The sequence below is a fragment of the Rutilus rutilus genome (assembly GCF_951802725.1).
Source record: "Rutilus rutilus genome assembly, chromosome: 4".
In the NCBI taxonomy this organism is placed as follows: Eukaryota; Metazoa; Chordata; class Actinopteri; order Cypriniformes; family Leuciscidae; genus Rutilus; species Rutilus rutilus.
The window spans coordinates 24,834,793-24,906,881 of NC_140212.1; the positions used below are offsets into that span (position 1 = coordinate 24,834,793).

The 72,089-nt window shown below is 41.5% G+C and overlaps 2 protein-coding genes across 2 annotated transcripts; one reads left to right on the forward strand and one right to left on the reverse strand.

Moving 5' to 3' along the window:
* The first annotated feature begins 1,088 nt into the window (after nucleotides 1-1,088).
* LOC311288954 (uncharacterized protein) lies at nucleotides 1,089-10,044 on the forward strand. Its single transcript, XM_084406666.1, has 3 exons — nucleotides 1,089-1,151; nucleotides 1,941-2,092; nucleotides 7,094-10,044. Exons 2-3 carry the CDS (start codon nucleotides 2,008-2,010, stop codon nucleotides 7,924-7,926), a joined length of 918 nt encoding a protein of 305 aa, XP_084262792.1. The 5' UTR covers nucleotides 1,089-1,151; nucleotides 1,941-2,007; the 3' UTR covers nucleotides 7,927-10,044.
* Nucleotides 10,045-20,971: 10,927 nt separating this feature from the next.
* LOC311288953 (chymotrypsin-like protease CTRL-1) lies at nucleotides 20,972-30,263 on the reverse strand. Its single transcript, XM_084406665.1, has 6 exons — nucleotides 30,124-30,263; nucleotides 26,597-26,617; nucleotides 26,330-26,492; nucleotides 24,445-24,713; nucleotides 24,188-24,327; nucleotides 20,972-21,818 (listed from the first exon to the last, which is right to left on the reverse strand). The coding sequence occupies exons 1-6, from the start codon at nucleotides 30,176-30,178 to the stop codon at nucleotides 21,537-21,539; spliced, it is 930 nt and encodes a 309-aa protein (XP_084262791.1). The 5' UTR covers nucleotides 30,179-30,263; the 3' UTR covers nucleotides 20,972-21,536.
* Nucleotides 30,264-72,089: the final 41,826 nt, after the last annotated feature.

Here is a 72,089-nt window from a genome sequence, read left to right on the forward strand (position 1 = left end):
AAAAAAAACTTTTATTTAAAAAAAATGACCATTAGGGGGGTGTCAAGTCCTAAACAAAAAGGCTACCTTGGTTCCAAATGCTGTAACTTTTGATTACTTTATGCTATCACCACATTTGATTAAGATGCAGCTCACATGTAGGGGAATATCACCCAAAAAAAATTGTCCTCCATATTTCCTTTGCATGTTTTTGCATGTCAAATAAGAAATATATATAAAATGAATATACAGTGTATATATATATATATATATATATATATATATATATATATATGAGAATGTCCAAATGTGATGATTTTTTCCCCTCAAAGTTAAAAAGTTTCCTATCAAACGATACCTACCTTTTTTACTTTTCTTGCTATAGTTTTGGAGTTGTGAGTCTTTACTTTTGTGTATGTCAGTCAGAAGAAGAAAAAAAACTCTAAAAATGCCTTCAGGACTTAAAGGGTTAACTCCATACTTAAGTGGGTCATGAATGTAAAGTTTCAACTATACATTAACACAATATTACATTAACAATAAACAAACCTTACATTAACACTTACAGTCTTTCTTAAACATTGACGTGTCTGTCTTTATTGTATAGTTAATAAATTCGGTTTGAAATTTTAAAAACCATAACCAAACCCTGATTTCTACAGAGCCCCTCACATGACATGCAGGGAAATAATAGTAGGCTAAATCGTGAGCAAGATTTACTATTTCGTTCTCTAGATTTGCTATATTGTGCACACGATTTATAAATCGAGGGAACAAATTAATAAATAGTCTGCATGATTTAGCAAATCGAAGGAACGAAATAGTAAATCGTGCGCTTGAATTAGTAAATCCTAAATTGTGCAAAATGAATTTTGCAGTTAATAATAACACATTGCAACATGTTACCTATTGTTGTATATTTTTTGTTTTGAATAATCTGGCTCATGTTTAATCCTTGCTCATTTTATAAAAGTAAAATAATATTTTTTACTGTGGCACTAAAAAAGCATCAAACAAAAATTGGCTTGTTATTGAAAAAAGTTTCCGACCCCTCACCCGACCCCTCACCCGGCTTTGATATTTTAATACGTGAATAGGACTTTTATTTTGGCATGATAATATGACGTCATAAGGCGGCGCCGCGCTCCTCCTCCTGCATTCGCAGAAGAAAGGTTTGTGTTTTTAACTGTTTAAAATTATGTGTTTAAGCCATTCGGTATAATTTTTTTTTAATATATATATACAAACGATGTAAATGTTGTTTTGCTTTATCTAACATGAATGAACGTCATTTTTGAGAGCAAAGCCCCACAACACTAGTACCAGAAAAGATGCGTCTCATTTTATGAATTCGAGCACTAGCAAGTGATGAGAGCGTGGAAGAAAAACAATTTAACTCCGGTGAAAGTGGAACTGAGTTTAAAACAACACCACAATGTGCCTTTATAATTTACAATGGTAGATTTAGTGTCTATTATATAAAAGGAATATTGCACTTGGTTCATTCAAGTCAAAAAAAATTTTCTTCCCACAAAACACTTAGTTTCAAAGTAACGTTAGCTTTACAGAAAATCATATTATAATGGCTTAACTCTTTAACATCGAGCAGATTTAGGGCTGGATGATGTTTAACATTTGAGAAGATCTAGCTGTATTCCCGCAGGATTTTGTGAAACTGTGATGGGTGGACCTCATTCCCTCTAGGACCCATTATTTAGTGTGCAAATTGAACAAATACCTGAACTTTAAAGGGGACTCAAACCTCTTTTTAGTTGTGATATAGTGTCTCAGTCTGCAATACACTACATCATACTATTACTACTACTACTAATAATAATAATATAATTCACCATTACAGCGTGTTCTTAAGTTGGATCTCTAATCATGATAATTAGAGACCATTTACTCTCTACTGATCTATGGAGCTTATTTTTTATATTTCTGTTAATTTTTCTTAACAGAGTGTCCAAACACACAGGGAAACTCCTGGTGAAGCAGCTGAGATCCACGTGACACACTATTATAAAGATGGCGTTTATTAAAGAGGAGAGTGAAGACATGAAGATTGAAGAAATACTCATAGTGAAACTTGAAGATACTGAGGAACAAACAGGTTGGTTTCATTCTCAAAGCTGAACTCAGTCATTTGAACCTTATTAAAATGCCTCTACAGAAATGAATGATATTTTTGAAGAATGTCACATGAATGGCTTAATTAAAGTGGTTTTATTTGACATGGAGCGGGTCCCTCACATGGACAGAAATGTTGAGATCACATGAGACAAATACTAATGCTGCCTTCAAAAGCACCTAAAAAAACAAAACATATTTCCAGTTAAGACATTCAATATTATGACATCACACATTAAGTTAAGAAAATAAGAAAGTAGCCTAAAAAGCTTTCTAAATCAAACCAATAAACGTGTGTGTGTGTGTGTGTGTAAGAGAAAAATACAAATTTTAAACAATTGTATCGACCCAACTGGCATACAGGTTAATGAGTTAATGCATGACATAAATCTTTCCTTGTGTTCATCTGAAGAAAGTAAATCATATACATCTGGGACGACATAAGAATGAGGTAAATGAGAGATTTTCATTTTTGTGTGGAGTATTCCTTTAAAGTTTAAACCCTATATCTACTTAAGAATTGAAAACAAAGAAAGTTTATATCAATTATGCCAAGGGTTCTCAAAGTGGGGTTGAAAAACGTATTTTATGGACTATAAGTTGTTTTTTTGTATCATCCGAAAGGTGTTAAGTGACTTATATGCATTTAACGTCAAATAAGCTAAACATGGGTAGGATGTTAAAAGTAGACTTAAAACTTAAAAGTAGATAGGCCTACTTAAAGATTTTATTGACTTAGTTCTCGTGTCTGTGAGGCAAGTACGCTATAGTTTCAGCTCATTTTTGTGACTCGCTCCAGAAAGCAGTTCACGTTCTGTTCAAAACGCAAACGCGCATGTGAAGGATGATGCTTTACGTGGGTATTGGGACACAGGTGAAGTACAAAGCCTTGTTTACAAAATAAATAATAGTTTAGCATCCAAATAGATTTGACTATGGAAACATTTGGATTTGTGTCGAAAGAAAACGGAGCCAAACTGCAATTTCAGTTTTGCTTTAAATGCATTAGTTTAGGCTTTAAAATAAATGTTGTTTGTAATGAATGCAACTATCATTTCTTTTATAGGCTACTATAAAATAAACACATGGGCAACTAAAATACATGTTTATAATGTCGATAAAAATTTAGTTTTATCTACTGGTATTTTACATTAATTTTGAATATAATAATAAAATGCTACTGCCCTTTAAACTGATTTACTGCAACCTTAAAAATGCCCTCTGAGGTTGACCTAGTGCTGCTGTATTATTAGAAAGTCCATATAAACAGATGGGGGCCATTTGAGCCAATTAAACAAGCATATTGTGTTCATTACTCCCATCTAACAATAACTTTGGGTTTAATCACCATTATATTTATGAGGCGGTCCTTGGGAAAGTTTTCTACCCTACAGTGGCGGTTCTACATTGAATTACACCCTGGGCGAGACCCCCCTTCGAGCGCCCCCCAATTAGATCTCGTGTTTGAGTTAAAACCAAATTATTGTTAAGCATAGCAAGAATCATAGCAAAAAGGCTAACAAATAAGAGTTATACCCACCAATTAATATTGCCCCTTCATTCATGACATGGATACCGTAATCATACAGAGAAAACATAGTTGCATACCTTTATCTTTCGCTCGTTTCTAAATTGGGCACCTGATGGCTTTGACGTTTCTTGTCCATCTCTTATTTGGCACTCGACATCGACAATCAACAGATTTCCCCTGATCCCCCCATACCAACTGTTACTCACGAGTCACGACCAGAAGTCAAGACTAAACCAATTCACCTTGGTGGTGGTGACCAAGTAAACCAAGTAAAAAATAAATGGATATTTATATGAAAAACTGAAACAATACTTTTAAATATGAAACTACAACCACTGGTAGGTGTTAGCGAGTCATTGTCTTAATGAGTGAGTCATCAAATCATTGATTCAGCTGATTCATTCAAAATAGCTAATTTATAAAAAAAAAAAGAAAAAAAAAAGATTGTCTATTGTTCATTAAAGGGAGAGTTCACCCAAAATTTTTTATTGTTTTTTTAATTTTCAATTACTCACCCTCATGTAGTTCGGCTACATGTGAACACAAGAAACAGAAAAAACTGAGACAAACTAAATCCAGAAGAACTGCGGGAACATCTCCAAGATGCTTGAAGAAACCTTCCTGCAAAGCTACAGTACTGTGAAAAGTACTGGCACTTGTGTTAAAATGCTGTAAAGTGAGAATGCTTTCAAAAATAAAATCACAAATTGAATTTATTTATGATTTAACTTCTATTAACTAATTCAAATCAATATATGGTGTAACGACCCTTTGCGTTTAAAACGGCTTTTGTCCAGGTACACTTGCGCATAGTTTTTCAGGTAGCTTTGCAGGAAGGTTTCTTCAAGCATCTTGGAGACGTTCCTGCAGTTCTTCTGGATTTAGTCTGTCTCAGTTTTTTCTGTTTCTTCATGTAATCACAGACAGACTTGATGATGGTGAGATCAGATCATACCGGCTGTTGTCAGACTCCTTGTGCATACACAAATCTTACTGGATTATTACAATTAATGGCAAAAAGAATGTTTGGAAATGTAAACTGATATTTCCTACTGACACACTACAGCAAATGATATAAATAACTGACTTAAAACCATTTTTTGGGGGGGGATATTAACATGCCTAAGACTTTTGCACAGTACTGTATAATTGTGTCTCTTCAGAAAATTTTGATTAAATCATATGCTTTATATGATGAATAGGGTTGGGAATCGTAAGACATTTTCCGGTTCCGCCAAACGATTCCGGTTTCGGTTCCCATTCAATAAGAATTATTAAAACAACTAATAAAAAAAAATAAAAAATAGTAGTAAGGGGAAAATGCACAATCCTTTTTGTTTATTTCTTATACTTGTCAAATGAGTTTAACAGACTGGTAATGTCAACAATTTTTTTTTGCAATTTTTGCACAAATGATCATTTTTTCTGAAGGAAAATAAATATTTCTGCATTCTCTAGTATAATTTGGGACCTCTCCTGTAGCTTATTGTATCTCCAGCAGTGGAGAATACCCTCTCAGAAAGGGTTGAATATATTTGAACACACATGTAAGATCCAGACAGGTGAAACATAATATTTCGATTTGAATGATTGATTCATAAAGACTTCACTTCATTACTGGATGAATCAGTGCTCTAGAAGTTAATTAAACAGAACTGCATGCGTCTTGCGGAAGAACATTGTAGCCGGAGCTACTTCTCTGTTTATTTCTATGACGCGGGTGAGTCACTCAGGCACTGTGCTACTCCGCAGCGGTGCCGGTGTAAAGTAGTCCGAGTATAAACACTTATTACAGGCTTACCATAGTGATTCAGGATAAGACAAAAACACGTTTTGAAAAAAGGCATTCATGATGTACTCGCTCATTATACATTTAGTAAATTCTGAAGCGACTTTCAAAAGGTGATTTACTCTGTTTTGGTTGCTACCGTAGACATCAGTGTTTATTCTCGAACTATAAACTTTTTTTTTTCAGTACTTCTGTGATCATTTGAATATTTGAAACACCGAAATACCGATACTGTGTTGTTAAAAAAGATTGTGAAAGTAATTAGCTGTTTAATATTGACAACTGCTCTCTCAGCGACAGCGCAAACAGACGTTCCAGTGTGAAGTTTTTGACATTTTAGGAATAAGATCGAGTGGGTGTTTGAATCGAGATCGTGTGTGTGTGTGAGCTGATTAATTAAATTGTCCTCTGAAACAGAACAGGCAGGATACAATACACCCCCCACCCACCCCCCCCCCCCCACCCCCCGTAGCGCGAGTGCTTTCATTACTATTTTAATAATCATGAGTTGAGTGAGACGTCGCTATTAAAGGATAAGCTCCCAGCACTTCGCCCGCACATTGGCCCAGAACCGTTTTTGGAACCGAAACTTCGCACGGTTCCGGTTTTTAAAAAAAAACACTACCGGTTCTGGATACAATCGTTATGAATTTTTCGAATCGACAAAATGGTAGTTGCATAGACTATCAGTAGAGGGACAGAAATCTCTCAAATTTCATTTAAAATATCTTCATTTGTGTATTGAATATCAACAAAAGTCTTTTGAACAACATAAGGGTAAGTAATTGATGACAATTGTTTCATTTTTGGGTGAACTAACCCTTTAAATCATTGACTCGATTCATTCAACAACGCTGGATCATTCATTAACAAAACACCTCTGTGTGCTCCTTGGATATGCAACGATTCTGATGTGTCTTTGTTTGGAAATATTTTCTTTTAACAAAATTAACAATATTGTGTCTAAAATGTAAGTCTATTCATATAAACTTCTTGTTTATTGTACTGTTGTATTGCCACTTCACTTTAAGTATCACTTAAATTGTGCCAAACTGTGCCAAAACAGTGAAAGCTAATGATAATGTGTCTCTATAGTTAAAGAGTATAGACCTTATGCACCAGAGAAACAAGGGCGCCGCCATCTTTAGAATATTGTCTTTTAACTTCCGTTTTTGCGGTCGCTCTATATATTTCTATGGCATTGCTGTCCAGGAGTAATTAGCTTTTGAAGTTGATTTACTTAAAGTAAAGTTAACAAAAGTTATCATGAGGATTGTGATGTTTAAATCAGATGTCTTAACAAATGTCAGTAGACCGGGAAGATTTTAAAACGAGACTTTCATACATAAATACGCAAGATCGCTATGAAAATACAGACCGGAAGTCAAAAGACAACGAGCACAGCGCTGCAAAGGGGTGGGGCTACATAAGATCTATAAAAGGAGAAAAGCATAGGACTTAATACAGAGCCCTGTGTCACTTAATTTCTTCATTTAAGCAAGCAAAGTTTTAGCGCTCCGAAAGATAGAACCTAAACCATGCTAATGCTCTCCATAAGAATTTCGTGGTCTATGTTGTCCAGTGATGTTATAATAGATCTATTCTTATTGCTCTGTGGGGGGTTAACTTTTATTTGTTTTGTTTTTTTGTTTTTTTTACTTCAGACCTGATGTCACTAAAAGAGGAGAGTGAAGAACTGAATGAAATGGAAGAGAAAAATCAGAATGAGAAACATCATGATTTCATGACTGGAGAAAAATCCAAAAAGACTGACACGACTTCCTCACGGAAAAGAGCTCAGAAGACCGAATCTAACAGTTACTTTACCTGCTTCCAGTGTGGAAGGAGTTTAAATTCAAAACAAAACCTTGAAGTCCACATGAGAGTTCACACTGGAGAGAAGCCTTACACATGCCTTCAGTGTGGAAAGAGTTTCACTCAAAACCAAAACCTTAAAGCCCACATGAGAGTTCACACTGGAGAGAAGCCTTACAATTGCACTCAGTGTGGACAGTTTTTTACACATAAAGGAAACCTAAATGCGCACATGAGAATTCATACTGGAGAAAACCCTTTCACCTGCAATGTGTGTTGGAAGAGCTTTTCACGAAAAGAAAGTCTTAATACTCACATGAACATTCACACAGGAGAGAAGCCTTGCATTTGTGCTCAGTGTGGAAAGAGGTTCAGTTGTAAAGAAACCCTTCAATGCCACATGAGGATTCACTCAGGAGAGTATTGTTTTATATGTCCTCAATGTGGAAAGAGTTTCAGTCATAAAAGAAGCCTAAACACTCACATTAAACTTCACACTGGAGAGAAGCCTTTCATCTGCCCTCATTGTGGAAAGAGTTTTACACTTAAAGGAAATCTTCAGACTCACATGAGGCTTCACACTGGAGAGAAGCCTTTCAGATGTCTTCAGTGCGAGAAGAGTTTCACATATCAAAGAGACCTGAAAAGTCATTTGCAAACTCATGAAATTGTGGAATTCTGAATGTGATGAGGCTTTAAGACTTTCTATTTTCTTCATATAAACATAACACTACTGACTCCTCAAATTTCGATTGTTTAGAGGAGTCATTCCATTATTTTTTTGCTTCCTCTGAATCAAAATATTAGTTAAATTTCTGTTTTGCTCTGAAATAGCACAATGCAAATTAGGGCTGTCCCAATATTAGACTTTTCACACCGTGGTTATCGTGGCCAAAAGAATTCACGGTAACGAGATACTGTGATATTTATTGAAACCTTGAAAAAAAAATGTTATTAGTCAAATTCATATTTTCTTTTCTTTTTTTAAGCTAATGAATCACTCTTTTGCATACAATTAAAACAATTGAGACTCTGGCTTATTTGACACTGCCTAAGTAATAACCAGGAGAGAGAAAGAATTAAGTTCAACAGTGTTATAAATAAGCTTTAGCATTACAACTAATACCTTAACCCGTCCCCATTTGTAACCCAAATCCAATAAATGCGATACCCAAATTGAAATATGTTGTTCATGAAGCCTTTGGACTTAAAACTTTGTAGACTCATTTAAAAGAAAACATTGGCAACTTGTCAAATTTTCTGAATGAATTAAGACACTGATACAATTCTGAAATTTATGGAATATTTTTAAGAACAGGCTTTGTAAAAATACAACAAAATATTCATTTTAAAGATATCTGAAGTAAACCTACGATAATTCTTAAATTTTTATCCAAATGAGCAAAATTTTGGACCAAAAGCATCAAGGGATGTAAAATAAAAACAAAACACAGAAAGACGTCAGCAGATAACGGGTTATTGTAACATTTCCCATTTCAGGACTAGCACAAACAACTTATTCTCTGAACAGTGGTGAAATCTGCAGGATGATGGACACGGAGGTTGGTGGTTTTGTCCCTTTTGCTCTCACTGTTGATCAGCAAGTCCTGCAGACTGGGGTGATTTTTCTCTAAATCCAATAAACTCCCATACTGGGAGTACTGTCTTTTATATAAGATTATAATTAATCTTTACATAAATAATGAACATTGCACTACATTATTTCATTCATCTTTAGTAAGAGATGAAAATGTAATATTCAACAATATTTTTGATCTGACTACTGACGCAGTTGTATTAGAACTGAACTGAGCTGGAAGATGATATCATTTTTTGCAGCATTGCCTTATAGATGAAATGAACAAAATTTAATATTTGATGATTTTTGTAATGGAACTGAATCAACATTGACTTCAGCTGAACAACAGCCGAAATGCATAACTTTTCTGTTATTACTGTAAAGCTGCTTTGAAACAATCTGTATTGTATAAAGCGCTATATAAATAAAGGTACAAGTGAATGTACTTGTAAACATGCTTTCAAATATGGGACTAGTTGGGACTAGTTCCAGCCGCACATTGAATAATAGCTTAAAATTCGATCAAAATCATCACTGATTTGAGGTGTTTTTAGTTTACTTTGTGTGCGATCACAACGGTGTGACATGATGTGATCAAAATTGTCCTAAGGTTAAATCCATCTGTAAACTCTAAAGGCAGCCCTTGCACATTACTATAATATTAAAGGTTACAATTAACAACAGAGCCCAAACTATTAAATCAATGAATCTTGAGATAAGGGACAAAACATATTTTAGAAGTTAGTTTTTATTATTTAATAAAACATTATTATAAATTGATATATTTGTAGATCAAGGTCTCGGCTAATGAACCATGTTAGGGAACAGTTTATCAGAAAATGTTTTTTTTCTATTCAACTCTGTCAGACGCATTAAAACGCATGCTATTTTAATTTGATCTATCCAACAACAGTGTAAAGTCTTTTATGTCATAATGTAAATTATGTAATATTGGTGTTCAGTAAAGAATCGAAGTCATAAAATAAAATAAAAATGAGTGTTTTCACACTATTTAACACAATCCAGTTCCTAAATTCCTTAATTCTCTACCATTCTTTTTAATGTTAAACATATATAACCAATGTTCTTAGGTAAATCAGACTGTCACCATTCTGTTCTGTTTAGTTTTGTTCTTGGACTTTTAGTTTGTAATTCTTCAGTTCATGTGTTCCTTTGACTGTACCTATCTGTAACCATGGACACTAACAATCAGCTGTTGGTTATTCATCTCATCACCATTGTGCATTTAAGTTCCTGCTGTTCACGTTAAGTTGTGTTTTGCCTGTTTGCCTGGCTTTGAGTCTACTTGACATTAAACTTTGTTGGGAACTTTATTCATCTGTTTGCCTGCAAACACACTGTGACAGATGACCAGACCGCCCAAAATGGACGAAAGGGTTAAGGTGATCGTCCTGGCTCAGGAGAGCCATAATTTATTTTGTTAAAGATTTTTGTTATCTTGCTGTCACCTGCACCCTGGACGACGAGTCCCTGAAGACCCCGTTCTGGATCAGGGGAAAACTTCCAGTGAGTCTGACCAGGGGTGTGAGCCCGTGATATCGGTGGCTGAGGGTACGCTGGTGGAATTAGTAATTGAAGACTGGCTGATGGATTTCCATACAGAGGTATCGTCTCCCACCCTATTCCACCCCATTTCTTATACTTCGCTGCTTTTAGACAATACAATAGATTGTTTTGACTGTGACTATTCAATTTCCTCTAAACCCTCATCGCTGTTTCTAAACAGCACAGAGACTTGCATGAACTATACATTACCTTCAACCCTTCCAAGTCTCCATCTGCCTCTGTCACTGACCTTCTCAGCCAGTCATCCAGCCCCGCCTCTGCTGGAGGTTTGCAGCCATACACCATCTCCGGAATCGCCATGCAGTGACGTCGAGGCTCAGGTCGAGCAACCTCCGGTTCCGGCCCCTGATCGCATCGGCCTGTCTCGACCTGGCGGCTCCAACAGACCCCCTTGGCCTTTCGACTCAACCGGGTTCCCTCGTCCCAGCGGCTCCCCCTTCGTCAGTTGTCACACCAACCTCCACCATGGACTTGCGGATCTCCCGATACGTTCCTTTCCTCCCTCTTCTACGGCTGCAGCGGGCTCATCCTTCCCTTTGGACGAGCCTCAGTCATACCGCCATCGTCTCAGTCTTAGGGTACTCTGGCTCCGCCTCCGTCGGTCATCGCTGCAACGTCACCTAGGCCTCCGATGCCAGCGACGTCACTCTGCTCCATCGTCTCTCCATCTGCGCCCTAGGATCCATCGGCTCCATCGATCGTCCCCCAGATGTTGACAGTCCCGTCTACACCTTGGCGCAACCCTTCCTCGTCTCCACTGTAGGCTCTCGTCACTGCCAGTCTCTAGGTCCGCACCACCGGCCGTCCACCACAGCCGGGGAATCGTCGTCTTCCCATCACCACTCCTCCCGCACTGCCTCCTGTCACCACCCCTTCGCCACATCCTCCCCCTCCTCCTGAACACACCGTTTTCAACCAACCGTTTTCAATTTAAAACTTTTTGTGCGTTTTGGCTGTTCATTTACACAACAATGGCATTTTGGGTGCCTGAAAACGCAAAGTTTTGAAAATGGGTTTCAAAGTGCACGTTTTTGAAAACGATCTGTGCAAACAACAAAACCGAGAATATCTGGGGCCCGTTCTTCGTACGTCGCTAACTCAGTTAGCTGGATTTCATTGTTGGCGATTTGGCATGATCTTGAATTGTTTGGTTCTTCGACGCTCATCCTGGACTTGCTGTCATAGCAACAGGTGCGCAATCTTAAACCTGCTCGGGAGCAGGCTTATTTCATGTTAACAGGATTAGACTGCGGCTTCATAAGCGGAGCTGATACGGGAAGTCCAGCGCAGCGCGATAGTGCACTTTCTGAGATATATATTTTTCTCGTGACTCGTGAGATTGTCGTTTACATTATTAAATTGTTGGAAACGCACATTTATTTTCGACTTGTCGGAGTCGGGCTTTAACTACAGCATAAACTGTTTGCATTGCCCTAAAATTATTTGCGAGTGGCTCTTTCCTTTACACTATTGGAGATGCGGAGAACCTGATGGAAAGTGCTGTCTGTCGTGTCATTCGGACTTTACCTGGCGCTTTTAGGTTTAAAAAACAGTTTTAGTTTTTTTTTGGTGGCATTTTCAAGCCACTTAAGACCCAATGTTGTAAAGCAGTTTTTTTAGGCTATCATAATTTTTTATGAAGATGATTCAATCATGACCATGCCATATACTGTAATAGTATATGTCACTCAGGCTTCACTAACGTGATTGGTACCATAGACTATAGGCTAGACCATAGACTGCCATCAAGGCCTCAATGAAGGGGATTATGTGAACAGAAAGGGGGTTCACAATGTAAATGTGCAGCCCAGTTACTATTGTGATTCTTAATATTCCAGATTAGTAATATTATATCGAATAAAAAAAAAGGCAGTTGACTAAAATCTTCCATATCACAAAAGTGAAAGCAAAATGTCCAGGATCTGTGCATGACTGAAGCATTTTCAGAGATTCACATTTATGCACATTATTTGAAAGTGGTAAGCAAAGTTCCACAATTAAATATCAAGCTCACTGTATTACATACACTTATGCTGATCCTAACAGAACTGCATTTTTTCATAGGTGATTATGACATGTTCCTGCCTGCAGACAGGTGTTTTATGACCCCATTCCCTGACCCAAACCAGTTACAATGCAGCTCTAACCAGGACAAGGGCACACAATGAAATGAACTTTGGCTAACTAAAGGGAAGATGTCAGTGTCTGAAAACTCTTGAGGGGTTGCACACCTGACAGGGCCTGTGACATTGTTGCATGTGCCATATTACACAACATTGCCACAAAAAAAAAACTTTTCATTAAATGTTTAATAAAAGACAAATATGCTTAGTTCCTTGAGTTTTATTTCAATTGTTCTTTGTAAAGAAAAGCCAGTGGTCAAGTGCCTGCAACAAGAGATATTAGACACATGCCTCATGCAACAAATAAAAAGGAAAAGTTGGCTATATGCCCACCTGTAGGCCTATGTGTCCTCTGTCTGTGCAGATTCTTCTGTAGGCCTTTCTGTAGATGTGGAATCCTGCAACTTATATTGCAGCCATAAAGCATACAAGTATAAATGAAGTAAAGTTATTTATGCACTTGCAGGTAGGCTAGTTCCTCCATATGACAGTTATCTGAGAGGGTTTATTCACTGTCCAGTGCAATGGAAACAAATGGACATTACAAAGTCTTATTCTTTCTTTCCTTTGGAAAGTTAGAAAATGTCCACTTACTGCACATATTTCAGCCACCACTTTCTTGGGAACAGATACAAGTGTTGGTGTATTGTGTAAAATTGCACAAAAGAGGAAAACACAATGGCCCTCATTTATCAAAAGTGCGTACACCAAATTTCCAGCGTACACCTGGCGTACACCCAAAACCACGGTGACTTTGAGATTTATCAATATGGACGTTGGCGTACGGCACGCTCAAATCCTACGCCAGCTCAGGAGGTGGTGTACGCACGTTTTGAGTGCGGGAATGCGCAGAAAAACAATTCCTAACACCACAAAACGCACTGACAAACTAAAAGATATGATAGGTTATGACCCACTGTAAAAAAACAACAACATAGGGATGTTAACCGATGACCGTTTGACCGATGGTTGACCGTATGAACCGATTAAAGTTGTCGGTAGTCGGTTAAAAAAAAAATCTCTAAATTAGACAGTGGACTAAACGATAGGCTATATAGCCATCTCATTCCAAGATCTTTTTGTGTGAAGTGAACAAATCCCTCACACTCAATTTTTCATAACTCGCCTGTTTGTAGGCCTACTTAATAAACCAATAAAAACATGTGGTTTTCTGTGTCGGCTGCAAAGATGAAGTCTGACTCGCGATCTTCGCAGTAGTGAACGCGCCGGAGAGAAATACACATTTCATACAGATTAGGCCTACATCATTTTATTTTGTTTTGAATGGTTCTGTTTAAAAGTAGAGATTTCTGTAGATATTAGATATATTTCTATTTTTTTTAGGTGTGTGAGGCGATCAGTCTACCTTATACGTTGAGTTTCGGTTCATGGATGATAGCTTAACGTTATCCAGTTCAGGCGCTGGCGCCTCCGTGATTATCTCTGCTATTTAGGCATTAAATCCAGAAAATTGGATAATGAAACACTGATTAAAATTAAGATACAATTAATACAAAACGAAATTCGCTTTAAAGAAAGGCTTTGTGCTTTCTGTTTGAGGTCTCTGTGAAAGTTTTAAAGCATGCCGCTTTCACAGCGCTCACGTCCGTAATGGATAACTGTCACGTAACAATGCTTTTTCCTCATAAATGCGAACACGAAAAATAAAAGACAAAAGACTTTTTTAAAAAGACAACCATCCACAACTTTATAACACTCCAGGCAAAGTATACCTCTTTTTTTTGTTCAGTAATAAAAAGGCTTTCAATGACAAAAAATAAAAAAATAATTCAGACTGACAAAATAATAAAAATGACATTCTTCTTCTTTTAAATAATAATAATAATAATAATACAAATAATAATAATAACGATATTCTTCTTCTAAATAACAATAAGCGTCATTAATAATAAAAATCATAAATAATACGAAGACTATTACAAATTGTCATGCAATTATTAATGTGAATGAATGGTACTCCACATCACATCATCATCATTATTGTTCACCCCAATACATGTGACGTGATACGAAATTAAATACTAATTGTTTCAAAACACGTGCTGTAAAATAATGCATTGTGATAGGTCATTTGCTCATCCAACGTCGGAGAAGTTTCTCTTCTTTGCCGTCTTCCGTGTGTCCATGGCGTAAAATGAGGGCGTGGGGGAAGCGGAGACTTGAATATATAAGGGCGTGTTATTCTAATGACGCTCGTTTCCAGCCGCGGCATTTATCAAGGGCAGGTATTGCGTACACCTGGATTTCAAAGGTACGCACAGCTTCATAAATCAGGCGATGAGAGGAGTGTAAGCATAATCTTACGCCAATATATACGCCCATTTCTACGCAAGAATGATAAATGAGGGCCAATGTCATTACAATGAACTACACTGGGGAAAAATGTGATCAATAACTCATGGCAAAATATTTTTACATTAACATAAGTTTATTAGTTTTCACTTTCACAAGTCAAAGCAATTCATCATTACTCAAGATTTAACAGTTGAAATGACTATACAGCCTTAATTTAATGCAGCAAAAACTATTTTACAGTGTAGGCTACTAAGATCTTTTCTTTTTTTTCTCAGCCTTTTTCTTAATTGCTTTTATAAACAGACAACCATTTATTTAACAGTGCCTTTTATAAAAGAGACTATAATATAACTAAAAATTACCATTATGTAGAATATTTTTGTACTTTTATTTGTTCCCATATTCTAGTGGCTTTTGCAGACTTTGAGGTGTTCCCTAGCGTTTTGATTAAACATTAAAATTCCGAATAAACTTACGACTATTAGTTCTTGCTCTGCTGAGGAGAAAAACTGAGCCCGCTCTTTGGCCACGCTGAACAGCCAATAGCAGCGTTGCTGATCAATGTTTCTACTATCGACACATATCCCCTTTAAACCAGCGCATGAACGCGCAATTATCTCAGATAACTCAATCCAGCGATACTAATCATATCCGGCAAGTGTGTTCGAAGAACCGAGTTAGCCAGATCATGATTCGCACGATGACATCATCTTGGATGTGTCATTTGATCTCGGATGTAATAAGCAACGTACGAAGAACGGGCCCCTGAAGACGATGATGTCATGCACATGCGTATACGTGTTCAGTCTATAGTGTTTCCATCTAATGGCCTGGCAGCAACAGTGTTTTTAGTAGGATCTGTGTGAATGGGGATCGTTTTGACAGTGGTTAAATTGATCAAAAGTTACAGTAAAGACATTTATAATGTTACAAAAGCCTTCTATTTCAAGTGTTTTATCAAAGAATCCTGAAAAAAAAAAAAAAAAAAAGTACACAACTGTTTTCAACATTGGTAATAATAAATGTTTCTTGAGCTTTAAATTAGCATATTAGAATGATTTCTGAAGGGTCATGTGACACTGAAGACTGGAGTGCTGATGCTGAAAATTCAGCTCTGCCAATAAATTACATTTTAAAATACATTCAAACAGAATACAATTATTTTAAATTGTAATAATGTTACGAACTGCTCCGAGACGAGGGTTGAGATCCAAACGCAGCTTTATTGTATGGGGCAATCCAGAGGCGTAATCCAATGTACAGGCAAGGGTCATACACAGGCAGTCAAGGCAAACAGGCAAACAGGCAAACAGGCAGGGACCAGATGCAAGAGAGTAATCCAGGAAACAGGGCAAGATATCCAAAACCAGGAGAATGCTCAGAAATGCAGTGTAACACTAAAACAAGACTTCGCGGTGAGTGAATGAAGTATTGGTGGATACGAGTCTTGATGGATACGACTTCTTGACAGTCTTGATGGATACGACTTCTTTCATGCTCCTCAATTCTTTGATGTACATGCTTCCAGGATTGCATGCCTCCTCTAACAAAAGCGCTGTCAAAAGCAGAGGGCTTTGAAAATGCTAAACAAACTGTGCAGAAGAGAGCATGGCTTTCTTCACAGTAAGTCAACCACTTGCGGTTGATCCCATCCCTACTATGAAAAATATTAGGCAAGGTTCTTTTTGGGGTTTGTTGGGGGTGATATTGAAAAAATAAAGACAGATCTTTAGACTTGGGACGGGCAAAATAATTGACGATTTGAATCTCCTCCTCAGCAGGTCCAGCCTCTATACTCTCAATTTCCACCTCAGTTGGTCCAACTTCTACACTTTCAGTCTCCTCCTCAGCTGGTCCAGCCTCTGTACTCTCCACATCCCTCTCCTTATCTGTTTCTATCCTGGACCCTGAGGATTCACTCTCCCTTGCACTGACTGACAAAGCATCTTCCCCTATGTCTGGTTAAGATGCCGTAAAATAAAAACAGCTATTATTAGTATTAGTATTACCACTACATGGTTAAATGCAACACAATTGCATAAATGATATATACAAATTAGTTGCATATGAATAATCCACACTTATGTTACACTAAGACAGTATGTCTTTCCAGTATAATGTCTCATTCTCCATATGTTGCAATCATTACATTTCCCTATCATATTTCACTAATGAACATCTGCATTTTGTTTAGCCTATTCACTGCATTCTATCCTCTGTTGTACCTATAACATTGTGCAATGTGTGCACACCTGTACTTGTTGTCGTGACTTCTCCTAGCATTGTCTGATCAACATCATCGCTGGGCTGAGTCTGACTGAATTCTGAGACTGTGTGGAAAAAACAGAACAGGCTCACATACAATTTTTTTTTTTTTTACAGCATAACGATAATTGCGTTTTCCCGATAGTGTATACCGTAGGCTGTGTGTTCCCCCCAAAAAACAATGCTGTAACAATGCTGGCTAAGCTGCACATGAATTTCAATGTTAACACTAACATTTTTGGATGCACTATCTGTGTGAAGAAAATGAATGTGTTCCAATACATTGTTAATGTATTATAATATTTTCCCCAAAAATACAACTCGTTAGCCTAGATTCAAAAAATTCGCAATTTGTCAATGATTAGCAAGTGTTATACTAACATTTTATGTATTTTTTGGTAGCCCTCAAACCGTATTCACTTTATAGCCCTTAATTCTGTAATTGTGGACAAATGTGGGCACAGAGGACTCAGATGTGACCCTATTTTTTATTTATTATAAATGTTATATCACTGTCTTGTAAATGTAAATTATCAATATTTTTTTGAGTGTGAGTTTTTGGCATGATGAGAATGTTGTACAGGATCAGCCCTTCATTTGTGTGTATGTTAGATATGCATTGTATTGGATCTATTGATTTATTTTTACAAAAAAACAAGAAGAATGCTCTAAATTACAGTTTTTACTCTAAATTACATTACTTTCACTTTCACTTTCACTGTCACTTTCACTTTTTCCCATTCATTTCTATGGGTGCCCATTTTTTACCCAAATACAAGATGAAGGATTTTTTTTTTTTTTCACCCACTTAACATTGTAGAATTGAGTCAAAAAAATTGTGTGTGTTCAGGAGGCAAACTTAGGAAAAGTGGCCAAGTCTTGTACCGCTCAGATCAAGGGAAGTATTTTTTAAAAATAAATCAAAATGATTTTGCCCACATTTGTCCAGAATACGGTTTTAGGGTTAATTCCGTTACAAGTCATTTACAAGTGATTAGTAAATGATTAACTAATTATTTACGAAACATGCCTATGCATTCATATATTACAAGTGATATGTTATTTTATGTATGTTTTGTAGATTCAGTAAGTCATTTACAATTGATTAGTTAATGATTATCTAATCATTTACAAAACATGCATTTCATAAATGTTAAATTATGTTTAAATAAAATGAAAAAAAGTTTGTATGTAGCAATTAGAGGGTGCATAAACTAAGTGTTGTAAATGCCTTGAATACATGTACAGATCATTTGTAACAGGTAAGTAAGTGTTCAACACCTGTTATAGATGATGTGTAAACGCATGAATAAATCATTTACAACACTTTCTGCATCCCCTAATAATCTAAAGTGTAAACTATCACTTGTAAATGTGTTACACATCATTCGTAGATAAGATTTGTAGATCTTATGCCTTATAGATTCTTGATGTGGTAATCTATGAACACATACATTTACAAGTGATGAATAGTTTACACAGGTGTTGAACACTGTAGTGTGTACTGCAGTGTAAGTGCTGACTGGTGAGGGTATAGACAGCTGTCTTCTCTGAAACACATGGAGTCTTTAACCACTCACTGTGCACCTTATGTGGGCAAAACATACAAAATAATGTAACATAATTTATTTAAATATTGAAACATTTATGAAACCCATAGTCATGTTTTGTGAATGATTTAGTTAATCATTACTAATCACTTGTAAATGACTTGTAACGGAATTTACAAAACATACATAAAATGTTAGCAAATCACATTTATGAATGTTTTGTAAATAATATAGTTTATCATAAACTAACCACTTATAAATTACTTACAACTGAACTTTATTATAAAGTGTTACCGATTATTAATTGGCGACGTCATTATAGTATGAATATATACAATACACACACCACTACCTACCACTAATTAAATTAGTCATTATTATTACCAACATTTTACTAGCTTGTGCTAGTTCACGGGCGGCTAGCAATAACGTACGTTAATGCTTGAGCCACTGTTTTTCTGTCAATTCACCTAAAGCACTCGTTGTTGACGAAGCCTCATCATTTTTGAGCACTTTGATGCATCCTCCTCCAGCATCCGCTTCTTCTTCATTCTGGCCTTTTCGGCCCCTCCTTTGTCCTTTCTCTTTTCTTCTTCTTCAACTACGCTAATCCTTCCTGACTGTCAGTTTTTTTTTATTTTCCTCGAACTTGCTCGCTTTCTCTCTGTCTGGCGTGTGCCATTTTTGGGTCATGCCATTAGACGAGGGGGCAGGGGGCGCTCATTATCTCCCTACATTTCTGTAAATAGACTTGACCTGCAATCGGTTCATTGGATAAACGCATTCCCCATTCCCAGGAGGTTTTGCTCCATTCTACGTTAATTTAAGAACAAACAAATTAATTTTTTATTATTTGTGACCATGAAAGTTCTGTATGAAGAATATAACGGGAGATGAGATGAGTGTGCAGGGGGGGTAACCATGACTGAGATATACAGTGCCGGCCGGCGCCCTCCCGCTCCGGCCACTCACTGCCGTTATGAATAATTTATGGGCCGATCATGAATAATTTATCGACCTGCCAGCCAGTCGGCCAACCGGGAAAAGTCCCGATCGTTCCGATTGCCACTCCGCCCCAGGCGACTGGTACAAAGGTAACCAAAGAAGTAAACCAAAAGGTAATAAGGTGTGGAGAGTTTAGAGATATCTTGTTAACTGCTGTGGGTGTTCCCCCATGTAAATCAACCTCTGTCCCCAGTAATTTTGGGACAATGATTAATGAAAATTCTTACTGTGAACTCATGTTTACATTTGAAAAGTGGTTTCTGCCTTGGTCTGAATATTTAGGGAGATGTTGAAGAAGGCTCGTCGCGTTTTACATAATAAATTGTTACATTTGATTTATTCCGACTGACTCTGAAATTGTTTTCCCAAGTAGATTAAACGGATTATTATGTTCCCGCAAGTTTTGCGTCAGATTAGTGACGACTAATATTTAAACAGCGAATGATGCTTGACCAATCTAAATTTGGGTGTGTCTTACCTTTAAATTTAATGTTACTTTAAATAAGTGTAAGTGGGAAAACACGGCATGGCCAATCCAGAGCTATTATGAGAGAAGTAATGTTGGTCAACTTATATCTGTAATAGTGGCCATACCTCTACTGAAGTAAACGTTAAGTTAAATTAAAGTGTATGCAATTCCATGGGGCTATACCAAAGTATCTTTGTGTAAACGTGAATGTGACTGATCTCAGGTATATAGCAATTACCTCTGTTTGATGACTAAACTGATGAGCTTGTGAACGTGAGACCCGCATTAAACAGAAGACATGAGGATCTCTGAGCGACATAGTTTCCTAATCTGGAATGGGTAAAATATACTTAAAGAGTTAAAAAGAATAATCAAACATTCGCTCACTTTTAATGGTGCTCAGATATCATTAAAACCTTTTTCATTTATGGAGTCAGATGAAATAACGAGGTAATACAAATGAGAACATGTATTTCATTTAATCTTGTTGTGTTGCATAAAAGGAAAGACAGTAACGCGCAGCAACCTTCCCCGTATTATTGGAGACCGCCATTGGACCGATATACTGGCTTACATATATATATATAAAGATTCTTTGTTTTTTTTAAAGGAATCTCTGCTCATGCTTTGATCAACAATACAATAAAAATAGTAATTTTGTGGTATATTATTACAATGTAAAATAGCTGTTTTTTATTAATATATTTAAAAAATGTGTAATTTATTTCTGTAATTTTCAGCATCATTACTCCAGTCTTCAGTGTCACATGATCCTTCAGAATTCATTCTAATATTGCTGATTTAATGCTCAAGATTTATTTTTATTTTTTATTATGTTGAACAGTTGTGCTGCTTAATATATTTGTGTACACTACTGTTGAAAAGTATGGAGTCAGCAAGATATTTTTTGAGGACATTAAGTTCATTCAGCAAGGATGTAAATTGATTAAAAGTGATAGTAAGAGATAGAGAGAGAACCTTCCCCATGTCAGTTCCTTCTTTTGTATTTATTCTGTTAAGACAGTGTGATTACAACATTACATTTTCCACTACCAGTATCCCTGATCACATTGCAGAGCTTCAGACCCTATTTCAGTTATGCATCGGTTATCAGACATATAAACATACAAATAACCGGTATTGTTATAAAACAAACAAGATCAGTTGATCTCAACTAGTTATGCAAATTTCAATTAGTTGAATTTCATTAGTTTATGCCCTTATAATGTCAATAGGATAGCTTTTCAAGAATAGTACATTATTGAAAAGATAAAAAATAAATGACCAAAAATAACAGTATAACTGCTCTTTTCACCTCTGTGTGAGAGCATGAACAGCACAATGAACCCTTTGATCCTCTTCATCAAAGAACCATGAGAATCACTGTTCAAACTATCTTTAGGAAGAGAGATACTGGGAGAAGGTGAAAGGAATGATGGAGACTGTGAGAGAAATGGTAAATAAAAGGAGGTTGAGTGAACTGAATCCACTGGAGTTGAACGCAACAAATCCAGGAGGGTTGCTGCCCATGTAAGATGTGATCCAGTTCTGGAACTGAGAAACTCTGGCGAACACACTGGGATATCTGGGGTCATCACATCGTTCTGCACCAAAACTCACAATGCCGGACTGAATCCACCGGGAGCTGTTCCTACTGACCACTGGACCTCCAGAGTCTCCCTGTATTCACAAACATTCAGCATTTATATTTCTGACAATATACAGTGAACAACTGTTACAGACACAAGTATACAACAGTGTAGCCGAAAGGTAAAAGTATGCCAGCCGTGTGTCCACCAAAGATTTTTTCAGCCCAAAATGTTAGACTTTGAGTAAAACCAAATGTGCCGCACACATCCTGAAAAGTGAAGCCAAAACATTTTGATCGCCCCCTGGTTGCTGGCTGCAGTATAGGTCCCTGTCCTCTCCATGTAAACGAATGGGACGTGAGCCAAACAAAAAAATCCAATATTTTCCCAAAGATGGTTTCTGTCATTTTAGGTAGTTCTTACCATGATGACGGATGTTCAAAAGTTAAGTTTTTTGAAGACGTTTGGTTTAATTTAGTTATTTCTGTCATTACAATTCTTGGAGAGATTGGCATTGTAATGGATATGGCAATGTTAATGTATTTGGTATTGGCGGAATAGAGGACAATTGCTGTGTGCATGTAAGACATGCTGCTGCTACACATGTAACATTCATGAAATAACCCTGTAGCAGAACTATACAGGTGGAGCTGGGGAGGGTGGAGGGTTTCTGAAAGCGCACTGAAGACTGCTAACAGCAAATCAAATACTACCATAATAATACCACAACAGCAACCAATCAGCTGTGCTATGTAGATAACAATGTGATTGCTACCAAATTGAGTTATGGACCTATCAGCCTGCACTATCTAGAGTTTCATGCCAGAACTAGGTATTTCTGTCTCGGAGAGATTGGAATGATAATAGATATTAGCATATAATGGATATGGCAATGTTAATGTGTTTGGTCTTGCGGAATAGATCGGCTACACTGCTGCTACTGAGTACCGTGATTTGCTACTGCCAATACATTCACACACATTCCTGTGAGCATGTAAGACATGCTGCTGCTGCTGCACATCTAACATACATTAAATAAACGTTTTACCAGATAATTTACAGGCTGTACACTTGCACAGCTTTTCCCATCCACTCTAGATTTATATTTTGGAGCAAAGTTATGCAACAGCTGGAAGGAAGACTACTGCTATACATTTGTAAAGAAACTTTTTTTTACCCTTCACAGTTGCACAGGGTGATAAGAGAAATAGGCAATACAAGCCAATAAATGCATGCTGCTGCATAGGTAGATATGCATACATCTGCACATATGATTGAACATAGACAGGATGTCATAGGCTTGTGATTGAGTCTACAGGAGTTTGGGAGGGACCTTGATAATGCAGCTTCTACTGTGCAGATTCTGGCTCCAAATGATGTCATCAGCACAATATGACAGCGGCCATTTCAGGGACATTTTGGCTTTATTTTCCTACAGTGAGATGCATAGTGCATCTTTTTTTTAAACAATCTATGGGTAAAACGCAGCACTTAGTCACTGTCAGTTTTTACTCTGCCATCCAATCAGAGTGGAGGATGGGTGAGACAAAGACCACATTGGCCAACTGTCATCCTTGTCGTATTTATTTATGCAAATCCACAGTTACCATCATTTTCAGAATCAAAAAAGCATATACAGGCAACATAAAATGAATACCCGCGGATCCTGGCGACATGAGATCTTATAAAGCGAAACAATTCATTTCAATCAAGTCAAATCATCAACAAGTTAAAATAACCGATTATTAAAGCACCCAATAATGATGTGAAATGCGGATATTTAAAAGCAAATAAAGTAAATAAATCAACTTAATCAAATTACTTTTTACATGAGAACTACGAGAAACCATTATCAGTGAACTTCTGTTGACTCGAGAACTACTGCCATCGGATACCTGTTATATTTACAATATGTTTTATTTGCTATTCTTTATGCTTTTCAGCAAAATATATCAGAAACATTTTGCCGCCTTTATGAAATCCTCGGTAGTCAGTTCTCAGCATGTCGGACATATCATCCGTACTGTTCTGAGTTCAATGGACAGGTGGAGTAACTGGAGCGCTGAATGAGTTGGCAAAAACCATCATCATAGGTTCATATACGCCGTTTTTTTTTTTACTCATTTTGGAGTCAGAGTGACTGTCGAGCACGTCAGAAAGTGAGTTTTGATCGAGTAACTTGTAGATCTGTGCTGACTCGAGCTGCAAACTGTTTCAGAAGGTTCTAGAAGGTTTTGGGTGAACTATCCCTTATAATAGTCTGGGACTGCAACTCCATGCTTTTCTCTGCAGATCAGGGTTAGTAAGCAGTTGTAGTGTATGAGTTCATGATCAATGGAGTAAAGACTTGAAGAGTTTAACTGAGCAACTAGGGTGGCAGTGTGAAGTGTGCAGCTGACCGAAAACTGGACAGTAGTTTTGTAAATTGCTTTAGATTAAAATGAATGACTGATGTCTTACCTGACATGAACTTTTCCCTGGCACATTTAAAAATCCAGCACAAATCATTTCGCTTGTGATGCCCCCTCCCCAAGCATTATAACAGGCACTGTTGTTGACAATTGGTAACATAATCTCCTGCAGTATGTCAGGACTCTGGCCTGTGACACAGATCAGAGGATATATTTTGACAGCTTTTAAAAAACATGTCTAGGTAAATTGTTGAGGGTTACAGTATTCTTTTTGTTCAGTTAATTGACAAACAAATATTCACTCACCTCCAGACTGTAGCCTTCCCCATCCAGTCACCCAGCTCTCTGTACCTCCAGGAAATACACTACCAGCAGCCGCCAGACAGACTGGCTTAATGTAATCAGTGAAATTCACAGAAGAAGAGAGCTGGACCAGTGCTATGTCATTGGAAAACTTGGGATTGTCATAGTCAGGATGCTTGATAACTCGACTCGCTGTCCTGTATGTCTCATTAGGGTTTGAGCCCGATTGGCTCCGACGCCCGAAGAACATCACAATGTCAGACGCACCGTTGCTGTAAATAGAGAAAGTCTACTTTAATCCCACAATTATTAATTTACAATTGTATCTTAGTGTGATAGTTCACACAAAAATGAAAATTACATTCTTCTTTCAGATGAATACAATCGGAGTTATATTAAAAAATGTCCTGGCTCTTCCAAGCTTTATAATGGCAGTGAATGGCCGTCGGGCTGAAACTAGCAAAAAACACTTGCGTCGCACGTGGCGCTGCATTGCGCCGGGTGTATGATAGGGCCCAGTATATTCGTTAGGCCGGAAGCTAGTTATTTTACTTTATAAACTTTTAAAAATGGATATTTTTCTTACATAAACGCATCGCTTCACTTCAGAAGGCCTTTATAACCCCCCCGGAGCTGTGTGGAGCACTTTATGATGGATAGATGCACTTTTATGATGGATAGATGCACTTCAAAACAGCAAAAAAGCATTCACTGCCATTATGAAGCTTGGAAGAGCCAGATTATTTTTTTTATATAACTCCGATTGTATTCGTCTGAAAGAAGAATGTCATATACACCTAGGATGACTTGAGGGTGAGTAAATCATGGGATAATTTTCATTTTTTGGGTGAACTATCCTTTTAAAGGTACAATATGTAATTTTTTTGCTTTAAACATTTTTTTTAGTTGTGTACTTACATTATCCCGACTGTTTCCAACAACTTTCAAACCAGGAGAAATTTGTAATTTAATTCGAAGACACGTACCGTTTCTTTATTTCCGTTTTGTCGCCGTCAATGGCGTCATATCCGCATTCTCCCTGGTTTCCGCTGGTACCATAGTAACCAGAGCCCTCTGATAGTAACCAAGGCGACAGACGTGGACAACTGTGTAGTTCGCAATGTATATCTGCACGCTGTTGTTGTTTCGTTCAAACATTATGGACCATGGCAAGCAGACTTTGGATAAAAAAGGAGAACTAAAACGAGAATCAATATCAGCTCGGTGTTTTCGAGATGCCTAGAGCTCCCATAGACAGTATAAACGAGAGCTCCACGTCCGAGACTTCGACCGCTCCTACATGTACTTTATTAAACAGGTGAGCACATTTACATAAAACTAATCAATGTTATATAGTTCAACAATGATAAAATGTTAGAATATGATCTGTATGTTATTCTAATGTTGATCTAGCTTACTGCTAGTCTCATACAGACAAACTAACACATAGAATAACATACTAACATACACTTTAGTCTGATAGTGTAACGTTAGACCAAGTGAAACAGCGCTGCGTTACCTCACAAGTTTAATTTGTCTAATAAACTGACTTGTGAGTTGTAATTCTGCACTCGCGTGTAGTTCGGTAGAATGAAATGTCCTTATTCCTTTTATATCCGTGAACGACTGTCGTCGTTAGTGGAGCTGATAGCTGTCTCTTAGCAATCCCGACCTGCTTCATATCACAGTCATGATAAAAACATTGATGTATTCACTCATCCATAAACATTATTAGATCGGTCGGCTTGACGTTGATGACAAGATCCATAATTCTTAGCAAATGTTGTCATCAAACTACGCCTTTGTTATTGTAAAGAGGTTAGCGACCCCTAGCGGCAAAAAAAAATACATATTGTACGTTTAAGCTTAATTTAAGATGCCAACATACGTGCTGAAGCAGTGAGCTGCAGATAAAACCCAGTCTTTATTGATTAGACTCCCACCACAGAAATGGCTTCCACTGGCACGAATGCTGACTTGCCACGGCCAAGACCCTTCCTTTGCATTCCCCCCTCCTACAATCTTATTGTTTAGGGGGGCTTGACCACATACTAATGAGAGAAAAAGTAATATGAGAATTTCTTAAAATGCCTCACAGACAAAGAAGAAACATTCTGCGTGGAACAAGAGTTTTATGGTCATTATGACAACTTACCATCTAACTGGCAGAGGGAACCTGTGTGGGTAGACAAAGACAAAGTAGACAGTCATTGTACAGAGCTGATAAAGTGTTACTGTTTAACTCTTACATCAGTGCCTGCACGCACCATTGGCATGAAAACAAGATAAAACCTTCACCTGAATAATGGTATTTATTTAGTTTTAAAATTTAATTTAGTTAAATTATTTCATAGTAATGACATGAATAAAGTAACAATCCTTAACTAAATTAGGCCAGTTTTACATGCAGAGTGTGTATGTGAATTAGCAGCAGGCTTACATTATGCTTTCACACTGGCAGTGTTTCTGCTACGTAATAGAACTGCATCTCATATACAGAAAATCCTTCTGCATTACAAGTTGTCCGGTTTTGACCGATACTGAAGTTTCAATGTATAAAAGACTACACTTCAAAAAATGCTTTTCTTAATTAGTATTTTTGTCTCGTTTCCCAGTCTAAATATCTAAACATTCTTAAAATGAGGCATTTACTAGATAAGTAAAATGACATTTCTAAAAAAGAAATATCTTGTTTTCTAAAAAAATAAAAAATAAAAACATTAAATGAAGTTTAGTTAAGTTACAAAATTATTTTTCTTACCCCATTGGCAGATCATTAGATTTAAGCAAACACACTTTTTAGATTTTTTTTAAATCAGAAAACAAGATAGAATTTCTTATGTAATTTTACTTATGCTTCTTAGTAAATGCTTCTTTATTTAAGAAGTTTAAGATATTTGGACTGAAAACTAGACAAAAATATAGATTATAGATTCATGAAAATGTCTGTTTTTCAATGTTTTTCATGGGACCATTAACCGTGTACTTTAAATTGACTGGCGCTTGCCTTTGCACACAAAACATGAAACCGGCTTCGGCTTCACCCCGTCTTGTTATAATCAACGCGTTTCTCAATCCGCAGCGGCTCCAAGCAAAGAGCACGTCAGAAACATAGACTGTAAAAAAATATGGACGTAGTGTCCGTGACGTCACCCATAGGTTTCTGAAGAGCATTTTTGAAGCCTAAAGTAGGCGGAGCCGGCCGTCGCCATCTTGGCCTTGCGTCACTCCCGGATAACAGAAAATAGACAAAGAGGCAGGGAGTGAGTGGAGCTGAGGAGCCTGGCTATCTGAAATCACCTAGCTCGACGTGATCGAGTTAGTTCAGGCTGGGGAGGTAATGCTATAACGTTATGCTACTGACAGTACCAAGGGCCTCGCGCTAAAGTGACAGTTGATGATGTAAAGCCAATTAAAAGTTCCTAGTTTTGCCCTTCGAAATATTATAATAGTTAAAAGACAAGGCTACAAGTGAGACTGTGTATCGTGATTCTGTACTATTCTGCTAGTTGAAAATGTATTATGCAGTAACTTAATATTACTCTGAGAGTGTGTGTGTGTGACAGTGATTTATGTGCATACATGTCAGTCACTCTTTTTTATAGTCTATGGTCCGTCAGCGCGGCATCGCTCGTCAAGCTCGAGAGCTTATTCAGTCCATTTTAAATTCTGATTTTGGCCGCCTCTCAAATGTGTTAAAACATAGATATGAAGAGTTGTGAGTGCCATCTGAAATTTTCTTCTAGAATTATCATTTTTATAAAGCTCGTATATTTAAGTTCAGTAATTTCAATTAAATGGCAATGAAAATTACCTATGAATTGTCATTTAAGTGAAATTACTGAACTTAAATATACAAGCTTGATAAAAATGATCATTCTAGAAGAAAATTTCAGATGGCACTTAGAGGCTTTTGCATCTGAACTCTTCATATATTGCCTATGAAGTTCAAGTAAATGCGCTAGAAAATCCGCGCACATTCAAGGATGTGCATTTATAGCATGGACGGAGAAAGCGCCGACACCTGCAGGATTTCACCTGACGGTACATAAACATATTATAATCTATCTGTTCCGTGAGAGCAGAACGAACGAGCCTTTATTGACGTTTTTAAATCTGAAAACTCCAAAAAGCAACGAAATTGTCAGACATCCATTAGTGCATGTTCACAGAGGAAAACAACTGAAATACAGCGCTGGTTGTTCTCTCGAACGATACTCGACGACAACGACTGAATCCTAAGTCGTGGGCGAAGTAATGGGTGTATTAAATTGTATGAAATAATCCCGGAAAAAAACACAAAACACTGCAGAGGTGGCAAGTTCAGCAGCTAAAATTTGCTGAGGTGAAGTGACGGCTAGTAACAGCAGACAAACGGCTAGCATTGACATCAGTGGGAATCCATCTGTCACTCAAGTGGCCAAACCCTTAATTATGCAGAACTTTAAATATTAATCAACTAAACGGATGAGTTATAAAAAAATTCACCCCCCTCACAGTTGTCATGAAGGGCAAAATTAGCTGTATAGACCAAAGCCGCATAGAGATCCAGGCTGTAAACATGTTTTTTTTCTGCTGTAAAGTTGGTAATTTTAACATGGGGGAGATACAGATTTGACTCACTTGTGCAGCCAGCCCAAGCGGCCAGTCAATGAATTGCAGTTTAACTCACTTCCGTGTTGGTTTCAAGAGAGAGACGGGGAGGTTGCCGCTTGGTCAGAAAACAGAGGCCTGTGTGTGTGTGTGTGTATGTATGTGTGTGTGTGTGTATGTGTGTGTGTGTGTGTGTTCATCTCAGCCTCATTGGTCTGTCACTGCTCATCAATGTCAGAATATTTGAAATGACCAATCAAATCAAAGTACGGGGACTTTATGTTCACAGAATTTTAGCAGTGTGATTCGACGCTTCAGTTTACGCTCAAGTGTGAGAAAAGATGCAAGTAGCTAACAGCTTAAAAAAACGCTGGATTGTATTATGTATTACTTCATGTATTATATACAAGTACAATAACATAGTTGCAAGGTTGTGAATGCATTTGTCAAGTATTTTTTGACGCATTCATCCCCAACCACGCCCCCACCCCTTAACCACGCCCCCGTCCTCTTTTCTGAAAACTAAAATATGGTCACCCTAAAATAAATATGCTTTAAAAACTTTTTTTTTTAAATGTGACTTGACTTGATTTTAGACATATAGCAATTTAAATCATCTATGAAAAAAAAATACAGTAGCTATAAACTGTTTGCTAGTTGTAATTTTAAATACATTATTTATTATTTAAATATAAAAATATTTCAATTATTATAATATACAGTATATTTACAATTGAAAAACAGTAATATAATAGACAGTCAAACATTTGGACACTATTCACTTTTATTGTTATTATCACTATTTTAAAAAGTATGGGATTTATAAAGAGACCAAAATTATAATATTAGACAAATAAAAAATTTACTTTAGCTTCTAAAAGGTAACTACAAACGCAATTACAAGCATTTAACCACAAGTCTTTAGATCCAAAGGTTTTAGATGTATCATGAGAAACATCAATTCAGTCAAATCTGTTGTGTATGTGCTCACAAAGGTTTTTAGGAACTCACTTGCTTGTCAGTTATTAAACAATTTAATTAAACGCTTTATTAAACTTATATCTACGTTTTTCATGTTGTAGATTTTACCTGCTATGTTGAGAAGTATGGTTCCGGCAATACACAAAGCTGTGTTAATCTTCATCCTTATCTTCTGGTCTGTGATATTACTGCTGTTTCCTCAACTGTCAGGTTTAATGAGATAAGTAAATACTGCCACATTTATGAGTGGTTCTCTGGCCCCACCCTCCATAAGGTTTATCTCTGATTCAATCATAAAGCTTATTTGGAGGATTTTCATTGGCGTTTGTTTTGGATGTGGGTGGGACCAACCACTTTTGACAAATCAGAAGAATTTACTTTCACACAACCGGTCAAACCAGATGACTTTCTGCAATAACTGCAGTTTCCAATGACATAACAGGAAATCTCCTCCCATTTAAAGGCAAGCAAGGGCAAAATATGTATATAATTTGCTACTTTCTTGTCAGGACTTTAATTTGAAATTAAATGTTGATTAAAAATTGTTTGTTTAAAAGAATAAGAAGTGTTGCATATTTATTGTCCTTACTCTGTAACTACATGAAACAAGCACCACTTTATATTACAGCCCGCAGATGTTACACTCGTAACTACATGGAGCAAGGTGATAACGAGTACCATCAGTAATTACAAAGAAAAATGTCCCACTAGTTCTCTTACGAGAGGTTCTCTCGTATTGCGTAAGCTAGCTTACGCTGCGGGAAAGTCTCCTTTCTCGAGATACTGAAGCCAAAAATTATCCTTAATTTTTTTAAACCTTGTCAACGCAGTGCGGCAGCCTGCAGACCTAGGGCAGGCGAATCGCGTGCCCATTGGCTGCTCTGCGGCAACTGCAGCAGCCTATGACTGAGCCTTGCGCGTGACGTCACGCCCAATGAGCGCGCTTGGCGCGCTTAATGCGTCACAGCCCGTCATTAGGGGTGTGGCTTAGCGTATATAAGCAAGGAACAGAGGCTGCTTCGCTGATTTCTGTCTCTTCAGCGAAGCTCTTCGCATCGCTGATCTCCGAGGAAGCCGCCGTCGAATCAAGCGACCAGCACGCCGAGGATTTCAGCCTGAGGACGCCGGCCGCTCGCCGCCTTCAGCCTTCCCTGCCTGCTGCGCCATCCGGCATATATATCCTTTTCTTGCTCTGTGTTGTGTGTTTGTGTGTCCGCCGCGACACACTTGCATCTAAAAGAGCGCGAGGCGTTGTTGCAAATGCCTCGCTCATCCTGTGGCTCGTGCAGAGCCGCGCTCAGCGACGGAGACCGCCACGTGGTGTGCGCTCTCTGCCTGGGCTTCGACCACGCAGCCCGCGCTCTCTCCGAGGGCGGCTGCGAACAGTGTGAGGAGTTACCGATGTCGACCCTACGGGCTCGACTCGCTAAGTTTGAAGAACCTCCACCTTCTCCGGCCACTTCTTCCGGGCCACGTAAGAAGAAACATCGCTCCCAAAGGCCGCCGGAACTGGACGCTACAGCTGAGTGCTCGCCGGAACCTCTCCCGCGAGCCTCGCTCTCTCCTTCCCCCCCACCCTTCACCGACGCGCAGCGGCCGGCCTCTGCCCGCACTGCCGTCGTCCTGGGGGACGATGCAGATGATGCCGCTGACAGCTGCTCTCTGCTCGCGTCTGACAGCGAGGAGTGGTCGGGCTCTCACCGCTCCGCCCCCTCGACTTTGGAGTCTACCAGATCCCGCGCTAGTGTTGACGCGGAGCTTCTCCGCCTCCTCACTCAAGCGGTCGAGAGAATGGGACTGGATTGGTCCCCACCCAAGGAGCCGGAGCCCAATCGCCTTGACGGGTGCTTTCTACCTAGCCGCCGCCCTGCGCCTGCCTCTAGGTCAGCACCCTTCCTGCCTGAGCTCCACGCCGAGCTCTCTAAATCCTGGAACGCTCCGTTCTCCACCAGACTCCGCTCGCCAGTCTCCTCGGCTCTCTCCCAGGTGGACGGAGCCGCCGAGAACGGCTATAACGGTATCCCCGCCGTTGAGGAAGCTGTGGCAACGCACCTTTGCCCGCCGTCTGCTAGATGGCGCTCAAAGTCTGCCCTGCCGTCTAAAGCCTGCAGGACCGCCTCAGCTCTCGCCGGCCGCGCTTTCGCCGCCTCCGGCCAGGCTGCTTCCGCCCTGCACTCAATGGCCATTCTTCAGATCCTTCAAGCCGACCTCCTCCGTGAACTGGACGAGAAGGGCTCGGATCAGTCTGCCTTAACCGATCTGCGCAGCGCTACGGATCTTGCGCTACGCGCTACCAAGACCGCTGCTCAAGCCATCGGCAGATCCATGGCCGCGCTCACCGTCATCGACAGACACCTTTGGTTGACGCTCGCGGACATGAGTGAGTCAGAGCGCGCTGTATTTCTGAACGCACCACTCTCGCCCACCGGCCTCTTTGGCCCTGCGGTCAGCGGAATTGTGGATCGGTTCTCTGAAGTGCAGAAGGCGTCGCAGGCGATGAACCTCTTCCTGCCCAGCCACAGGCCGCCCTCAAACTCAGCCTCCTGTGCGCAGCTCTAACCAGCGACGCCAGGGCAGTCGCCCCAGGTCGCGCTCGACCAGCCGTCACAGACCGCCGCCCCCACGGGGCCCGCGGCCCAAGATCGCGTTGAAGCCCGAGCCCGCGAAGTCCTCCTAGCATCCGCAAGGAGGAAAAGATGGTTGAGTCCCGCTACGGCCGGACCGCCATCAAAACGCACAGCTCTGTCAGTCCCCTATGTTCAGGCTACTGCAGCAGCACACACCGCAGCCAACGAGCCAGTAATAACACTCGCTCGCCTGCACACAAACGCCGTTTTCACGGCGACCCAGATAAATCTCAAAAAGAGTATAAGTGCTTTAAGTGTAGAAAATGTGCCCACACCCATGTGCTCACTGCTTCACACAAGTACAATCCCCATGGTAACACGCTCAGAGCGCTCTCTCATAAAGCGGCCTCACACCGCTCGAGTACTAAATGTAGTAAATGTGCCCACACTTCCGTGCTCACACCTACTCGCTGCTCGCTCTGTCACTCAGTTACCTCAAGTTGCTACGGCTCAAGCCGCAGGGGTATTAAGTGTAGAAAAAGTGCCCACTCCCGTGTGCTCACTGCCTCACACAGACCAGGTTCCCATGGCAACGCGTTCAGAGCGCTATCTCTTAAAGCGGAAACTTTCCGCTCGAGCATCAAGTGTAGAAAATGTGCCCACAGCCTTGTGCTCACACCTGCCCACTACCCGCTCTGCCAGACAGGTTGCAAACCTCATAAAGCCCCCAAACACTGGCCGTGTCATAAGTGCAAACCCCGCGCCAGCTCACTAGCACGCGCACCCACTTTCAGACACCATAATCCCCACGCCGCTCTCGCGCCTGGGTTATTTGACAGCAGTTCGCGCTCCATCGTCCGAGATCGAGCTACCAAAATCTGCACAGTCGGCCAGCCCTGTTCTTCTGCCCTCGTGTCCGAGCATCGGCGGCGCGCGCGCCGCCCCATCCTCTCTGATACGCCTTCGACGGTCGAGCTTATCAATACACAGTCCTGCCGTTCGGCCTGTCTTTAGCACCCCGTACATTTACAAAATGCATGGACACGGCTCTCGCTCCCCTGAGGAGTCAGGGAATGCGAATTCTGAACTATCTGGACGATTGGCTCGTTCTAGCGCAGTCAGAGACAGAACTTGTGTCTCACAGAACAGCGCTACTCGACCACCTGGAAGGTCTGGGTCTAGCGGTCAACTGGACCAAGAGCTCGCTCTCGCCCCGGCAGTCGATTTCCTTTCTCGGAATAGAACTAGACTCGGTGGCGATGACGGCCAGATTGTCGGAGCAGCGCGCGCGCCGCATCCAGCGCCTCGCTGCATCCTTCAAGGAAGGCAACCGGGTTCCCCTGAAAGCATTTCAGCGCATTCTGGGGCATATGGCCTCAGCTGCAGCAGTGCTTCAGCTGGGTTTACTGCGCATGCGCCCGCTTCAACGCTGGCTGAGAGCGCGCGTATCCCATCGAGCCTGGGCGACCGGCGGCTCGCTAATCAGAGTGACTCAGGTCTGTGTCTCAGCCCTGCAGCCCTGGCTAGCAGCCGAATGGTATCACACTGGAGTGACTATGGGAGTGGTTTCACACCGGAAAGTTGTCTCAACAGACGCGTCCAACCTAGGTTGGGGAGCGCTCTTCGAAGGCAGACCGGTCTATGGCCACTGGTCAGACCAGGAGAATCTCCTACACATAAACTGTCTAGAGATGCTCGCGGTCGAGAAAGCGCTTATGCACTTCCTCCCATTCCTCCATGGTCACCATGTTCTAGTCCGCACGGACAACACTTCAGTAGTGGCCTATGTGAACCGCCAGGGCGGTGTCAGATCAAAGCAACTCTGCGCCCTGACGGAACGCCTCCTCATATGGGCTCAGCACTCTCTGCGCTCTCTGAGAGCATCGCATGTGCCTGGCCATCTGAACGAGGGCCCCGACAGACTGTCCAGGGACAACGTTCCCCCTGGGGAGTGGTCTCTACACCCCCAAACAGTCCAGTCGCTGTGGCGCCGCTTTGGCAGAGCGAAAGTCGACCTCTTTGCGTCAAAAGACAACGCACACTGCCCAGCATTCTTTTCAAAGAGCGAGGACGCGCTGGCCCAGTCATGGCCCAGCGGCCCGCTATATGCGTTTCCACCGGTCTCTCTGCTGCCTCAGGTCATCGAGAGAGTCAGGAAAGCGCGCCACACAGTGCTCCTCATAGCCCCGTTCTGGGAGAACCAAGCTTGGTTCCCGGAACTCATACAATTGGCAGACTCAGCCCCCTGGCCGATTCCGGTGCGGAGAGACCTTCTCTCTCAAGCCCGCGGCTCGATTTGGCATCCCCACCCAGAGCACTGGTCTCTGCATGCGTGGAGCCTCAACAATTACATGCTGATCTACCAGAAGGGGTGATGAACACGATCATACAATCTAGAGCCCCCTCCACGAGGCGGCTCTACACGTCTAAATGGTCGGTGTTTAACAAATGGTGCACTACCAGAGGGCTCAATCCACAGACATGTGGGGTCTCGCACGTATTGTGCTTCCTTCAAGAGCTACTGGACGCGGGCAGGTCCCCCTCCACGCTCAAAGTCTATGTCGCGGCCATTTCAGCGCTCTCTGTCTCAGAGCCGGGCCGCGCATTAGGAAGGAACGAGTTTGTCATCCGCTTCCTTAGAGGAGCGAGGAGGATGAACCCCCCGCGACCCCCTTCGGTTCCTATGTGGGATCTTTCACTGGTCTTAGACGCACTGAAAGCTCATCCCTTTGAACCTTAAGAAACTGTGGATATGAAATACCTCACGCTCAAAACCGTTTTTCTGATAGCACTGTCTTCAGTAAAACGTGTGGGAGACCTTCACGCGTTATCCACTAACGCCGCGTGCCTCGAGTTCGGACCCAATAACTCTAAAGTTATTCTCAGACCGAGGCATGGGTACGTCCCCAAAGTTTTGGGCACTCCCTTCAGAGCGCAGGTCATTTCCCTTTCAGCCCTGCCGAATGCTGGCTGCGAGGCAGATAGTAATCTCCTCTGCCCAGTTAGGGCGCTGAAAAGCTATATTTCACGCTCCGCCGCCTTCAGGCGTTCAGAGCAGCTCTTTGTTTCGTTTGGTGGGCGCACCAAGGGTCTCGCCGCCTCGAAACACACCCTGTCCAGATGGATAGTTGATGCTATCGCAGCTGCTTACGCATCTAAAAACCTGCAGTGCCCTTTGGGCATTCGGGCACACTCCACCAGAGGCATGGCCTCATCGTGGGCGTGGTCCAGTGGGATTCCCATTCATGACATTTGTGCAGCGGCAGGCTGGGCCTCCCCCTCCACATTTGTTAGGTTTTACAACCTGGAAGTTCCCGCTTTGCAGGCCAAAGTGTTATCAGTCTAAGTCTCGCGTAAGCCAGCCCACTGTCTGTGCGCGGGCTACGCTGCTGATTTAGCTCCACTGGTTGAGCTACACTATGTGGGATGTGTTAGTTGGACCGGCTGTGCCGCTCCCTGCCCCATATTATGTGCTTGTGTACTGTGGTATCTTGGCCGCCCAGCTCCGCTTCACGTTCCCTGGACTCCCCATGGGATTCATTCAGGATGCTGGGCGCGCGCACGGCGTTGACAAGGGTGTTCCCGCAGCGTAAGCTAGCTTACGCAATACGAGAGAACCTCTCGTAAGAGAACGTACTCGGTTACTAACGTAACCTCTGTTCTCTCTAGAGAGGGAACGAGTATTGCGTAACCCGCCGTGCTCTCGCCACGAGCTCATTTCGCTTCATGCGACAGAAACCAGCGAAGCAGCCTCTGTTCCTTGCTTATATACGCTAAGCCACACCCCTAATGACGGGCTGTGACGCATTAAGCGCGCCAAGCGCGCTCATTGGGCGTGACGTCACGCGCAAGGCTCAGCCATAGGCTGCTGCAGTTGCCGCAGAGCAGCCAATGGGCACGCGATTCGCCTGCCCTAGGTCTGCAGGCTGCCGCACTGCATTGACAAGGTTTAAAAAAATTAAGGATAATTTTTGGCTTCAGTATCTCGAGAAAGGAGACTTTCCCGCAGCGTAAGCTAGCTTACGCAATACTCGTTCCCTCTCTAGAGAGAACAGAGGTTACGTTAGTAACCGAGTACGTTTTAGTTTTTGCGTACAACTTTTTATGCGTTTTGGCCGCTTGTTTACACAACAACCGCGTTTTGGGTGGCTGAAAGCGCAAACTTGTTTTTGAAAACTTACACATAGTACGTGTGAACCTGTGAATTTACATGAAAACCTCCAATACAAAAGCCTCTAAAAGCCACCTCTGTCAAAAATGAGATAAGAATATTGAGTGAATGCTCTCTGCACGTAGTACACGTTCATCAAATACTTTCACTTCAAACTCACTAAATCCCAGCCTTTAGCCCATTCAGAAATGCAGGTACTTAGGTAGAAACTAATATATATATATATATATATATATATATATATATATATATATATATACAGTGTCAGTTATGTTCTGTCTGAGTCTTGTTCTTTGTAGTCGCATGTCTTCCTTTGTTCTGTTTTCCCACCACTCCTTTGTTTCAATGGTTACCGTCATTATCAGTTCAGTTTGTATCACCTGTATCATCATCGTCATCTGTCTCACCTCTGTTCTGTTAATCAGTGTAATCTGTGTTTGTATTTAAGTTCTGTCTGTTCTGTCAGTCATTGTCTGGTCTCCGTTGTATTAAGTGTGTGTGTACCTTCTGCCTGTCATCTTGTACCTAGTGTGTATTATATTGTTAGTAAAAGTTAACATTGGAACTTTTGATTCTCCTTCGTTGTCTTCTGCCTGCACCACACCGTGACATACAGTAGCTGCATTTCCATTACCCTTCAAATTGCGCAAATTGAAATTGCGAATTGAAAATACGCCCAATGCAAACACGTCAATTTCGTGAAAACTCCCATTTATCGCATAAAAGTTTTTACGCTCGCATGAGGTGGTTTTTCAGGCAATTTGAAAAAGAAATATTTCGCAAAACTGCAATGGAAACAGTTTTTGCGCATTTACAGGTCACCTGACATAGATGACGCGGTATGTTTGGACAGAATATGAGACAGAGCTCTTTATTAAATTCTTATAAAACAAAATAATTACAGGAATAATGAATTCTAAACCTCAAAAAAATGCCACTATCAAGACCTCGAAGCAGATATGAGGGAGAAACACCCAGAAACACCTCATATGTGCCACTCACAAGTATAATAAGGGTTGTTCCTTACCATTAACGCTGGGAAAACACATATACATCTCCTTCGATTAATAATAATGGCTAGTGCAGTGGCTGGGATATAGTACAGATACCTACCAACGTCCGTTACCATGGTTTTTGGAATGATTTTACTTATCGCGACAGGAAAAAATAAGTTTTAGTGGCATAACATCAGTTAATGGAAAAGCCGTCATTTCGCAATTGTCGACATTTAGAAAAAAATCGCTAAAGTTTTGCGCAGATCTGTAATGGAAACGCGCCTAGTGGTGGCCAAAATTTTTAGAACGGTAAGATTTCTTTAATGTTTTAAAAAAAAGTCTCTTCTGCTCAGCAAGGGTTCATTTATTTGATCCAAAATACAACAAAAACAATAATATTGTGAAATATTTTTACAATTTAAAATAATTGTTTTCTATTTGAATATATTTTAAAATGCAATTTGTTTCTGTGTTGGTAAAAAAAAAAATTCTATTTTTCAATAAATTTTTATTAGGAATAGAAAGTTCAAAAGAACAACATTTATCTGAAATATAAAGCTATTATAACATTATCACTACCATTCAAAGGTTTGGGGTCAGTAAGAGTTTTTAGACGAGATGTTCTTCCCTACAACTGATCGTGACCATAAGGCCTAGAGACTTCTCAGCTACTGCTCGCTGCTCAGATACACAGACTGTTTCTCAATTCAAAGAATGCAAAGAATGGACTCGTTAAGACCGGTCTTGAAAGAACGAACTCGGAGGGATGCGAGGACATAGAACACATCTTTGTGAGAACTGACATTCAGTGGAAGGGAATGAGACAAAACCAGGCTGATCGGTGCTTATCTGAGTGCTGATCATTATCTGAGAGCTGACCCAAGATTGGTATTGAAACACTCTAAGCACCTGGGAAAACAGGTAGCGCACAGTCTCGACCGAAAAACTGTAGACTGAATCCACTGGGAGCCATTAATGACCATTGGACCTCCCTACATATATTAAATAAACTAAATGTTAATATCTCTCACAGTATACATAAGAAACTCTTAAGCACACTGTTACGTCCGTAAGGACATTTATAGTATTGTGTGTGTGTGGTGTATTATGTTTTTTCCGTCCTGTCTGTTTCTCTTACTTTCGCTTTCTTAGGTTGTTGCTGGTTGGCTACTGTATATTGCTTGTCAGTCAAGACTAACGAGATGAGCTGCATCAGCATGATGAGTGACACCTGGTGAAGTGGATACTTAAAGACCATGCTGCTGCCAGTGTGACTAGAGCACTTTGTATTGAGAGCACTTTGTAATGAGAACCTTTGTAATGAGAACCTTTGTGAGACATACATTGTCACGTGACATACATTGTACACACGTAGTTAACCTTGTCTGTATAAAAACACTTGTTAGGGATTTGTGCCACCCATTGTATTTATGTTTATTAGTTAGTGTAGTTTAGTTAAGACGTCCTAGACGTTGAAGACTTTTCCTTTGATCTTTTCTTTTTATCTTAGTGTTAGAAGTTAAATGTGTTAGATAACCTTTTTGCTTATATTACTTTCTTTTGTTTGGCACAATCCGTTTTCCCCCTTTTTTCCTTTGTGGTTGGGTTTTTGTTATGGTATATTTATTCATTATAAATTTATTAAACTCATTCACTTTATTCAGTGGTCTCTCGTGGTTTTCTCATCTCACTGTGTTATCTGTTGATGTGCGTCTGGGCTGGTTACATGTGTTCCCCTCTTAAAAGCCCTAGACGGGTACGAGTCATAGGAGGGTCGTAACACACACAATAGGGCTTTTCACACTTTAAAGGGTAACTAAACCCTAAACTAATTTTTTTTTTTGTTAATGATCTGTAAGAATGGGGCTTTATTGGTGCTGTTCATTGATTCGAGTAACTTTTTTGACATTTGGGTACTAAGTGTTTTAATTCTACAATATATGGTGTAAAAACATTTGAGTGCTGCCCTCTTCAGGTTGAACGGTGGCTACTGCAGTTGAATTTTCCTATTGGATGTTTGCGTTACTACGTGACGTAAGCAGGTTCCAGCTCACCACGCCCTTGGTTGATTGATTAACTTTATTAATCCCCGGAGGGAAATTTAGGTGTCACAGCAGCACAACCATACAATGAATAAATTAAAACAACTTTAAAACAACATTCACAAACACAGGACTCATTCTCCAGGGGCTCGTTCTTCGTACGTTGCTTAAAACATCCGAGATCAAATGAGACATCCAAGATGATATCATCGTGCTACTCATGATCTGGCTAATTAGGTTCTTCGAACACACTTGCTGGATATGATTAGTGTAGCTGGATTGAGTTATCTGAGATAATTGCGCGTTCATGCGAAGTTTAAAAGGGGATATGTATCGATAGTAGAAACATTGATCAGCAACGCTGCTATTGGCTGTTCAGCGTGGCCAAAGAGCGCGCCAGAGCGCGCCTTTTAGACATTCTCTGAGTCTTTCTCCTCAGCAGAGCAAGAACTAATAGTCGAAGTTTATTCGGAATTTTAATGTTTAATTAAAACGCCAGGGAACACCTCAAAGTCTGCAAAAGCCAGGAGAGAGGGCTGGCAAAAAGTAGCAGACAATTTAAATCCGTTAGAAGTGGCGATGTTAGATGTTTTTATCACTTATTAGCCTATATTTTTGTATTTTAATAATTGCATAATAACTTTGTTCATTGTAATGTCAGAGTCACCACACTAGAACATGGGAACAAATAAAAGTACAAAAATATTCTACATAATGGTAGCCTAATTTTTAGTTATATAGTCTCTTTTATAAAAGGCACTGTTAATTAAATGGTTGTCTGTTTATAAAAGCAACCAAGAAAAAGGCTGAGAAAAAAAAAAGAAAAGATCTTAGTAGCCTACACTGTAAAATCATTTTTGCTGCATTAAATTAAGGCCGTATAGTAATTTCAACTGTTAAATCTTGAGTGATGAATTGCTTTGACTTGTGAAAGTGAAAACTGATAAACTTATGTTAATGTAAAAATATTAACACTTGTATCTATTCCCAAGAAAGTGGTGGCTGAAATATGTGCAGTATGTGGACATTTTCTAACTTTCCAAAATAAATAAAGTATAAGACTTTGTAATGTCCATTTGTTTCCATTGCACTGGACAGTGAATAAACCCTCTCAGATAACTGTCATATGGAGGAACTAGCCTACCTGCAAGTGCATAAATAACTTTACTTAATTTATAGGCTACTTGTATGCTTTATGGCTGCAATATAAGTTACAGGATTGCACATATACAGAAAGGCCTACAGAAGAGTCTGCACAGACAGAGGACACATAGGCCTACAGGTGCAAAACGAACGGAAGTTTGCAGACGTTCAGCAGGATCCAACACAAAGCTTCCGACAGACTATTGAAGATATGAGGGCTGCTCCTACACCCGAAAGTGAGCCTTACAGCAAAATAGAATTTTGAATCCCATTTAACGCCGAAAAGTGGCCAGTCAGCAGGGTGTATTGGCATGGTTTTAAAAGCGTCTGTTATATCTGCTTTAGCCAGCCAAGCACCTTGGCCATCTAGCTTGATTAACTGTATAGCGTTGACCACCGAAGCGTAATGAAGAGAGAATGGTTCGAGGGGAATGCATTCATTAAAGCCTTGTATTTTGCTGGAATGAGGAGAAGACATGTCAAAAATTTACGGGTAGCGACACCAATAGAGTTAATCCTGAAAGGGGAAAAAGGAGGGAAGGCGAAAGGGCCGATAACATAGCCTTTATTGACTTCTTTCTCGAGCAGTGTAAAAACGACGTCGGGCTTGTTCATAGCTGATTGCAAGTTTTTTGCTGAAAAGGATGAAGTGAGTTGTGAGAGAATTCCCACCCTAAACCCTTGAGACAAGCCGGTGATAAGATAGTCGACGAAAGATGGATCGGGGTGAGAAGAGAGGTAGCTAGAGAGGTTTAAAATGTTGATAGGTGTGGACGGATGTTTGCTCAGAATTTCTTCTGAAAAGGGGCTTTCCTTCTGGTTTGAGGTTTGTATCGGCGTGGGCAGACTGATTTCGGGTGTGGGTCTTTGCACAGGCTGCAAATATGAGCAACACGACAATTATTAAATGAACACACAGCTTTGTTAAACATATTGCAAATGGGACTGTCATTAAATGTTTCAGCGGGGCGTCCTCTGCTGGAGGAGCTGCGTCTTACATTTTCAGTACCGCGGACAGTGGCCTGATCGCGGCTAGAAAAAGCTTTCGGGCAGAAAGCAGCTGAGTGTCCGTGAGCGCTGCAGATAGAACACGAGAAACTTCTTTGACCGCCGAAATGCGAACTAGCAATTCAGTATCCGTGATGGACCAGTCGAGTCTTGAATTGTAGAGTGTAATGTAAGACGCGGATTTAGCAGAAAAGGATTTATGATACTCATAGAATAAGGTGCCCCCATACCTTTGATTAAAGTCTGCCATCATGGATAGATAGAGGTCTAACTCTTCCCTCCTATCTGGGAAAACTTGGCATAGTGTGTCCCTGTAAATGCTAAATGCAATTACGAACTCTCCGAACGAAAGATTGCGTTGCAAGCGTGGATCAGAAGTTTTGAGGAGCACTGCCACATCACCGCATTCCACCATTTTCCTGTCGGCAGCAGGCGAAGGGAGAAGTAAAGAAGCCAGGTTGATGTCCTTACCTTGGATAATATTTGACCTGAGATGTGGAGAGACTGTAGCGGCGGCGGGAGGAACGAAACGCCTACCGAAAGCTTGAGCTGGTGTAGATGAGGAGAGATTAAAGCTGGGAGAAGCCGGTGGAGCTGAGACGTTTTGGAATGACGGCTGGATCCTGAGAAGAGGAGCGGGCAGAGAGGTCGATGTAGAAGGTAAGCTTGCTGAGATATTACCAGAGAAAGAGGGCCGAGTTGTAGCGGGATCTGGGCTGCGGTCAGGGTTGATGAAAGAGTTTTCAAAATCCGTCATCTTGGACTGTAATCCTTTAACCGTTTGGGATAGGTTTTGAACTGCAGAAAGGAGCAGCTGATTAGTATCGGGTGGGTCGGTGAATTGTGAAGGAGATATCTCTTGTTCCGGTATTGATGTTCTTTTAGCTGAACGAGGTGTAGATTTTGCAGATCTTTTTCTGCTGGCTTTTTTCGGTTGAGCAGTGGTTGAGGCGGCGTCTGGATGTGGAGAAGTAGATGCAGGTGGATTGCCCAGTGTATTCTGGGCCAAGAGCAGAAGATCTTCTCTAGAAATTCCTTCGCTAGCAGGGATGCCGGCGTCCTCGAGAGCGTTTAGTATGAGTTCAGAAGAGCAGCTCGCCCATGAAGAGGTGCGGCATTGAATTTGGGTACTCCGGCGTGTAGCAGAAGGGCTGAACGAAATCGTCTGAATCCGAATAGTCACAAATGGATTGGTTATCCTGAGACATGTTTGGTCGGCTACTGGCGCTAGCAGTTGAGTTACTGGAGCGACAGCATCTGTGAACTCAGACATGTGTAAGCGCTACCCTTTTAAGCTACAGTAAATTATATGATTGGATAGATGAGGAGGTAATTACACTGTAAAAAATTTGTAACACTCCCAAATCAAAAATTTCAATTGACCGATAACATCTACATTTTTCAATTGGCCCAAGTGAAAATCTGTACATTTAATTTTAGAATTTACAGAATTTCACTTGGGCCAATTGAAAAATGTAGATGTTATTGGTCAATTGAAATTTTTGATTTGGGAGTGTTACAAATTTTTTACAGTGTAGTGACGTGAACGATTGAGTCTTCCTGGCAGAACTTGCGCTAGCTTCATTTCTCGAGTCAACAGAAGTTCGCTGATAATGGTTTCTCATGGTTCTCAGGTAAAAAGTATGTTGATTAAGACTTGTTTATTGACTTAATATGCTTTAGACATGTAAAATATCTGCGTTTCACATCATTAGTGGGTGCTTTAAAGGTGCTCTAAGTGATGTTGGGTGAGGTCACTTCTTGTTGACGTTTAAAGTATTGTCAAACAAAACGGAGGCTAGCTAGACCCTCCCTCCTCCTCATCCACGCATTAACCCCACCGCCAAATCCTTCTTGTCGTTATTGGCTGGAACAGTTTGTTATATTTCGTGGTGCGGGTTAGCCCAGTTAGTTTTTCTTGCCATTTGTGGAGCCTGGGGTGTCTACAGAAACCGCGTTTTTTTACAGTGTGTTCAGGGGACAGGCAGCTAATGGATGGTGAGGAGATGTTTGCTGTATGTGACAAAAAATGTTTTGGCCTAAAAAACGTGTGACATTGCTTAGTGCACCTTTAATTAATCGGTTATTTGAACTTGTTCATTGAAATAAACCGTTTCATCCTATCACATAATATCTATGTTCATTCACATGTGCAGATGTTTGCATATCTACCTATGCAGCAGCATGAGAAACTCTCCACCTTCCCCAGCTAGTTTTACTACAGGGTTATTTCATGAATGTTACATGTGCAGCAGCAGCATGTCTTATATGCTCACAGCAATGTCTGTGAATGTATTGGCAGATCTATTCGTCTAAGACCAAATACATTGACATTGCCATATCCATTACCATACTAATCTCTCCAAGAGGTGTCAAGACAGAAATTAAACCAAACTTATACGAAAAACTTACTTTTGAACATATGTCATCATAATAAGAACTACCTTAAATGACAGAAACCATCTTTGGAGAAAAAATTGGATTTGAAGCGTAATTAGAATTATTTTGTGTTTGGCTCGCGTCCCATTCGTTTACATGGAGAGGATAAGGACCTATACTGCAGCCAGCAACCAAGGGGCGATCAAAATGTTTGGCTTCACTTTTCAGGATGTGTGCGGCACACTTGGTTTTACCCAAAGTCGAACATTTTTAAACTCTTGATGACAACAGAAAAACACTTCAACTTCAAGTGCTTCAACTGCAAAAAACTGAAAAATATTTGGTGGACACATGGCTGGCATACTTTTACCATTGGGCTACACTGGTGCATACTTGTGTCTGTAACAATTATTCACTGTATATTGTCAGAAATATAAATGCTGAATGTTTGTCAATACCAGGGAGACTCTGGAGGTCCATTGGTCAGTAGGAACAGCTCCCGGTGGATTCAGTCCGGTATTGTGAGTTTTGGTGCAGTACGATGTGATGACCCCTTATATCCCAGTGTGTATGCCAGAGTTTCTCAGTTCCAGAAATGGATCACATCTTACATGGGCAGCAACCCTCCTGGATTTGTGTTCAACTCCAGTGGATTCAGTTCACTCAACCTCCTTTTATTTACCATTTCTCTCACATTCTCCATTCCTTTCTCATTCTCCCTGTATCTCTCTCCAAACACTCTTAAAAATACGTCTTCCAGACTGTCATGTATTAGAATGATGGTCTGTATCTTTAAGATGTGAGTGTACTAGTATGTATGCAGGAACCGGCAGTAGAAAGGAGTTCATGTTAAGAAGCAGAAAAGTAAAGGAAACATTTGGAAAGTTATCAAGCATGTGACTGATTTAATTCGGCAGAGTGTATGAGAGATATCTGATTACACAAGAAAGCAGATATATAACATTGGCGACGAGGATGCAGCCTAGTGGGTGTGAGCACTGATTGCATGCGATGGAAAAGTCAGGTATTCCTACGTTTGAGTGCTACAAAGATCCTGCGACTCTTGACTCTTCTTTTGCATCACACTGGACCTGATGTTCAAGATATATTCTCCACTCTGGCGGATACGGGAGGTGCTGCCGATTACGACGCGGCCGTTGCAGCCTTGAATGCATACTTTGTGCCACGAGTGAATACTGCGTATGCAAGGCAGTCTTTTTATAAACTTTCCCAAAACCCAAGTGAAACGATTCAACAGTTCACAACACGTCTCAGACAGGCAGCAAAGGACTGTGCATTTGCGGATGACATGACTAATTAATGCTTATCAATGTACGTGCGTCGTAAACTTTTGGAGGAAGGACCTAATCTCACGCTCGATCGTGCGTTGGAGGTTGCTGCCCTCTGTGAACGGATAGAGGAACAGATGGCTGCATCATCGGTGAGTGACATATCAAAACCTGACACTGAGTCTGTGAATCGCGTCTGGAAAAAAGGGGGAAAGATGAAAGGACAATTCAAGGGAAAACAGCAAGCTGAATGCAGTAATTTGAACAAACAATGCTACAGATGTGGAAATACAGATCATTTGGGACGAGATTTAAAATGTCCTGCGAGGGGCCAGACATGCCACAAATGTAAAGGAAGAGATCATTTCTCAAAAATGTGCAAAACTAAAAATGTGAAGCAACAAACAGTTAACCCTCTGGGGTCTGAGGTGTTTTTGGGGTCCTTGAGATGTTCTGACATGCCCTGACATTTGTGCTTTTTTCAGTTGCTTATAAACATATTAATGGCAAAAAAAAATTACACACTATTTAGCACAAACAGGGCTACCATAACATGTGAGCAACAAGAATGTACATGTCTGCATTTTTGAGAGAATGTTTATGCGTGGTTATTGAAAAAACTAAAAACTAAAGTTTCTGAAATGAGGCCATAAAACACATACTAAATATGTGCCAATAAGACTTTCATTCACATAACACAATACATTGATTTGAATTTTGCAAAGCACTTTCTGTTTGGAAAGGCAATATGCGGAGTGGGCATCACAGATCATGCATATTTAGTGATTCACACCTCAGGAGACAATGGGGCCTGCATACTTATTTAGCCATTCATTCAGGTGAGTCACTAAGCCACAAGAATGCAAGAGCAACAGTTGGAAGTATCTCAATTCTTTTTGATTTTTCCACATATTGTGCTTGCAATTTGGCCTATAATATCCATTGGAACAGCTAACATCTTAGTTGATGACTTTATTTTTGACAAAAATAGTAGGCTATTTTATATATAGAAATTGCTAAACAAAAGCTTATTTGATGTGGCAGTATATTCTACAGTAAAAACTGTACCCAAATCTACTAAACAAAATGTTGTCTTTCATATTTCGCCTGACTGTAACGTTGTTTTCATGAAATATTAGTGCATATTGTTAATTTGCCGTTTAATACGTTGCTTATACAAATAGCCTACATTTTATTTAAACATATTTCAGTCGATTTTTACTCATCTCAGTATAGCAATACAGTTTGCTAAAACAACATCATTCATTCACACACGCGATTTAAATTTAACTTCTGGCAAAGATGAAGTTGATGATAGGCTATTGACTCGCGATCAGTAGGCTAGTGAACGCACCAGAGAAATGCACATTTATTAGGCTACATAGTTTTTTTTTGTTTTGGATGGTTTTGTTTAGAACCAGCTTTCTGTAAATATATTTAAATTTTTTTAGACATGTGAGGCGAGTAGGCTACGGGTTCATGATGATCTCCAGTTCAGACCTTATGTTGTGATTGCTAGCCTATATTTACTTTAAATCCAGGAAATTTGTTAATGAAAAAATTATTAAAATTAAGATACAATTGATACAAAACGAAATTCGTTTTAAAGAAAGGATTTGTACTTTCTGTTTTGAGGTCTCTGTGAATGTTTGAAAGTATTTTAGTGCTTAGAGCGCTCGCGTCCATAATGGAGAACTGTCACGTAATATTGTTTTTTTTCCTCATAAATGCGAACACGAAAAATAAAAGACAAAAGACTTTTAAGTAAAACTTACTCCGAAATTGTGTCCTCGGCGGAATTCGCTCTTCAATATGCTGCCGTTCGTCGTCTGTTACAATCTTCCTCTGAGGAAACAACCCGGTATCGTGCATTCTTCCTCGCTGTCCAGAATCATCTGAAGGGCGTCTTTATTACCGGAGAAGCGTGCCATACTCAAAACGCGATGAACAATCAGTAAGTCTGATAGAAACTGTGTTTTTATGGCATTGATCGGGGGGCGTATGCGATGCATACTAGATCACCTAAACTATTTACATGTGAATCGCGCCGGGGGCGGGGCGCCCGCAGCTGATTATAAAGATAATGAGGCAGAAGGAAAACCGGTACCTCTCCTTGCTTTCAAACGGATTACATGAGTTGAAAACATTTGTGTTTTATATAAATTACTTAATTTAAAAGAAGAGATTTCAAGCTTCATAAAGACATAACTCACATGCCTGTGTGAGAAGTATTCGCTGAGTTATGATTCATTTTCGGACGCGTTTCAGAATGGACTACACGGACAGAGAGAAGGCAGAACCTAGCTTCGTGTTTATTTTTCTTTATTTGGCAAAAAGCACCACACTTTGTTTTTATTGTGAGTATACACAAAAATAATACACATTTAACAGAATCGATTGATGTATGAAACTCCTATGGAAAATCAAAGTCAACAGAGTATTTATGAGTTTCTTTTACACTGATAAAAAAAAAGCGAGCTGGTATCGCCGGCGATACCGTAGACCTCTGGGGGTTAACCATGTTGAAGGGCAAGCCGAATATGCATTTGTAATTCAAGACGACTACATGGCTGATAGAATGAATATTTGCTTGGGAAATGTCAATTTGAAAATGCTTGTAGACTCAGGTGCGACCAGCAATATCATTGATGAAAGAACATGGGAGGAACTGAAAGCAAAGAATATTAGATGTCATTCGTACATTCCTGAAACAGAGAGGAAATTGTTCTCTTACTCATCTAATCAGCCATTACCACTAAAGGGAGCTTTCAAGTGTGAAGCAAGAATAGGCAGCCGGTCGGTATATGCTGAATTCATTGTAATTAAAGGGATGGGAGAGCCACTGTTGGGGAGAGACACTGCCATGAAACTCGGAGTACTGAAGATCGGCACAAACGTTGCAGCTGTAACAGACATCAAACAGTCGCTCCATTCACAATACCCAGAAGTGTTTCAAGGAGTTGGTAAGCTGAAAACCAAACAAATTAGTTTATACATAGACCCAAAGATTCAGCCAGTTGTCCAGCCTTTAAGGCGGATTCCATTTAATTTAAGGGTTCCTGTGGAAGAAAAGATAAAAGAACTCTTGGAAATGGACATTATTGAAGAAGTGAACGGGCCTACTCCATGGGTTAATCTGGTTGTGATTGTTCCTAAAGCCAATGCTGAAATTAGGCTTTGTCTTGACATGCGACAAGCCAATCGAGCAATCATTAGGGAAAGATACCCCATTCCCACTGTAGATGAGCTGCTACAAAGTATGAATGGGTCTATGGTCTTCAGCAAATTAGATCTTAAATGGGGATACCACCAGTTAGAGTTGACGCCAGAGTCACGCCAGATCACGACGTTTGCAGTTCACAATGGAGTGTACAGATACAAGCGGCTCATTTTTGGAGTATCATCCGCAAGTGAACAATACCAACATGAGATCGTGTCTGCCCTTGCTGGAATGGAGGGAGTTGAAAACATCTCTGATGACGTCATTGTGCATGCGCCTGACCATAAAACACACAATAACAGTCTACATGCTGTCATGAAACGTCTGAGAGAATGCGGGCTAACTCTGAATCCTGCAAAATGTCAGTTCAGTATGGATCGCTTAAATTTTACGGGGATTCTACTCACACAAAAAGGTATCGGGCCCACTGATGAGAGAGTCAGGGCTGTGGTGGAGGCTCGAGAGCCACAGAATGCTTCAGAGGTTCGGAGTTTTCTTGGACTTGTCAATTACAGCAGCAGGTTTCTTCCACAATTTGCAACCTTGGCAGAGCCCTTGAGACGTCTTACCAGAAAAGACTCCAAATTCGTCTTTGGTCCTGAACAGAAAAGTGCATTTAAGGCTCTGAAAGGAGAACTTGCAAAATCAGGGACCTTAGCATACTTTGACAAAGACGCACCAACCAAAGTTATAGCTGATGCCAGCCCTGTAGGGTTGGGGCTGTATTGACACAGAGTCAAAAAGGACAAATGGTGCCAGTGTGCTACATCAGTAGACGTCTATCAGATTGTGAGAGAGGGTACTCCCAGACCGAGAAGGAGGCCTTTGCCCTTGTATGGGCCTGTGAGAAGCTTCACCCATATGTCTATGGAAGACAATTTGATCTGGTCACAGACCATAAGCCATTAGAGACAATCTGCAGTCCACGCTCTAAGCCCTGTGCCCTCATTGAGCGGTGGGTTTTGCGTCTTCAACCTTACGACTTTAAGGTTGTCTATGTTTCTGGAAAAGAGAACATTGCAGATCCCTTGTCAAGACTTCTAGGAAGCACAGCAATGAGAGAGAAGCACTTACATGATTCGGATGAGTATGTGAGATTTGTAGCCATTAATGCCACCCCGAGAGCCCTAACCACAAGGGAAGTGGAAGAGGCGTCAGAAAAAGATCCCGAACTAATAGAGGTGAGAAAAGCTATTGAAAGTGGACACTTTGAAAAGTGGATGACATATGCAGCTGTTGCTAGGGAGCTATGCGTGGTAGGTTTTTTAAAACTACGTGGAACACGCATTGTTCTTCCAAAAACACTACAACCACGAGCAATAGCACTTGCCCACGAGGGACACATAGCATGGTGAGGAGCAAAGTATGGTGGCCTGGCATGGACAGAGCTGCCGAGAGATATTGCAAATTATGCCATAGCTGTCAAATTGTCTCTCGTCCGGATGCGCCAGAACCATTGCGGGATCAGACACCTGAAAACAACGCCTAAATGGGCTCAAGCGAATGGTGAAGTCGAGCACCAGAATGCCTCCATCATGAAACGAATCCGCATTGCACAGTCGGAAGGACTTGACTGGCAAAAGGAACTCAGGAAGTATGTTACAGTGTACAGAGGAAATGTACATAACACCACAGGCAAAATCCCCGCTGAACTTCTGTTTAAAAGAAAAATGAGAGGCAAGTTACCTGAACTCACATCAGTAGACAGAGATCTCGAAGTTCACGACCATGATGCTGAGAAAAAAGGAAAATATAAACTGTATGCAGATGAACATCGCAAAGCAGATTTCTCAAATGTAGTTGTTGGAGATCGGGTTCTGATCAGGCAGGATAAGACAGACAAGTTTACCACACCTTTTAACGCAACACCTCACACAGTGGTCAGCAAAGCTGGGAACAAAATAACGGTCGAGTCACCCACCGGAGCCCAGTACAGTCGCAACACAACATTCGTAAAGAAATATGTAGAGAGCGAGAAAGGGAATGCTGACTGTCCACAGATTCAGATCAACAGACATTGTCAGAGGAATCAGAGAGACTTGTGCCTATGGTTGAGTGTCACCAAGACATTACATATGTCAAGCCCAAAAGACGAAAAAAATTACCTCAAAAATTTGCTGACTTTGTCGTTGGTTGAACTTTTGAATGCAGGTTAAATGCAGACAACATTGTTGACATGTTCATGGTTTGATATTATAAGTGAGTTTAAAATAAGTTGAAGAATGTGAAAATCATCAGTTAGATGAATATGTTGTTTGTTTGGCAATACTGAGACAACAGTATATATTGTATATATACAATATATGTATGTATATATATATATATATATATATATATATGTATGTATATATATATATATGTATATATATATAGTGTGTGTGTGTGTGTGTGTGTGTGTGTGTGTGTGTGTGTGTGTGTGTGTGTGTGGTTTAAAATTGAATTTGAGATCACATTAAAGGTCTCTATCCGACTTTGGAGGGGATGTCATTTGGAAAGTTATCAAGCGTGTCGGCAGAGTGTATGAGAGATATCTGATTACACGAGAAAGCAGATATATAACAAAGACCATTGAGAGTTATTATTTGTTCAGATTCAACTTCATCATTAATCAGTTTACAGAGCAGTCACTCAGACAGCAGAGCAGATATTTTGATAGAAATACAACAAACATTATAAAAAATTAAAATGATGGCCATTGCAGTTATATTTTTGTGGGTGCCAGCACATATTGGAATCAAAGGAAATGAAATGGCAGCTAAGGCTGCAAAGGAGGCCACAAAAAGAGAATACATCAATGTGGCAGTTAACATCAGTAAGATGGAAATAAAGAGCATTATTAAACAGAGCTTGAAGAAAAGGTGGCAAAAGCAGTGGGAGGAAGAGAGGAAAGGATGGTGGTTTTACAAAATTCAGAGGAGAGTGGGAGAAATGAGATGTGCAGGAAGGAAAAGGAGAGAAGAGACAATTGTGACCAGTCACGGAAAGTAGGGACACAAGTCGGTTCTGGGGCATTTTGAGTTGTTCACAGATTCTGAAAGTGTAGTCTCCAAGCTTTCCAACGATGTGTAACACAATGAAATCTGATAATATTTGGAGAAGTTATGGCCATTTAAAGGTAGGCACTCAAAAACGCACAAAGGGGAGAAAACAGCGTCTGAAGATTCTCACCTTTCTCCTGCTGGGAGTGACAATAGGGCTCATTTACATCTCATTTAGATAAGCCATACCCCCCTGTAAAGCTGTAAGCACGGGGGGAGCAGAAAGGCCAGGAAAATGTGCCATCAAATAAAAAATAAAAAATAAAGTTTGCAGGTAATATATAAATAAATGTCTCTTAGCATCTACCGATAAAACTGTATAGGCAACTCTTGTGTACACTGAATAAAAAATAAGATAAACTCTAGACAATGTTCAAATCAAAAACAGTGCTATGTGATATATAGGCTATAGTATGAGTAGGCTATTAGTAGGCTATAGCATTCATTTCGTTCGTTTTTTAAATAAGATACTAGCTGAAATGTGTTTTTTTAAATCAAGTGATCAAAGTGCTCGTTGCCGCGGCGATCAGTGACGCAGATGCATTGTCTTCACTCGACGCACGCTTCAATCCGTTGCGCATACTCTCAATTCGTTCTGTTTAATATCACAAAACATAATGCAAACGTTTGCGTGTCCCAGCTTGATATACAACCACTGCTGAACATAATCGTTTTGATAAGAGAAAAAAACTATACGAAAAAAAAAAAAAACTATACGAGGGCGGATTCGAACTCAGACCCTCTGACTCTACTGGCGAACGCTTTACCTCTGGACCATGAAGATACACATTAGATAAGTTGGTGGATCTATATATTGGCACTGACAACATGCATTAGGCTACATCTCATTAAACAACAAATTAAACCCCATGTAACCTACTATTTAAATCGATTGCTGGACATCGTAATGTTATTGGCGTCCATCTTCATTGAATTTTGAAATCAGATAGAGCCGGCCAGAGCGCTGCATAATAAGTAGCCACGCCGGCTTATTCAGTATGGAAATTCACACCGACAATGACACGCCCCTACTGCGTGCTAGAATCTCCGAAAAACAAGCCGATTTCAAAATCAAAATGTACGCTTTTAAATATACCAATACTGCTATCTCAAACATGCAGAGGCTTCTTCGTGATCTCAACAAACAGATTCTGCAAAAAAACGAAAATCACAAATTTTGAAAAAAAAAGCTTCTTTCTCATTTTGCTCGAAAGTTGTGCTGCCGACTTGTGTCCCTGGTTTCCGTGACGGGTCACAATTATATCTAGACTTAGATTTGGGCACACAGGATTAAAAAGCACTTTATCTAAAATAGGTAAATGTCATATGGAGAGATTATGGTCCATTTTATTTCATGTTGTGTTTTCGTGTGTATTTGGCACTGTTTTTTTTTTTTTTTCGTTTTCTTACTTTGATTTGGTGTTCTTTTGTGATTTATTTTACTATGCATGCTTTATTTTGGTGATTGTTTGACCATGATTTAGAATGTGGGGTAATGCCCCCGTATTCTCCTAGGTGCCCGGACCACAGCTGGGGCACGTTCAAGTTCAAACCGGTGCGCAACGTTTTGCTACGGTTTCCGGGTTGAATGTCATGTTTCCTGGAAACGGCGTGCACCGGTGTGCAACGGGGTTTGAGATACATTTTCTCTTGTTTGGTGGGTGTGTCAGAACTGCAGTCCAATCAGCAGCAACATGTATATAAAGCACGTGGTATTAAAGTGAACTCGCACAATGGGTTCAAGGAAAGTAATTTAAAAATGTGTTCGATGCAGCTCGGTATACGCAACAACTGAGGATATTAGAAGACATGTTTGACATAAGTTTTATTGTAAAAATATAGGATATCAACATAATGATGTACTTGTTTATATTTTTAGCTTCATTGTAACTGTATGACATTTGGTATAGAAATAAACAATGGTAATTAAGTGCTTTTCCTAAAAATGAGAAAGAAAATACAGGGTATTAAAACAGTATGACCTACAAATAAAGTCAGTATGTGAGGCTAAATAGATGTGTTTTAGTCTGAATTAGGTAAAATGTGTGCTTCCATTTCAGTTTCAGCAATCCCTTCACTCGATTGGGATGTTCTCTTTTGTTCTGGGCAGCAATGCAGTAGGCCTAACTGTAACATCGGGCATATTTTGTAGTATTAAACACATATTTATACCGACTTCATCAGGCTCCGAAAATTCTTCACAAAGAACACAAAGAATGGCCTTCTCAGCTGCCATAGTTGCAACTCTTGCGTCATCAGAACAGTGTATTCAACGCATCACCGTTTCTGTTTAAAAAACGTTGTGCCACGCCAAATCACAGACTGTTCAAAAAGCGAAGGAACTGAAACTGTGTGTCTGCTACCCTGTGAACTCTGCTTGTTGCAGCTCTGTTCTTCACGTTTTACTGCTGGATGGTAGTCGCGATTGTCTTATTTTGTTGCTATGATCGTTGCATGGATCATTGTCTGCTTGTGTCGAAGCCTGAAGTTTGCTGATGTGCCGGTCCTGCTATCAATCCGGTGGCTGCTTTGTGTCTTCGTCTTCCCCTCTGCTGCGCTAAGATTGCTGCCGTCCTCTGCTGTGCTGTCCGGAGCCCTGCCTCATCCGTCCTGGGCCTGTGGTTTTGTGGAGTGCTGTTCAACAGGACTGGGAGTCAGATTCGTCTGCCAGTTTATTGGTGAGTGACGCCCTGTGTTAAGTTATGCTGCCTTGCCTCGTCCGAAGTTGGAGAGTTCCAGTCTGTCTGCCGTAGTCATACCAATGTAATATCCATCCATATATATCCTATGCATTTTTACGAATTGCAGTGATTTAATTGGGTATTGCACGATTGATAGCTCTTCTACTGTGGTGTTGTGCTTATGCTGTGTTTGTTATCTACTGTGGAGACACTGGTGGCTTTCTTTCTGTTTGTGTGAGTGTTGTGCTCGTGTGAGTGATTGACAGGTGGCCTGCTGTGTAGACGCCACTGCCTGGCGCGAGACGGACTTGTGTTAGAGGAACCTCTTATAGACTGTGGGCACCTAGCTACGGACTTCCAGTGGATTTTTGAATATGTTTGTCCGATGTCCAGCTTTTAAGCTTGAGTGAGAGAGTGCGTGTGTGCACGGCGCACCCCTTTTTACTATTGTAATTAGAGATTATAATAAATATATTTTTATATTGAAATTGTTGTCTTGGTAAATCTGTTGTGTTGCTCCCACCAAACTAAAGGAACTTGCAAGTAAAAGAAAGTTATTTTATTTAATAGAGTCCCATCTCTCCAATTGGGTGGCGTAGTCGAGCTACATTGCTTGTATCACATAAACATAACACTGGAAGATGTGAATACTGTGGGCAACAAGAGACAATAGAATACGTCATGGTACACTGTAAGAAATATGAGGGGAAAAAGGAGGGAAATGTATGGGCTGAAATATGTGCCACCAGAAACTGTATTTGAATCATTTATATTTGAATTTGAATTGCTAAACTTGAATAATTGCATTGGAAAACTGAATTTGAATCACATAATTTGAAATTGTATTGTTTAATTTGAATAATTGCATTGAAAATCTGAATTGTATAATTTGAAATTGAATTTATTTGTTTGGAACTGAAGTTCAATACAATTTGATCCTCACTGAAAATTCAACTCTATATATCCTCACATTCAGTTCTCACAATTCAGATCACCAAATTCAATTTCAAGTTACTGTGACAGACATCCGGGTAGTTGGAGGATGAAGGAAGAGCAATCAAGCGCAGATCGATATAGATAGAGTTCAGTGTTGCAGGATCATCACTCAACACTAAATATGCCAGACTGTTGTGCTGCTTATGGATGTTCGAACAAAAGAAATACAATTTTTTTATATATTTTTTTAATTACAGCAAGGGATAACCTTTCACAGGTGAGAATGTGTTTTATGATATACTATATGCCGCCTTCGACCTCCCAATCTGAGGTCCGGCGGCGGTGGGAGGTGGAGAGTTCCGTGGCCCGCAGCACCGTCTCTTCTCCCAGGCAGGAACACAGCTTCACCTCGCTGCTGCACCGGTCCCCGCCAAAGACATAGTGGTGATCGGAAGGATATTCCACGTGACCTGTACGTATATTTCGGCGGGAAGTTCCACTGCCTTTGCCGGTGGCCGGCAGACTGAGAGAAACTACAGCGGGGCAGCAGAGTTCGTCTGCAGCTGCAGGATCTGGAGACTCACTGCCCGCTTCCTGGGAGCCAAAACCGACACAACGCTGCTGGAGGCCCAGGCTGTACTGCTGGGCCCGCTGGAGGGAAGGGAAGCCCGGGAGAATCAGAACCAGGACTGAGCGGAGCGGACTGTCACAGGCTGCTGAAGTTTAAATCACAGGTTTCCTAAAGGAAGTCTGGCGGGACTCGGACTATGGACGACGAAACCTGACTTTAAGTCTCGTTGATTAAATAAATCCATGTAGAAATAAATGAATAAATTGTGGAGGAGTGAGCCTGGACATTTCAGTCTGTTTAAACTTCACTTTGAAGCAGAAACGTACTCGGTTACTAGCGTAACCTCGGTTCTCTCTAGAGAGGGAACGAGTACTGCGTAAGAACTTACGCTTGGGGGAAAGTCTCTTTCCGTGAGATATTGAAGCCAAAAATTATCCTTTAATTTTTATATAATGCAAAACGCGTTGCAGCAGCATACAGACATAGGCGAGGCACCTTTGTGCGCCTATTGGCTGCTCTGCGGCAACTGCAGCAACCTATCGAGAGAGGCCCTGTTGACGCCTGACCAATGGGGGTGCTTCGTGCCCATTTGCATAGCGTCCCGCCGAAATAGGCGTGGCCTAGGGCTATAAATATAGCGTCGATTTAGCGTCGTGGTTTTCATCGCCGGAGCGAACCAGAGCGAACTGCAGAGATCTCCCTCTCTAGAGAGAACCAGGGTTACGTTAGTAACCGAGTACGTTCTCTTACGAGAGGTTCTCTCGTACTGCGTAAGAACTTACGCTTGGGGAACACAATGTAAAACACCGTGCGTGCTTGAGATCCAATACCAAAGTCCCAAGGGCATGTGCCCGGGGCCCATATGGTACATGATCATCAGGGACTCACAGAGAGTCCAGGAAGAGAGGCTAAAGCATCATTCCTGAATAGGTAGCATCCCACCAGGGAGCATTATAATAATAGTGTTCCACGCAGTCAGGGCAAGGTTATTGGCCTGATCTGATGAAAAATATGGGTCTTACAGTTGCCCTCAGGGCTGTATGATCGATCTGTGAGCATTGCTCGAACAGTTTCCAGCATCTGAGCCGACCTCGGGGCAGATAGTACTGGCTTATTAGACCGACAACAGCTTAGCTTGCAAAGCGGGAACTTCCAGGTTATAAAACCTGATAAATGTAGACGGGGAGGCCCAGCCTGCCGCCATACAGATATCATGTAGAGAAATCCCACTGGACCAAGCCCACGAAGAGGCCATGCCTCTTGTGGAGTGCGCTCTGACACCTAATGGGCACTGTAGGCCCTTAGAGATGTATGCCAGCGCTATGGCATCCACTATCCATCTGGATAGGGTCTGTTTCGTTACAGCTAGCCCCTTAGAGCGTCCGTAGAACGAAACGAATAGCTGCTCTGTCTGTCTGAAGGCAGACGAGCGAGACACATAAGCTCTTAATGCCCTGACAGGGCAGAGCAAAGCGGCGTCCTTCTCCTCCTCCGGGACCGGTAAGGCCGACAGGGAAATGACCTGGGACCTGAACGGTGTGTTGAGGGATTTAGGAACATACCCGTGTCTCGGTTTGAGCCTGACAATTGAGTCATTTGGCCCAAACTCCATACATGTCGCGCTTACTGAAAGCGCTTGTAAGTCCCCCACACGCTTAACTGAAGCAAGAGCCAAAAGAAACGCTGTCTTGAAGGACAAGTGTTTGATATCCACAGATTGGATTGGCTCAAATGGGGCACCTTTCATGGCCTCCAAGACCGTGGAAAGGTCCTATATGGGAACTGAAGGGGGTCTGGGAGGGTTTAACCTCTTTGCTCCTCTTAGAAAGCGAATGACCAGATCGTTCTTCCCGAGTGACTGGCTTAGCGTTGGTTTAACAAACGCTGCTATAGCCGCCACATAGACCTTGAGCGTGGAAGGGGTTCTGCCCTTTTCCAAAAGCTCTTGTAGGAAGGAAAGAACGTTCGTCACCCCACAGTCCTGGGGAGACACGCCACGGGCTGTGCACCAGCTAGAAAACACAGACCATTTTGAGGAATAGAGCCGTCTCGTAGAGGGAGCTCTAGCCTGCGTGATCGTGTTTAGTACTCCCGAAGGGAGGTGAGCGGGTACCCATTGATGCTCCGGGCGAGGATGCCAAATCGAGCCCTTGGCCTGGGTGAGGAGGTCTCTCCTCAGAGGTATCGGCCATGGGGCAGAGCTCGCTAGTTGCATCAGAACTGGGAACCAGACCTGGTTTTTCGAGAACGGAGCTACTAGTAGCACCGAGCATCCATTTTCCCTGATCCGCTCTATTACCTGAGGTATGAGCGTAATGGGGGGAAAGGCATAGAGCGGGCAGCGGGGCCATACGTGGGCCAGCGCGTTCCTGCTCTTGGAGAAGTATATCGGGCAGTGAGCGTTTTCTTGAGACGCAAACAGGTCTACTTTCGCTTTGCCGAACTTCTTCCACAGCAATTGGACTGTCTGTGGGTGGCAATTGGACAATTCTCCTGCCGGAACGTTGTTCCTGGACAGTCTGTCTGGTCCCAAATTCAAATGGCGGGCACATGAACTGCTCTCAGTGAGCGCAAATTGTGCTGGACCCAAACCAGGAGGTGTTCCGTCAGCCTGTGAAGGATTCGGGATCTGAGGCCTCCCTGGTGATTTATAAAGGCCACCACCGCCATGTTGTCCGAACGGACTAGAACGTGTCCTGCTATCTGGGGATAGAAGCGCCTGAGCGCATTGTCGACTGCCATCATTTCCAAGCAGTTGATGTGTAGGAGCTTTTCCCATTCTGACCATAGGCCAAAGAACAGTCTGCCCTCGAGCAGCGCTCCCCATCCCGAGGTGGAGGCGTCCGTGGACACCACCTTCACACTCGAGGAAGTCCCCAGGCTTACTCCTGACCGGTTCCAGACGGTCGCTGTCCAAGGTTTCAGAGCTGAAATGCATTTCTGATCGACCTTGAGGCGAAAAAGACCGGAAGTCCACGCTCTGCGCGGCACACGCGCTTGCAGCCAGAACTGAAGTGGGCGCATCCGAAGGAGCCCCAGCTGAAGTACTGGTGATGCTGCGGCCATGAGACCCAGCATCCTTTGAAACTGTTTGAGCGGGACCATAGCGCCGCGGTGGAAGCTTTCCGTCATGCGCTGAACGGCCAGTGTGCGTTGTGGCGATAACTGAGCTGTCATTGACAGCGAGTTCAGATCTGTGCCCAGAAAGTATTTTTCCTGACTGGGAGACAGAGAGCTCTTCGCCCAATTGACTGTGAGACCTAATTTCTCGAGGTGCTCGAGCAAAATGGTCGTGTGTTCTATGAGCTCTGTACGAGACTGAGCCAGAACTAGCCAATCGTCCAAGTAGTTAAAAACTCGCATTCCCCGAATTTTCAGGGGAGCGAGGGCCGCGTCTATGCACTTCGTGAACGTACGGGGTGCTAAAGACAGGCCGAACGGTAGGACTGTATACTGATATGCCTGGCCCTCGAAGGCGAATCTCAAAAATCGCCTGTGATGAGACGCTATTTGTATCTGGAAATACGCGTCTTTCAGATCTATCGACGCAAACCAGTCCCCCTGGCGAACTTGCGAGAGGATTTGTCTGGTCGTGATCATTCTGAACGGGCGCTTTGAAAGCGCTTTGTTCAGCCGTCTTAGATCTAAGATGGGTCTGAGACCCCCGTCTTTCTTTGGCACCAGGAAATATCTGCTGTACAGGCCCCCTTCGCTCTGAGCTAGAGATAGGGGTTCTATGGCCCCTTTGCTCAGTAGTTTCGCTATTTCGGCTCGAAGTAGATGAGCTACTTCCGTTTTCACCGTAGTTTCGACTCGCGCCTTGCAGCGGCGAGGGCGTCGAGCAAACTGTAGCGAATAGCCTCTTTTTATAATGTTCAGCACCCATTCTGACACCCCGGGAAGCTGTGCCCATGCAGTCGCATGAAAAGCTAGGGGTTGAATGAAGTCTGCGCTCTGGCCGTGACAGTGTGGCGGCTGAAGAGCTTTTATGTGCTGAAACATAGATGCCGTGTTTGCGGCAGACGAGGCGGGGGGGCGCGCTGATGACATGCAGTGTGCAGTGTATGTGGGCACTGGGCTGTGGGCACATTCACTACATTTAACGCGCAATCGACCTGAGTCGATTTTATGAGCGCGAGCTCTGTGTGAAGAGCTGTGTTTGTGTGTAGGAATGAGCACGTTATAGTGGGCATTTTTTTCTACACTCGTAACACCATCGGCCGTGGCCGGAATACCAGAAATTACACTCTTTGAGGGATATATCTGGGTCGCGCGTTTGTAAGCAGGCAAGCGGGCCGTGTTACAGACTTGTTTACTGCTAAATAAGCTGGAACAGTCACATTTTCTGGAACTGAGCGAGCTGCTAGTTTTGGTGGAAGTCTGGCCGCAGCGGGACTTGAACACCGTCGTTTTCCTAGAAGGGCTAGGACGACTTCGAGGCCTCGGGCTTGATGTCAATCTTTGGCCGGGGACCACGTTGAGGGCGGCGGGCAGCAGAGCGAGAGCGCGGTCTCGAGCTTCGGGCCTGCTTCCTCTGTGAGGCGGCGGCGGCGGGCGGTGGCTGCGGCTGTGAGCTTCGAGCAGACGGCTGTTTAGAGCGACCTGTCGCGGAGCTAGCGCGCTTAGGCAGGAAATGTTTCATGGCCTGCGATGTCTTCTGTACCTCAGCGAATCTGTCCGCAAAATCCTTGACGGACGATCCAAAGAGCCCAGCAGATGAGATGGGAGCGTCGAGGAACGCAGCGCGCTCCGAGTCCGGCATCTCAGACAGTGTTAGCCACAAATGTCTCTCAGCAATGGTGAGAGAGGCCATAATTCGCCCCACGGCCTGTGCAGCGGATTTTGTAGCGTGAAGAGCGAGGTCTGTGGCGCTTCTTAAATCTGTGACGCTTACAGCTTCCAGTCCTTCCTCGTCAAGTTTGCAGAGAAGGTTGGCTTGGAAAACTTGTAGCGTGGCCATTGTATGCAACGCAGCTGCAGCCTGTCCAGCGGCGGTGTAGGCACGGCCGTGCAGTGCTGAGGTGGTGCGGCAGGCTTTAGAGGGAAGTGCAGTCTTAGCGCGCCGTCCAGCGGAGGGCGGGCAAAGATGATCCGCAACAGCTTCCTCTACAACCGGGAGGGACTGGTATCCTCTGTTTTTAGCATTGTAACAACATTGGCTATTGAATCATTCGTCGTTGGTTTGAATTAACAATTTCAAATACTCTGTGTTGCTAAAAACATTTCTTTTTGAATACAAAAGCTGGTGCACTTTGAACTTGTGAGTGCAAATCATGCTTTGGCTCCAGCTAGTCGGCAACAAATGGTCTTTCGCAACACTTTATTGCACCTTGGAGGATAACCAGGCAACACCTTCCCTTAACTTTGCAAAGTTCTGCATTCCAAACCCCCTTCCCCTCTCTGGACCACAGAGAGATAATGAAACATTCTATGTGACACACACACACACACACACACACACACACACACCAAACATCCTTTGGGTGCAACTTCATATAGAAATATGGCTCTTGAATGTATACCCTCCGAAATGTATGTGTGATTAGTTTGCTTTATAATAGAGGTGTGGTTTCGAAATGTATTCTTTAATCAATAGTGTTTTAATTAGAGAATGTTCACCAACATTCTCTGGCAATTGGCTTCCCCCCCACTTTGTTTTTATTGCCCTAACGGAATGTCAAGCAAACTGAGATTCCAGGAGAGGAGTAGGAATAAAGTGTTAATCCTACATTTATGTATAACCACTTAAGAAATGTATAAACAAGGATTTGATTTTCCCATATCAAATTTGTGTATCTGCAATGTTATCGTGTATTAATCAAAACTTTTAAATGTTTGTAATTATGCATATCTTATGTAACTTGGTGTCCCTACAATCTTCCTATGACAAGTTTCATATCTCTGTAATTCTCTCAATCTAACAGAGTCGAATTTCAATAGCAGAATGCAGTAATGTACATTGTTTTATACATTGCACATGTCTTGAGCAAATCGTCTCAAATTTGATATCCCTCATTACTCATTCGAGTAGGCGTGGCTTACGAGACAAAGAAAATTTTCCCGCTCTGAAATCTCTGAAGGTTATTGGTCGGCGTATGCACAGAGGCGTGAACCCATCTTTTTCCATAAAAGACCAACTCAAAGAGTTCTTCAGAGAGCACTTTTACGAACCCTCTTCGCCAGCGAGAAGATCCATATGGCTCCCTAAGGGAGCATTCTCCGTTCTCTATTTTATTTTCTTTAAGTCTTTTCTTTATTTTCGTATTCGGACTCAGCGAAGCAAACGCAGCAAGGCAACTTCAACTCAAAGAAAAAGACTCTTTTGAAAATCCCGCGGCCGCGCTCAACCGAAGCAAGCCCTGCTTCCTTAAAGAAACACACGCACGAACTCTGCGTTCTTCAACAAAGAGAACCATTTGGCAAGATAAGTTTATTGAACTTTTAATGTGATTTGATTCCTTGTTGTCTCTCAAGGTTACCCTGCCTGTGACTTTGCCTAACTGTGATCGATCTTTGATCGCACATGTTAGTTTCACTTTCTCTCATCTCTCTCATTGTCCGATTTCTCTCTCTCTCTCTCTCTCTCTCTCATTTTCGTTATTCGTTTAGTCTTGTATTTGTTTACGTGTTCTGTATATACATACCTATTTACTCTGTGTGAATCGTAGTTATGTATTCATTAGTTCAATTATTAAATTCCATATATTCCTGATTGTCTCAATGCTCATTTACGAAGTCAATGATTTGTTGATAAAGCTACAGAGCTGATTTGTTACTTTTAAGTAACCTAATTTTATAAGAACAGGAGAGTTGTTTTCATGGCCAGAAAATAGCTTTCTTTGAATTATAAGAAAGAGATAATTTTGTTGAGAAGTTGATGGAATTAATTTGACGACCAGTTTGCGGGACAAACAACTGTTTAATTAATACATTAATTTCCCTTAAAAATTATTCTGATTAATTGATCTGAAAGAGGGACCTTTTTGTATATTAATGATTAAATTATAATTCATTGTAATTGAATATTGATGTATACGAATGGGTCTAAATTTCAGCTTCAATAATTTATTAATATTGTAAGAATATAGATGAATCAACCCGATTCATAATTTTGATTCCCTATAATCATTTGAGCTAAGTCATATTCTTTTACAGCATCATCAACAACGGAGAATGCAGCAGAAACAGAAGTTTTTACACGGGCTGAAAAAGGTGCAGACCAGGATTTCGCGAGTTCTTCGTGAAGCTCAGGAAGAAAAGGCGCGGGTCTAGACGGTGTAGCAACACGGTCCCCTTTTAGAAAGCAGCCATCCAGTCGGTTGCGTGCTGGCTCTACGGGCACTGACCACTCGAGGCCGAGGCTCTCAACGGCCTGAGAGAGCAGACGCATCAGCTCTGACTCAATGCTGGCCCGTTTCCCAGACGTTTCGCGAGCAGGGGGTGCGAGATCAACAGAGCTCGGATAATCCTCACTGCCTGACGCTAGGATAGAGCAGCTGTCCTCCTCCGCTATTTCCACATCATCGGACTCATCCGCGACAGAAACGGCGGCAGACAGCGGCCGTTGTCCGGGGGTGATAGACTCGAGTGAAGCGGGCGGTGAAGCTGGCGGGCGAACCGGCGAGCTTGCCTCGGTGGGAGGAGGTTCAGGGCCTCGCTGAGCGCGGTGCTTCTTTCGGCGCGGCAGCGCGGCGGGCAAGGGTGCAGACTCGTACCAAGCGAGTCCGCAGAGTCGCCATTGACATCAGCTCGCAATGAGGGCATCCGCCGTCGGCGAGTGCGAGAGCTGCATGATCTTCTCCCAGGCAGGAAACGCAGATAACATGGTGGTCCCCGTCGCTGAGAGGGGCTCTGCACGAGCCACAGAGAGTGCGAGACATCTTTAAAAAGACGCTCAGCTCTTTTAGAGAGAAAAGGTGTGTGATTCGCGGGGCGAAAACACACTGCAGTAAAGGATATAGTGCACCGGATAGCGCAGCAGGAATGACGGCAGAAGGCGGCTCGGCCAGCGGCTTCGATGCAGACTCGTCCCGCTGAAAGGCTTCTTCAGACGGCACGGCTTCTCTCAGGATCCAGCGATGCGTGAGCTCCGCTTGAAGAGATGAAAATCAGTGAACCAGCCTCTCGACGCTATATTTATATCCCTAGGCCACGCCTATTTCGGCGGGACGCTATGCAAATGGGCGCGAAGCACCCCCATTGGTCAGGCGTCAACAGGGCCTCTCTCGATAGGCTGCTGCGGTTGCCGCAGAGCAGCCAATAGGCGCGCAAAGGTGCCTCGCCTATGTCTGTATGCTGCTGCAATGCGTTTTGCATTATATAAAAATTAAATGGAATTCCAAATTTTATTTTGCCGTAAGACTAACTTTCGGGGTGCAGAAGTAGCCCTCACATTTTTAATAGCTTTTCTGAAGCGATGTGCTGGATCCTGCTGAACGTCAGCAAGCTTCCTTTCGTTCTCCATTTGCTCGATGACTTTCTGTTAATCGATTTTCCATCTCCGCAATCTTCAATTTTGGACATACTTAAACTTATCTTTAGTGACGTCGGCATTCCTCTGTCCGCGGAAAAAACTTCGGGACCCTCTACTTCATTAGAATTTCTAGGGATTTCTTTAGATTCAAATCTAATGCAAGCTTCTCTTCCCCCCGAAAAACTTTCAAGAATCAGGTCTTTCTTGGAATCTTTTCCCTCCCTGCATTCCATATCAAAGCGCGATTTGCTTTCGCTACTCGGACACCTAAATTTCGCCATGAGAATCATACCTCAAGGCAGGGCTTTCATCTCACGTCTGTTAACTCTGGCCCATTCCGCAGCAAAACTAAGCGATCAGATTCAACTAGACGAAGGCTGTTTGTCTGACATTAAATTCTGGAAAAGATTGCTTAACGATTGGAACGGCATTTCTTTTTTCTACAACGACAATTTTGAATCATCGCTTCAACTCCAATTATTCACTGACGCGGCCCCTTCCATCGGCTTCGGGGGGTTCTTTCAAGGACAGTGGTTCGCAGAAAAATGGCCTAATGACTTTCCGAAAACAGCATCCGATTTCGTTTAATCCGCGCTTTACGAGTTATATCCTATAGCCGTTGCCAGTGTCATCTGGGGCCCACAGTGGTCACGCAAACGTATCACGATGCTCTGCGATAACGAAGCCACAGTCGCTATCATTAATAAAGGTAGATCATCTTGCAATACAATCATGCCTTTTTTGAGACGGTTAATTTGGCAATCTGTCGTTTTTAATTTCATTATTAAAGCTGAACACATACCCGGCCGCTGCAATGTTATTGCTGATTCTCTCTCTCGATTTCGATTTCAGACTTTCAGACAGCTGTGGCCATCAGCCTAACCCCTAATCGCTCCCCGGGCGCCACACAAAGGCTGCCCGCTGCTCTGGGTGTGTATCCACGTTTGCAGTGTGTGTGTGTGTTAACTACTCACTACTCTGCTCCTAATGTGTGTGCATTAACTTGGATGGGTTAAATGCAGAGGTCAAATTCCAAGTATGGGTTACCATACTTGGCCGTCACGTGTCACTTTCACTTTCACTTTCACTTAGCAGACATGATACTAAACTAAACGACCTGCTTACGTCAGTGAAACATTACATTTCTAAAGGCGTCGCTCCCTCTACACTTAAAGCCTATACGTCTGCATGGTCTGCTTTTCTTATGTTTTGATTCTCCTTCCAAATTTCCGTTTTTCCTATTCTTATTTCGACCGTTTGCTCCTTTCTCGCTTTTAATTTTGAAAATCGCAATCTTAAAATTTCTTCTGTTCGCAGACTCCTCGCTGGCATCCAATTCTACGCGAAATATTATAATCCTAATTTCCAAAGCCTTTTTTCTGAACCATCCGTTCGTTTACTGCTTAAGGGGTTAGGTAAATCTTCCAGCAAAATAACAGACAAACGCCTGCCAATTACCCTGCCTTTATTGCGAAGACTAATCATTTCTGTCCGCAATGGCCTTTTTTCTTCATACCTTAACATCCTTCTAGAGGCAGTGTTTCTATGTGCCTTTTATGGGTTTATGCGTCCAGGGGAATTTACTTCAGAATCTAATAAATTCGATCCAGCCCGTGGCATTTCCTTTTCCGATCTACGCTTTGGACCTAAAATCTTCACACTCTTTCTTAAGCACTCCAAAACTGATGCTCAAGGTTCCGGCGTCACTTTAACACTGTCAAAACTCGATAATAATTTCTGTCCCTTCACAGCTATGGTTAAATTTCTTAAAATCCGGCCTAGAACTCCTAAATACGCACCGCTATTTATATTACCGAATGGAGCACCCCTTTCCAAAGCACTCACTTAACCACTGTCATCAAAAGCTGCAGCCTATCCCCCTCCCTCTATACCGGCCATTCATTCAGGATCGGGGCAGCTACCGCAGCAGCTGAACGAGGAATCTCAACGTCAGCTATTAAGATCATGGGCAGATGGTCTTCTTCAGCATTTGAATCATACATCAGACCTGATTCAAAAACCATCCTCGAAGCCCAGCAAGCACTCCAATAACAAATCAGGTAAATTCCATACAATACTGGTGGTGGTGTTACGATAACGGCCTTGCGTGGCCTCGTCTCCATGCGAAAAAAAAAAAAAAAAAAAAGGGCCCGCCTAAGTTGGCTTACCGAGGCTATATATGTACGGTCTATCAAGCCCGTATATGCATAGCCTAACACGGCGTTATCTCTGTGGTCTATCGAGGCCGTATAGTATAGCTATGTGGCATCGTCTGTGCGGCCTACCGAGGCCTGTCTACGTTCGGCTAACGCGGCCATATCTGCCGGTCTATCGAGTCATGTATATCTATAGCCACAAGGTATCGTCTGCACGGTCTATCGAGGCCTATTATGCTAGGTCTAACGTGGCTATATCTGCGTGGTCTATTGAGGCCTGTTTATGATAGGCCTAACGTGGCTATATCCGTGTGGTCTATCGAGGCTTGTGTACGTCTAGCCTATCGTGGCTATATCTGCGTGGTCTATCGAGGCCTGTATATGTCTGGCCTAACGTGGCTATATCTGTGTGGTCTACCGAGGCCTGTATATGTCTGGCCTAACGCGGCTATATCTGTGTGGTCTATCGAGGCCTGTATATGTCTGGCCTAACGCGGCTATATCTGTGTGGTCTATCGAAGCCTGTATATGTCTGGTCTAACGTGGCTATATCTGTGTGGTCTACCGAGGCCTGTATATGTCTGGTCTAACGTGGCTATATCTGTGTGGTCTATCGAGGCCTGTATATGTCTGGTCTAACGTGGCTATATCTGTGTGGTCTATCGAGGCCTGTATATGTCTGGTCTAACGCGGCTATATCTGTGTGGTCTATCGAGGCCTGTATATGTCTGGCCTAACGCGGCTATATCTGTGTGGTCTATCGAGGCCTGTATATGTCTGGCCTAACGCGGCTATATCTGTGTGGTCTATCGAGGCCTGTATATGTCTGGCCTAACGCGGCTATATCTGTGTGGTCTATCGAGGCCTGTATATGTCTGGTCTAACGTGGCTATGACTGTGTGGTCTATCGAGGCCTGTATACGTCTAGTCTAACATGGCTACATCTGTGTGGTCTACCGAGGCCTGTATATGTCCGGTCTAACGTGGCTATATCTGCGTGGTCTAACAAGGCTGTTTACGTTCGGTTTAACACTAGAACTGCCATGGCGGTCATTTTGACCGTTTTGAATTTTATATCTGCAATAACTTTGGTGAAAAAATAAATAAAATCCTGCTGGTACCTGACTTTTCCTAAAAGTGTCTGTATTTTCATTTAAAATGTTTTTCATATAAATTACTCATAAGGCAAAAAAACAAATTAACATATTTACCTATTTCGGCCATAGACGGTCAGATTGACCGCACTGAATTTCGCGGTATTATTATACATATACCAATATACACAACGATAAAATGTGGTAAAAAATACACAAAACATATTCCACAACAAATCATTTAAATGTAATGATATTCAGAACAGAACAAGAATGAAAAAATAACTATAAACAAGCCAAAATGAAATCGGCTACTTTCAAGCGAAAGTGAAAGTAAGCGGCGTTGGGCTCACGTAACTCTCTAATTAGAATCAAAATGTTTCAACATTTGCGATGTATTTGGATGGTAAACTATTCTTTATTATGCTTTGTACTTCACTCACGTTCCAATATCGACGGAAAAAATCTTCACATGCGCAAAATGGTACGAATTGTAGGCTACTGACTATATAAACAGAGCAGTGGATTTTTTATATGTTAGGTTGACTATTTTATTATTATATTTTATTATGGCTATAATGAACAGGCTGCGATGTCAAGATTGCAATGCTGTAATATGGTGTGTGTGTGTGTGTGTGTGTGTGTGTGTGTGTAAGGCGCGGGCGCGATCGAACAGTGTAAACATGAAAACAAGCTGCTCCGTCATTTTGGACATCTACGGATATTATTATTTATAGATGTATAATTAAACTTGTTTAAATGTACAGTTTGGTGTTGTTTTGTTTTTAAAAGATATCCTAATACAATAAATGCATTAATCTCTCAATTGGGTATTTATCATTAAAGATATAGAGTTTGGAATCTAGCGGTCAAAATGACCGCTTGCGGCAGTTCTAGTAGTTATGGAATTCTGGCACTTTTAGTGTTAAAAAAAAAAAAAAAAAAAAAAAAAATCATTCTACCAATTTTGGGGGGAGGCTGGCCCCGTCCCGGTGGATCTTAATCCACCTACTTTTGGGGATCGGCTGCACCCCTGCCTTCGTCTTCAGGCAGGAGATGCAGATCCGCTACCCTCGGATTACGAGCTATGGACGGGGCCTACGCCAAAGAACTTTACAATGCTTGCCGGGCTGCCAATAAATATATGCTTTGTTACATCACTTTATCTTCCGAGTCTTTCTGGTAGAAATGGAAGCTTTAGCTAAGTTCTGCCAGGAAGACTCAATCACTACGTCACTTATTACCTCATCTCTATCCAATCACGTCTTTATATTTTCTGTATAAAAGATAGGTACTTACTCATGTTTGAGTTCGCAGATGCTGACGCGACAACAACCTCCATCCTCTCCACCACCACCAGGATGGTCCTGTCCATACCTTCTAGGGGGGTCGGCTGCGCCCCTGCCTTCGTCTTCAGGCAGGAGATGCAGATCCGCTACCCTCGGATTACGAGTTATGGACGGGGCCTACGCCAAAGAACTTTACATTGCTTGCCGGGCTGCCAATAAATATATGCTTTGTTACATCACTTTATCTTCCGAGTCTTTCTGCTAGAACTAAATAAAGAATAGTATATTGGTATTTAATATTATTTTAATATAGGGCTATTTTCTGTCCAATTTTTGTGTTATATTATTTTATTGGTTTTACCCAGGGGGCAAAACACCTGTTTTTTAGGAAATCAGACATGGGCTGCTGTAAAAGGTTGTCATATAAAAATGAAATCTATGATGTCTGAGGATCACAACCTGGGTGGCCAACCCGGTCAACAAGCTGCTGGAAACTTGTAATTAGGGTCAAAACAATGTTACCTCAAATTCGGCTTTAACTCCCAGAATCACCCAAACATGCTAAAACGGTTTAATTATATTAATGAATCGTGAGCCTTATCTCCCTGATACTTTATGCTAGAATCAAACTGAGCACACCTTTAGAAAGAGTGGAAGATAAGCTTTCATCTGATGCCTTGATTGTACATGTAATTAGAATGTAAGAGTTAACAATGCCTCTTAATTCATAGGTAGGCAAAAAAAAAATATATATATATTGAACATTCCATTTGTAATCGGTAGCATTCTTTTCCCTTTGTTGTTGTTAAAATAAACAAATTACCATGTAAAGTTAACTTACTGGATGAAATCATATTTTGATTTTTTTTTTTTACTAACCAGACAGTCCTCATGGCCCATAACACATTTAGAGGGAATTAAATGTCAAGCCTATAATAGCCTGTCAATTCAAACAAGATCCAAGAAAGAAGTTTACCATTAACTGGTGTTAATTGTATAGTGCTCTGTTTCTGTATGTACAGTATATCGTTTGCATATTTATGCAATATCAATTATTTGTATTGCAATGTCTATTTCTAATATTCTTTCACAAGTGGGATAGCTTTATTTATTCTATTGAAATAAAAAAAGGGATTTGAGGATTTTGGGTTAGGCTGGTTAGTGTTCAATCCTGGTGTTTGGAGTGAGAGACAAAGGTACTGACAACTAAATGCTGAAAGACTAAAACACACAGGAGTCATGTGTGGAGTAGGTTTAAAAGTATTTACTGATTAAAACTGTTACATTAAGTAGCAATTTGTACCAAAAAAAAAACAAAAAAAAAAACGAAACACACAAACAGATTACAATTCAGGGTGATAACTAATTTCTGTAATAATGTTTATACAATTTGTTTAGCTGTTTCGGAATCACCGCTGCTGTCGCTGCTCTAGTGTTTCAGCATGCTGTGTCCTGCTACATTTGGTTGCCAACCCCTAGCAACGGCATCCTACACTCACCTAAAGGATTATTAGAAACACCATACTAATACTGTGTTTGACCCCCTTTCGCCTTCAGAACTGCCTTAATTCTACGTGGCATTGATTCAACAAGGTGCTGAAAGCATTCTTTAGAAATGTTGGCCCATATTGATAGGATAGCATCTTGCAGTTGATGGAGATTTGTGGGATGCACATCCAGGGCACGAAGCTCCCGTTCCACCACATCCCAAAGATGCTCTATTGGGTTGAGATCTGGTGACTGTGGGGGCCATTTTAGTACAGTGAACTCATTGTCATGTTCAAGAAACCAATTTGAAATGATTCGAGCTTTGTGACATGGTGCATTATCCTGCTGGAAGTAGCCATCAGAGGATGGGTACATGGTGGTCATAAAGGGATGGACATGGTCAGAAACAATGCTCAGGTAGGCCGTGGCATTTAGACGATGCCCAATTGGCACTAAGGGGCCTAAAGTGTGCCAAGAAAACATCCCCCACACCATTACACCACCACCACCAGCCTGCACAGTGGTAACAAGGCATGATGGATCCATGTTCTCATTCTGTTTACGCCAAATTCTGACTCTACCATCTGAATGTCTCAACAGAAATCGAGACTCATCAGACCAGGCAACATTTTTCCAGTCTTCAACTGTCCAATTTTGATGAGCTCGTGCAAATTGTACCCTCTTTTTCCTATTTGTAGTGGAGATGAGTGGTACCCGGTGGGGTCTTCTGCTGTTGTAGCCCATCCACCTCAAGGTTGTGCGTGTTGTGGCTTCACAAATGCTTTGCTGCATACCTCGGTTGTAACGAGTGGTTATTTCAGTCAAAGTTGCTCTTCTATCAGCTTGAATCAGTCGGCCCATTCTCCTCTGACCTCTAGCATCAACAAGGCATTTTCGCTCACAGGACTGCCGCATACTGGATGTTTTTCCCTTTTCACACCATTCTTTGTAAACCCTAGAAATGGTTGTGCGTGAAAATCCCAGTAACTGAGCAGATTGTGAAATACTCAGACCGGCCCGTCTGGCACCAACAACCATGCCACGCTCAAAATTGCTTAAATCACCTTTCTTTCCCATTCTGACATTCAGTTTGGAGTTCAGGAGATTGTCTTGACCAGGACCACACCCCTAAATGCATTGAAGCAACTGCCATGTGATTGGTTGATTAGATAATTGCATTAATGAGAAATTGAACAGGTGTTCCTAATAATCCTTTAGGTGAGTGTATGTAGCATGGAGCAGTTCTTCTGACAACCTTTAACCAGAGATGGGCACAAATACATCAAAAAGTATTTAATTAAAATACAAGTAATTTGTAATTTGAAAATACAAAAATATATTTTTTACAGTCTTCTGTAGTGTAAGTGTGGCGTTAGGTACGTGTAAGAGTCTAGAATATTGCAATATTATTGTTTAGTGCAGAAGATGCGCTTTTAACGTACATGTTGCCACATACTGTCATAATAAAATATAATTACGCATATAACAATATATTTGTATTATTTACACAAAAACTAGTTAACGCTGCTGTGAG

Coding starts and splice junctions, on each gene's coding strand:
- LOC311288954 (XM_084406666.1), top strand. CDS start 2,008: ATGGCGTTTATTAAAGAGGAGAGTGAAGACATGAAGATTGAAGAAATA. Junction 2,093..7,093: donor AGATACTGAGGAACAAACAG/GTTGGTTTCATT, acceptor TTTTTACTTCAG/ACCTGATGTCACTAAAAGAG.
- LOC311288953 (XM_084406665.1), bottom strand. CDS start 30,178: ATGAAGATTAACACAGCTTTGTGTATTGCCGGAACCATACTTCTCAAC. Junction 26,493..26,596: donor TTCCCTCTGCCAGTTAGATG/GTAAGTTGTCAT, acceptor TTCTCTCATTAG/TATGTGGTCAAGCCCCCCTA. Junction 21,819..24,187: donor CAGGGAAAAGTTCATGTCAG/GTAAGACATCAG, acceptor TTGTGAATACAG/GGAGACTCTGGAGGTCCAGT.